The sequence below is a fragment of the Mercurialis annua genome, linkage group LG1-X (genome assembly GCF_937616625.2).
Source record: "Mercurialis annua linkage group LG1-X, ddMerAnnu1.2, whole genome shotgun sequence".
Lineage (NCBI taxonomy): Eukaryota > Viridiplantae > Streptophyta > Magnoliopsida > Malpighiales > Euphorbiaceae > Mercurialis > Mercurialis annua.
In genome coordinates, this window is record NC_065570.1 from 4,552,177 (window position 1) to 4,622,012 (window position 69,836).

Sequence of the window (69,836 nt, forward strand, 5' to 3'; positions counted from 1 at the left end):
TGATTGCATCATTATTTAGTTGTCGGTTTTAGAAGGTTGTTTTTCATATTATTCATAGGGTCGGGGATTTCTTTGATTGATTTATTGTTAAGTTATATGCTAAGGATTTCTAACATATTTTGTAGAGTAAGATTTATTTCTTGCTTGAGGACAAGCAAAGGTTAAGTGTGAGGAGGTTTGATAGGAGTATTTTACTCCTATATTTAGGGTCGATTTTACTCGGTTTTCATCATGTGTAGTATTGTTTTTATACATTATTTGGCGTTTTTACGTTTAATGGTGTTTGTTAGTGTTTCAGTGGAAATTAGGTGAAAAACGACTATTTGGGGCAAATTTATGGTGGATTGCATGTACGAGTAAAAGCGTAGCTTGCGGACGAAGATATTGAAGTTCTCGAACGAGATTAAGGAAAAAAGGGGATGTTCCCGTTCGAAACAAAGGTTTCACGAACGGAAACCATGCAGAGTGAGCATGAGTCCCGAACGAAAAAGCCTTGTCCCGTTCGGGACTCAAGAAGGAATCAGATCTCAAAGCTTTCGGTCTACAGTTTTTTCGAACGTGAAAGAGGCTTCCGTTCGGGAAAGAAGAAAATTGGGCATGTCACGAACGGAACTATGGCTTCCCGAACGGGAAAGAAGAGAATTTGGCGTGCAGCAGACTTTGAATTGGACTGAAATTCCTCCTCAAATTACAATTTCAATTCCTATTACAAATTGATTTGTAATACGAATTAGAAGACTCCGGAACTTCTCCTACTATATAAAGACCTTGTACTAGACTCAATTTAAGATGTAGAATAGATTAGACATTAGATTAGAGTAGTTATAATTTAGTTTTTATTAAATAGCTTTTAGTTTAGTTTTTTCCAGCAGTTTATAAGTAGTTTATAATTAGTTTCTGCAAGACGATTGTTGAAGATTTCAAGTTTAATCAAGACGATTCTTTCCGAAATTGACAACTCCGGTATTTATTGTTTAATTATGCTTTCTTCTTCATCATCCTTCTTGTTTTGTTTCAGTTTTAATATGTGTAACTAAAACCCTTGTTCGAGGGTTGATATGAACTTATAAATTGGTAATTAATTGGATTGGATGGGTTAGTGTTAATTCGTGTCTTAATTATTAATCTTATTGCTTGGATTAAATTAGCTACTTAGTTCATGAGATTGTGTTTAGTTAACTAATTGAGAGATTGTTAATTAAATAGACATAGATAATTAAGAACTTAGAGGAAAACGCCGTGAGAGCGGGTTGGAATTTAGGTAGTCGTTGAGTTTGCTTCATAATTATAATTTGATTATTTAATTCAGTTTTAATATCGTGAGAGCGAGTTAATAATTGGTTAGTTAATTAGGTTGTAATTTTATTCGGATCTTTGAGGCTTGAGAGGGCGGGATTCGGTGCTTTAGAATAGCTCGATTCGCGATAAAATCACTAAGAAATCCTATTCCATAATTTTGCTTATTTATTTGGGATTATCAATCCTTGAACTTTTTAATCTTATTGTTTTAAATCATATTTTATTATTTGTTTTCAGTTTATATTAGTTTAATTAAATTACAAAATCCTATTGATTTTTCTAGCTAGCCGATTAAAGAATATTTGAAATTAGTGATTAAGTCCATTGTCTCTATGGGATCGATACTTGGTCTTCCAAGTTATATTACTTGAGCGATATCGTACACTTGCGATTATTTGCCAACACATATGTGAATTTTTTTGAACGTTGAAGGCTTATTTGATCTTAAAGTCAAACTTTAAAGGCTTAAATGACCCTTTTTCCAATTTCCCCCGGTGGTTTGTGAATATATAAGTAAAATAAAGGCTTCGGTTCTCTGTTTCCCGCCACTTCGCTCTACTCACTGCAAGACCAAGACCAAGAAGAAGAAGAAGATGTTGTGGGTAGACAAGTACAGACCCAAAACCCTAGACCAGATTGTGGTCCACCAAGACATTGCTCAAAACCTCAAGAAACTGGTACTCTTAAATTCCCGTCTCATCATTTCATTTAATTACTTTGTTTTGCTTTCAATTTAACTCTAGGGTTTTTGATTTTGATTGTTTTACCCTTATTATTGATTTTTATTTTGATTTTAGGTCAGTGAACAAGACTGTCCGCATTTGCTGTTCTATGGCCCCTCTGGTTCTGGCAAGAAAACCCTAATTATGGCTCTTATTCGCCAGATTTTTGGTCCTAGTGCTGAGAAGGTCACTATTTTTTTTCTTCTACTCTTTATAGTTGAATAATCAATGTGTTAATTATTAGGATAATTAGTAGAAGATATATTTTTGTCTATCAGGAATTATCACAGAATGTTAAAGGCTCAGGATAAGTTTGGACTAGCTTCATAACCCCAGAAGTTTGTAAATTTTGCTATTTCAGCTTTCACAACTTACCATTTACATAAAACACCTTATAATTAACTCTTCTATAATTTCTAACAAAACATCAGCTTCATCAGTACAATTGGTCATTGACCCATAGAACGGAAACCCAAATCAAGCTTCGGTATACTGCTCAAACTGTCCTAATTCCATCAATATTTCAGCAAAAAAACAGAATCATAGAGAAACTACAAAACCCCATTTGAAAACCATGTCTATATGATGAGTTCAGCTTGCATTGATTAAACGGAAATCAAGCTAAGAACTTAAAAACCTTAATGATAAAAGGCTAGAATAAAAGGCTAATATACCTGCATGACCAGTAAAGATCTGATTGGCTAAAACATAGCTGCAGAGAGTGTTAATGACAATTAAGAATAGAAATTTTATCATTCTTTTATTGATTTAAGTTTGTTTGTTAAAGTCTATTGATGTCTTGAGCTTTTCTCCTTTTTTTTTTTTTTTATTATGACTTGGTTTTTCAATAAATTGACTCTAGGATATTATTTGATTGCAGGTGAAGGTGGAGAATAAGGCATGGAAAATAGAAGTAAGCTTATCATCTATTATGTCTTTCCTCTTTTATTATTCTTTTTATTTACTTAAGTAATTATTCTTTTGAAGTTGATGATTATTTGTTTACTTCTTTTTTTTTCTTATTAATTGAAAAATTGGCAGACATAAAACATTTTTTCGTTAGAAAGATCATTGTTTGAAATGTGTATTTTTGAATGGTAGGACTTATTGCACTGTTGCTACCCCTTATAATGTCCAAAGTGATTAGTAAAAATTAATTTCTAGTTTATGTAATGGTGGCTAAATCTATGAGCATGTTATTGTTTCTAGCTTAATAGAAGTGTCACTACAGCTGTACTGATGATGGTTAATGATATATGAAAAGATAAATTCTTTTGCTTTTGTAATTACTTTTCAGGCTGGAAGTAGGACCATCAATGTGGAGCTTACCATGTTATCAAGTACAAATCATATTGAGATGAGTCCTGGTGAAGCGGGTTTCCAGGATAGATATGTAGTACAAGAGGTAATCAAAGAGATAGCGAAGAATCGTCCTCTCGTTGATATGAAAGGGAGAAAAGGATACAAAAGTAATTCTAGTTCCCCTCTCTCGTACCTTCTTTCTTCTCATTGAATTTGTTCATCTTGTGAACTTCAATAATTACTTGTTGACTACTTTTTGTTTGACTTCACCTGGAATCTATACTTAGTTAGCATACTAGTTCAGTCCTGACATTCTATTTTGCATTGTCAGTATTAGTGCTCAATGAAGTTGACAAACTTTCAAGAGAGGCACAACATTCTCTTCGTAGAACTATGGAGAAGTATAGTGCCTATTGCCGGCTGATTCTATGCTGCAATAGCTCTTCAAAGGTTACTGAAGCAATCCGATCTCGTTGTCTGAATGTTCGAATAAGTGCACCATCAGAGGAACAGGTTGGAAAAAGGTTTCATTGTCTTCTTAAATATTAATATTTTTATATCAATTAACTGCAGGTTGATTTTAGTGCAGACATTAAATCCTTCTGTTGTTTTTAATAAAATTATAAAACAAAGACTTCAACTGAGATTACAATGTAAATTTTATACATGTAAAAAAATGTAAAAACTGCTGGTATTTTATTATTGATCACGTGTTTTAAATCTTCAGATTGTTAAGGTTCTAGAGTTAATTGGGAAGAAAGAAAGCCTGCAACTTCCAGATGGATTTGCTGCTCGTATAGCAGAAAAATCAAATCGAAGCCTTAGGCGAGCTGTACTGTCATTTGAGACTTGTCGAGTGCAACAGTTAAGTAGCAAAGCTCTTATTGTTAGTAGTTGTTTTTGTCTGGCTCAAGAAATATTCAATGTACATTGCAAATATAGTGTTACTTCAATTAACATCTGATTATCTTCTGTATGGCATTTGACTGTAGGTATCCTTTTACCAGTAATCAGCCAATACCTCCAATGGACTGGGAGGAATACATTTCTGAAATAGCATCGGACATAATGAAGGAGCAGAGTCCTAAAAGGTCTGATACTTATCCTTCTGATATTGGATAGTGACAGGCCTTTTAAAGTATCGATTTCTTCGTGTGAACTTTCTGATCTATAACGTCTCTTCATGCTTTAGGCTCTTTCAGGTTCGAGGGAAGGTGTATGAACTACTTGTTAATTGTATTCCTCCTGAGATTATTTTGAAGGTAACGATTTTAGTCATTTTGCACCATTAATTTTCATTTTTACTCTTGATCTAAATTTTGTTCTTACCCTCAGGGGCTGGTCTTTGAATTATTGAAGAAATTGGATGAGGAATTAAAGCATGAGGTCTCCCACTGGGCTGCATATTATGTAAGATCAGTTAAAGTTTCATTTTTTTTTGATTTTTTTATTATGCCCTTTGCTTTGAGTATTCTGGCCCGATCATAAATGCTACTTCTATTGGCCTTCCTATTCCACTGATGGTGTATATAAATTGGTTATGTGTGATAATAATTTATATGAATGCGGTTCTTTTTTGCTGCAAAACCCCTTTGTTTTTAGAGTGTTTAATTGGCAATAATCGGGCAATGCAAATGTTTACAGAACCTAAATAGTGAACCTTCTGGATTTTGCACATACTTGGGTTGGGTGCATAAGAAATGGTTTACCTTATTGTTTGCTAACACATCTTAACAAATCAAGTTTGGATTGTTTGAAAGAAGCCTTCAAGGTGAGCAGCATGCATAGCAGCATAAGTGTAAATGATGTGTCAGTCAGGTTGTAGCTTTGGTTGCCAGATGCTGGTTTCTCACATTCCTTTGGTGTTGCAAGAACTGCATTTTTTTGGAAATAAAATTAGTAATACTTGTAACTGAAGCTACATGTTTCATACTCATTGATAAAGATCATGCAAGGATGTTAGTGAAAGTAGAATATTGTGAAATGTTGAGAGGAGGCATCTTTTTCTTTTTCTTCACAAAACCACCTGCTAAAGGATCTCTGGCAAATTTGTCCTAGGATGTTGTCTTAGTTATGAATTTTATGATGGACATATTATTTGTAGCTCTCGTCTTTTTTTAAGATTTCCTATATTTTACTTGTTGGTTCTCCACAGGAACATAGGATGCGTCAAGGACAAAAAGCCATATTTCACATTGAAGGTACTTAATTTTTGCTGAAAAGTATATTCTAAGAAAATCAGTGCCGTACATAGAATTCTATTGTCATGCTGTCGTTTTTTTCTTATTTGTGATATTGTAATATTGTAATGAAGACCTCACTTCATCTTAGCATGCAGAGATTACAAGCCTTTTCTCTCAACCTGTTCTCCGCCCAGCTAATTCATTATGAGCATTCTGTTATTTAATCATATATTTCTTTATCCCTTGAATATGTCTGACTAATGAAAGTGTGCATCCTTTGTCATATTTAATTTACTACTGAAACCTCCAATTTACTGGTCAATCGTGTTCTAAACTTGCCAACTAATGTATTTTGATATGGTAGCCTGTGTTAATTTCTCCATTCATACCGCCAGGATAACATGTGGGGGAGGGGGGATTTGTTTTTTTAACTTTGTTTTTCTTAAAATCTACTCATATAGATGGCAAAGAACATATCAAAAACCCCTAAATATGAACTTGCTCATCTCAAATGCAAGAATGAGGAAGCACCGTCTTGAATCTCTTCTGTCTTTTCTCTTAAGCAAAACCTTTTGAAAGTTCAACTGCGATGATGAAATAAGATTTATGTATTTATTGTCAGTATAAGGTTACTGATTCCATGATCTGCAGTTCATTTCTTTAATACGATCATTTTGCTCTCCACAAAATAAGGGAGTCATTCACTTCATTTTCTTTTTATATTCATACGCACTGAAATATGATCTTCTTTTGATATCTCTTACTGACCTGAGTGGTATTTCAATGGTGTTTTGTGTTTGATGAACGTTTGCAGCTTTTGTGGCCAAGTTCATGAGCCTATATAAAGCTTTTCTTATTGCTACATTTGGCTGAAGCACATAGATGTATAGCATCCTTGGTTGCACTTTCGAACCATGCGCATCAATTCTGCTATATATTTCAAGAAGTTATCGGAAGATGATTCCGTACGATTTCTTCCAGTATTTTGGATTGTGTTCGAGCCTTTTTCACTTTAATTATTTATATGAATATCTTGAGAGTATTTGTATTGAAGTCTTGCCCTCTGTGATGATATGCATAGTCGCTGTTCAGTTGAACAAAATTTTGTTGCCATGTGACTACATTTGGAACTTTTGTTCATTCACTTATCATGTCCCCTTGCATGTTTATTCCTGAGCTTGGATCCTATCTTGGTCAGTTTGATCTAATAAGATGGCTCAGTACCTAATGACAACAAATGTAAAAGCTCAGGGACTGAATGTTAACAACATGAAAGTGTAGCAGCCTAATGCCATATTTTCATAAAAGTTCAATAGTTTATATAAAAAATTGTGCTTGTAAATACTGTAAAATATAAAATAATTATAACAATATGATTTTTTTTGCAATATTTATACAGATTAAAATAAACTTATACTCTTAATATGATCGCAAATTAAATTTTACAAAAAAGATAGTAGTAACAGCATGATTTTCTAAATTTAAATTTTATTTTATTGAAATTATGATTTTTTGAAGTTCAAATATTAGCAAATTAAACAATTTTCTTGACAATTATACTTGTAATTGTGAAAAAATAAAAAGTAAAAATTTGACACAAAAAGTCTATTTTGAATTATTGCAACTTTTATTACGATTCAGTTTCTAATTATCATTACTAATTAACAAAAGGGTGAATTTTAAAGTAATTTAAATATTAAAAATTTAAACAATAATACCTTTTCTAGAAAAACAATTAATATATAATATAAAAAATTTATAAACTTGTTAATTATATAATGTATGAAATTTTAAATGTCATAATAATTAATTACTCCCTCCACTTTATAATATTTGTCACATCTGACCATTTCACATAAATTAAGAAAGTAATAAATATATTTTGATATATACATTTTTTTAATTAAATTATTCATATTCAATTATTTTTTTGTTTGATTAATCATTTTAGTCTTATTAAGCTATACTATAGAGATACACTTGAAAAAAATGACAATAAATATTTTTTTGATATTTTAAAATAATAAATATTTTTGAATCAAAAGAAATTCTCAAATGTGACAAATACTATGAACCGGAAAAAGTATATTTTTATGTTAGTGTTACAAGGCGAGAACCTAGATGACCAATTTATCCTAAATTATAGTTCAAATTATTAGTTTATTTGGTACTTTATAATAATTGTCTCAGACTCATGTAGTTTTTTTCAAATTATTTTTTAATTTTAATTTATATTCCAACCGTGTATAAATTTTCGTTTAATAAATTGCTCGTCTATGCCGTTTGACATGCCAAATGGATTCTATATGAATGTCTATAATTTTAGTTTGACTTAAGTTGCAATTTGCCCCTTCAACTTGTAAGCAATGAGAATTAACACATAAATTAATTTTGTTGGCAAATCAATACACGAACTTGGTGATTATGAGCAATTAGCCCATTTTGGCAAATTAACTTACAAGTTAAAGGAGTAAATTGCCAATTTAGGATATAATTAACTTACAAATTGAAGGGGCAAATTGCTAAAATGGGGCAAATTGCCCATAATCAGCAAGTTCGTGTACTGATTTTCCCATAAAGTTAATTTATGTGTTAATTGCCCATTGCATACAAGTTGAGGGGGCATATTGCCACTTAAGTCATTTTAGTTTTATATCAAATTATGTCAAAACAACAATTAAATTACTTAAATAAAAATTTAGAAATTATTAGAGTACGAATTAAAATTTAGTGACGGTTCTGATAGAGACAATAGTCTAGGGAGGCTATTGTAAATTACCCAAATTTATTGCATCCTATTAATTTTAAAACGAATTTTCGTCATTCTTTTTAAAATCCAGAATAAAATAAATTGCGCCTATGCCCACCGGAAACCTCTCTCAGGCGGTCAGGCCAACTTAAGGTTTCTAGTTCAATCGGAGCTGGACGATAATCGCACCGTATTTCGATAGAAAGCAGCAAATTAAAGGTACGACTGAATTATTATTATTTTTTGAACTCACTAAATTATTGCACCGTGCGTGTTAGATCAATTGTTACTTATTAATCTTTCTTTCATTATCGTTCCTCTTCGATTCGTGTTAGTTTCTGCTATGGTTGTGTAGTGGGTTTTCTTATTTTAAATAAAATTGACACAATTGAAAATCAAATTAAGGAAGAACGACAAGGAACATCCAAAAACCCTAAAAAAACATTTTAATTTTTTTTTGGCTGTTTTCTGGTCTCAGGGAGTGCATACACTATTTAAACCGTCATGTCGGTCACGGCCGGTGTTAGTGATGTTGCCCTGGCTGTTAGGGATAAGCTTCGAGGTAAAATTGGCCAAACTAAAGTGAAAAGGTATTGGCCGGGTAAAGCGCCCGAGTGGGCGGATGATGCTGATGAAGATGATAATATAAAGACGACTAGGGCAGCTGGCCTTGAGAAAGCTTTTCCTGCTCATCAAGATTCTGATGTTGCTAGAAAAGATGATCCTCGGTTGCGGCGTTTGGCCAAGAGTAAAATTGATAACCGTGAGGAAGTTAGAGCTGATCACCGGCGTATTCGACAAGCTGAGATTATTTCCACTGAAGAGGAGGAAATTCGGCAACAGGAATGGGCGGATATGGAGGAAGATGATGAAGACGCGGTGGAGGAAAGGAGAAGATTGATTAAGGAGAAGTCACGGTTGAGAGAGCAAGAACAAACTGTTTTCCCTCCTGAAGAAGAGGAGGAAGAAGGAGAGGAGGAGGAAGAAGAGGAATCTGAATATGAGACTGATTCTGAAGAGGAAATGATGGGTAAAGCCATGGTAAAGCCCATCTTTGTGCCAAAGGCAGAGAGGGAAACCATAGCTGAGCGTGAGCGTCTTGAGGCTGAAGAAATAGAGCTCGAGGAAAAGGCGAGGAGGAAGTTGGAGGCGAGGAAGATCGAGACAAAGCAAATCTTGGTCGAGGAGATTCAGAAGGACGAACTTATCCAGAAGAATTTGGAATTGGAGGCAAGTATTGCTGATGTTGACACTGATGATGAAATCAATGAGGCTGAGGAGTACGAAGCTTGGAAGGTGAGAGAGATTGCAAGAATTAAGAGGGATAGAGAGGATCGTGAGGCAATGTTGAAGGAGAAGGAAGAGGTCGAGAGGGTGAGAAATATGACAGAGGAGGAGAGGAGAGAGTGGGAGAGGAAGAATCCCAAACCTGCTGCACCGCCAAAGCAGAAGTGGAGGTTTATGCAGAAATTTTATCACAAGGGTGCTTTCTTCCAGGATAATCCTGATGCCACTGCTGGATCCAATGACATTTACAAGCGTGATTTCTCTGCCCCAACTGGAGAAGATAAGATGGACAAATCCATATTACCCAAGGTCATGCAAGTTAAGCACTTTGGTCGTAGTGGAAGAACTAAATGGACCCATCTTGTCAATGAGGATACTACAGATTGGAACACTCCGTAAGTTGCTTTCCCTTTGATTATTAAAAATCTTTTGCTGCTCTCCCTTTTTCTTCAGCATGATTGATTAGAGTTACAAGAAAAACTCTGAAATAAATCCAGTTAAATCGCCATAACTTGATATAAATTTTTCTCTATTATTGTTCGTGTGACTGTAAATAAATATTATAGCTAGTTATTTTGAACTAACAAACAAAGAAATTGGGCTCTGATCCAATAAGATCGTTACTAATTTTGATTATTAAGGTCTCATATTCCACTTTTAGTTGTTTAAATATTTGCTAGAATTGAGCACAACAAATAAACTTGTTACTTATCAATTGATGGCAGCCTATGTTTGGATCTGCATAATGTTTTTTCTTGATATATAAATAGTAGTGCACTGTCAGTGGTGGAACAGACTGGGTAATATTTAGTTTCCTAAAACAAAAACTGATGATGTGTGTTGCAGGTGGACATATAATGATGCTCTTCGTGCCAAGTATAATACAAAAATGGCTGGAATGAATGCTCCTATCGCTAAACCTAAAGGAAGTAAGAAGTTGAAGGACTGGGAGCAGCGATGAACTTTCGAATCCTCAGTTTTGAATCCCTAATTTCCTAGAAATGAATGTATTACTACGCACATCCTGTCCTTTTGGTATAAGGTTTTGAATTCGGATCAGTGAAATCTACTTGAGATGCAGATTTATCTGTGTATATTTGTTATGAAGGAAGTTGCAGGCACTTGCGTAACGGGCATCTTTAGAAAAAGTAGCCACCCCTGTGCAAAGGGGATGATGTTCTTATGAGTTATTACAGTCCAGTGATTTCATGCTCTACTTGGTTTTACCAGTTAGCTTATGAAATTTGCCTCTATTTATTATTGAGGCTATATAATATCAGGAGCATTTACATTTTATCAATTTCTTAGTTCCTTTAACATTATGAAGTTCATCAAAACTCTGTTTAAAATTTGAAAAGTCCTTTTTCCTTCATTTATGACTTGTAATAAAAAAAAGTAGTGCTTAGATGAAATGGTTTTGGCTGTTCTTTTATATGTGCAATAATGGTCAGTTTTTTTGTTTTATGGTCTTTGAGAGGCTGATTAATTTAATTAGTTTATTGATTCTAAAAAAAATAAAATTAGTTTATAGATCTATAGATAACGAGATGTTTGGCTTTATCATAGTGAATGGCCAAAAAAAAAAATGATCGATTAGATTCAACTCTCAACAATCTAATAAGTAGAAGAATACTTTTTTATCAAAAAAAAAAAAAAAGTAGAAGAATACTTTTGCAATGATTTGGTTTATATTTCAAGTTTTGTATTTTGTCTTTGAATGTTTATCTCATACATAGTTGTGCGTGTCATAGTTACAAAAAGTCAATGAACATTTGTGTTATAAATTTTTTTACCATTAAATTTTTCACATAGGTAACGCGACATTGGTTTGTAGTACAAATGATATGGCGCAACGGCAACATTATATAATTTTTTTTTGGGTTTTAAATTCTCTCTATACAACCTTTTCGTACTTTATGATAAAAAAAGTTAAACTATTTTTCAAATCTAAATTTCTATATTTTTTTATCAATTACAACTAAACTTTTTAATTTTTATAAATTATAATTATGTTCAATTTTCATTTTTTTATAGTCATATTCAAATAAAATTCAAGTATCTACGTCTTTTATTAATTGCGATCAAATTTTTATATAATTTTTTTTATATAAAATTTACATAAAATTTTGTCGTAGTTGGTAAAAAAATCATAAAAATTTAGATATTAAAAAATAGAATTCAAAAATTTTGGACATATAATTATAAAAGAACAAAGGATCACTTTCACCCCTGAACTTGCGTCAAAGTATCAAAAAAGTTCAAAGCTGGAAAATAGGATCACTTATACCCTGAACTTGCGTATTTCGGCTCAAAAACACCCCTCCCCACTCTCACCTCAGAGAGTGAGTTACACTCTCCGGTTTTAGATAGTGGTTTTCATTTCAAAGTGGTTTTATCCAAAAAAAAGGTTAAAATGGTGCTTAAAATTTTCAATTTTTTTAAATTAACATATAAAACTTTAAAATTAACATATAAGGCTTTCAAATTAATAATTTAATTTAAAACTTTATTTATATTATTAATAATATTTAAAAATATAAGGACTTTATTGTATATTTTACATTTTTATTTATTTTTATATTTAAAAAAATGTTTTCCGGCGAGGAGGAGCTCCTCCTCGCCGGAACTGAGGAGCAGCTCCTCATTTTTCCGAGGAGCTTCTGCTCCTCAGATGAGGAGCAGAGCTCCTAACGAGGAGGCTCTGCTCCTCATCGGAGGAGCAGATCTGCTCCTCAGATGAGGAGCAGAGCTCCTAACGAGGAGGCTCTGCTCCTCATCTGAGGAGCAGAGCCTCCTCGTGAAAACGAGGAGCACTGCTCCTCCGATGAGGAGCAGTCAGAAAATTGAGGAGCTGCTGCTCCTCGAAAAAACGAGGAGCAGCAGCTCCCAAAAAAAATTAAAAATATTTTTTGGATAAAAGTCAAAAAAGTCCCTCATTTATTTAATGGTATATTATAATTAATTAGTGATAAAATTTGATTAATTAGTGTTGATTATAATTAATTAGTGTAAGATATGATTAATTTAAATCTCACTCTCCAATTAAGGTGCCACGTCAGCAAAGGGGTCTTTTTGAGCCGGTTTACACAAGTTCAGGGTATAAGTGATCCGGTTTTCCAGCTTTGGACTTTTTTGATACTTTGACGCAAGTTCGGGGGTGAAAGTGATCCTTTATTCAATTATAAAAAGAACCTTTTAAATTGAACAATTAAAAAATTAATAAAAGAGGCAAATGTTTAGATTTTAAAGAATAGTAAGTGTCTAAATAATATCAAACAAAGGATCACTTTACCCCCTTAAGTTGGCACAAAGTATCAAAAATGTCCAAATTGAAAAAACCGGGTCACTTTTATCATGAACTTGGTAAAACCGGCTCAAAAACACCCTTATGCTGACGTGACATCTTACTATAATTAATCATATTCAAATGCTAATTAAGCATAATTAAACTCTAATTAATCTATGGGCCATTTTGAACATTTTCCAAAAAAAAAATAACTTTTTTTAAAATTCCGGCGAGGAGGAAGAGCCTCCTCGCCGGAAAAAAGGAGTTGTTGCTCCTCTTGAAGAGCAACAGATCTGCTCCTCGAAGAGCAGATTTGAACAGACCTATCTAGATCTGTTCATAGGTCTGTAAACTCTTCCATTAAGGGAGAGATGAACAAACCCACTCCCATAATAAAAGTGATGTACAGACCCACCGAGTTCATTCCAAGGGGCCGATTTAATATTGAGTGTATATTTTTTATGGTTTTTGATTTTATAAAATTATTAATATATTTAAGGTTTTTGATTTTATAAAATTATTAATATATTTATAAATTAAAAAATATTTTCTTTGTAAAAACTTAAAAATTGGAGAATTAATTTGTTATTTTAAATTTTAAATTAAAAAGATGAAATTGTTTTTTTTTTAATTATTAGATATTAATTTGAAATGTTTAAAAAATAAGGACCATTTAAAAAAAATTCTATCAAAAACCACCTTGATAAAATAAAACCACTATCAAAACCGAAGAGTGTATAGGTGAGAGTGGGAAGGGGAGGTCTTGTACTATTTTTGACAAGTTTGGGATAAAATTGATTCTTTTTTTTTAATTTGAATGTTTTTAATATTTTGTGCTAAGTTGAGGGGTAAAGTGATCTTTTGTTCAAATAATATCTGTTAGAGTAACAACTCCTTTTAGAATTATTATTCTTTACCATAATGCTCTAATATAAAAATTAAAATCGTATGGTTATATATACCGGAAAAGGAGTTGCTTTGTAGATCGACAACTGGAAGAGTTGACAAATCATGGCAGACAAACAACAAGAAGAAGAAGAGGATTCAAAAGTCAATTCTCCTCAACCTCCTCCTGTAAATTCTATTCCACTACCTCTATTCAATTCAAGTTATTCAATTCAATTCTTTTTCTTTACTGACTCGTAAATTCACAATATTCAACAGTTTCTTGAAGTCACATCCAACACTCTGGGCAAAGTTAGCCGCTTTGCAGCTGGTACCAAGGCAGGATTTGCAGTTTCTTTAATAAACACAAAATTCGAAACCGGGTCTTCTTATATTGAAGCTGTTAAAGATGGGGAGGAACCCATCAGCTTTGGCCCTGATGCTCTTCTTGTCAATTATGGCCATGGTTGGAAGTTGCGAGCTGTTTCTGTATCACATTCTGGTGGGTACCTTTTAATTCTGCTCTTGAATGATTATTATTCATGGGTTTTCAATAAAGTTGTCTTCTTTTTTACTTATGGCGGGTTGTTTTAGTTATTTATTTGTGTAATTTCACTGTGTAGGTGCAGGAAAAACAGAACGCATCCGGCTGATTCCAGCACATGAATCTACTATGGTATGGTTTTATGTGATTTGAATTGTGTTATGTTTTCTATTGTTGCAAAATAATGTTGAATCTGGTTTCTGGGAATTTTGAAGATCAAATATGGTTGAGTACACTCAGATTTTATCAACAAATTCTAAATATTTTAAATCTATGAAAATTTGTCTCTTGATGGCAAACACTTCAGCTTTGTTGAACTCGACAGAACCCTAGTCATCGATTCATACGTTCATATGTAGATTTACTTAAATTTGTTATTCCTAAGCGAACACGATAACATAGTTCAGGTCACAATACAGATACTTTAGAGTTTAGACTAGTATCTTTATCTTGAAATAGTTTTCTGTTTATTTCTATCATACGGTGACAATCCAGAGAAACCGAGTTAGCAAACCTTTCTTTAAATTTTTCTGTCTTGCTGTTTATCAATTTGCATCTGCATACTCGGCTATTCCCAGACATCAGCCATAAGCTGAATTTTTTTTTTACGTGATCAATGTGACATAACAAATTTGTTTGAGTATGGAGGAATGTTTATGTCTGTAGCTGCAAATATTTAATGGTAACCTGCATTTTGCTTTTTCCTCAAGCAGAACACTGATGGCACTCCAATGTCAGCTTCTGAATCGGGGTTCGGTTCTGTGTACATTGCAAAGGTATTGTTAGCTTTTGTGATGATTTTTGTACTTGGAGCTATTTTTACAGTGGCCCTTGAGAATCTTCCGCAAATGCTGTTGCTTATTAACTCATATATCTAATACTGATCCCCAAATTACGGGTTGTAATCACAGTTGTGAAATTGAGATTTGAATTGTGGATTGAGAATTGATTCGTAAGATCCAACTAAATTGTTAATATTAATTATAAGTAAAATAATTTACTCGAATCTCACAATCACATAGCTTTTTATTTGTCAACTTATTGAGATATTTTATTGTCCCTAATTAACAAGTGATATCAAAAGATGCAAAACATTTCTAACTGACAATATTCCTAAGGTATTCCTTTGCCTCTAATCAAACCGGTGGGGAAGGATCGGTACTCTGTATGGTGCGCTAATCTTTAAGCTCTCCGGTAATTCTTTTGTTTTTGGACCGTCCTGCTTGATGCAAATGAATAGGTAAATATGTAAACAGGTGAATGGGATAGAAAGTAGGAAATAACATAAAATATATATTCACCTGTCGGTTCCTTGCTCCAGAGGGTTTGACGATCTATAGTAGTGAGTCCATGATCATCAAGGCGTTTCCATGTTTTTATTGACTTGACCGCTCCCCACTTCCCATATCGGAACTTCTCCAAAGATGCAACAACAACCCTTGCTCTCCTCGACCATCCAGCCTTGCCATAGGCATGGTATCCAAAACCACCAGCATAACAAAGATGAACACCGTACGTCTGACCACAAAAGTCGTTCAGATGATCGTGTCCGACAAAAGCAGCCTTCACATCTCCAGCCTCCATCACTGTCGAGAAAAATCCGGAGTTCAAATCAGAGCAACTGGATTCTTCTTGTTTCTCCCCTGTTGTGATATCTGATGAGTTAAAATTTCTAAATTCAGGCAACGGGATGTGAAAGTACGCAAGTCCAGGTGCCGATGATCTCTGAGGGTTAGGCTCGCTCATATATTCTCTCTGTAAATAAAAACGAGTATATATGAAAGGACTGAAATTATATCTTAAAAAAGAAGAAAAAAACAAGAGGGAACACACATATGATCTAAATGATTCGATTTTTCTACGAATTCTTCATCAGTAGTTATGAATGATTGATTTCTAAGTCTTTTCGACCTTTTGATCCCGTTATTTTGACGTTTTGTTTATATTTTTGATAATATCTTTAAGACACTGAAATTTTATATAAAAAGTAGTATTATTTTGTTGTTTTTCATTTTAGCGTTTTATTTTCTTACAAGTATAAAAGAGAGAGGGCGCAATGAAACTCGTACCCGAAGCCTTTGAGAAGTTTGTTGAAACCAAAGCTGCTGAGAGGCTTTAATCCAACCATAACCATAAACATGATCGACATTAGAGTTATCACCACTATCAAGAAAATAAAGATTAAGAAGTGATTTATCTTCATATTTTGAACCTATAACACCGCCAATTTCAAGATTATAATTTCCAGCCCCATTGAGAACATGAGCCCCTACTCCCACAGGATTGACTCGCGAGAGAGTGTTTTTAAGAGTCGTTATGTACTTCATCACCTCTTGTCTTGAAAATGTAGATTCTTGGTCATGATTTCCTAATATAGCCACCCATGGTATGTTTGATTCAATTGCTGGTCCAAATGCTAAATTCATTGATTTTACTGGATCAGTCACATCTATTCCAAAAATATTGTCACCTGTTTCACAAATCATGTAATTTTGTTAATAGGAATCTACGTAGCATGAAAATCGAGTGCTAAAATGAGAAGAACCGAAACAAAAAAACATTGAAACCATATTCTTTACAAAAGAATAGGTTATAAATACAGAGTTTTATAAGAAAACCGCGTATGTCTAAAACGTAGAACAACGCATAAACACAATAGTTTTGTGGCAACCAAGGTTTATTCCATCCTTCAATTTGGTATAAAAGGTTAAAATTGTAAAACTTTATGTATTTTGTTTTTCAAATCGCAGTTTGTCAATTTTAAATCAGTGTACACTAAAATTCAATATTGACAAGTTGATGTTGTTTTTTATCAAAAAAATGCAAATTTGGACATAATCTATCGTTTTTGTGACAAGTTCGAGGGGTGAAATGACCTCCGAAAATGGCAACTACACAAATGAATATCGAAAAACGACATTTAAAAAAAAAACAGATAACACGAAATATGGGGAAAATATGTAAATAAAAAATATATATAGGATGAATACTAACAAAATAGAGTTAGACGTAAAAAAACAAAGGATGAGTAATACTTACCGGAGAAGACGATTAAATCAGGCTTCTCAGCCAGGATGACGCGGCGGAGGAAGGCGGTGGTGTTGAGATCAGAGCAGGTAGACATTTGGTCAGGAAACACATCCTCACACGGCGTAGTTGCACCATCGCCGTAGTGCATATCGGCAACTTGCAGTATCTTCAACTTTCCGGTCATCCCAAACTGCATTTTGCGACCTAATGCAAGTACCAGTAGCTGAGAAAACACTAACACTAAGCGAAAAAGAGAGAGACTCTGCATTCTTCTCTCGACTGCCATTTTTGCTCGCTAATGATAAGTGATGATCGAAACTGATTATAAGCATTAAAGAAACTATGTTTTAGGTTTATATGGAGATGAGTAAGATTAATTATGCTCAGGATATTCTGTAATAAAATCTTTCGAAAATATGTTAGTTAACTATCATAAGGGATATGGTTTTTTTCTTTTAAATATTCAAATTTGATTCTTTTTCTGAGTTTGAATTTTTAAATTTGGTTTATAAAATTTAAATGTTAAGTTTTAACTAGAAGACATCAATAAATGTTTTAAGAAATTCGGATTAATATACAAAGTGGAAAGCCAATAAGCAATTACGATAGAAAATATTCAATTATTGCTTATTTTATTATTATTCAATGTCATAACATTGCAAACATATCGTAATTTGTTGCACGATTGACGTAGCACCAATTTATATTATATTAGAGGTATGCACGGCTCCTGAATATTTCCAAAATCGAACCGAAAACCGGACTAAAAATATTCAGAACCGAAAAATATCCGTTGACCATTGACTTTTCCCGAACCGAACCGTACTGAATTTTTTTTTGAGCACAATATATAAATTTAGGGGGCAAATTGATAGTTAAAAAATGTACTCACCTATTATTAGAGGTGAATCATACACACTGAGTCAGGTGTAAAAATGGAGCAAATTGATTAAAAGGATATAAAATTTAATTAATTGATAATAAACACCAATTGAAGACCAATTTTTCCATAATGTTAATTTATATTCTAATTGCTCATTGATTACAAATTCATGAGAAAAATTGCAACTTAAGTCTCAACAACCCCGATACTAAACTTAAGTAGCAATATACTCCTTTAATTTAGTAATGGACCATTAATGCATAAATGAACTCTATAGATAAATTAGTCTTAAAATTACTGCTAATAGTTAGTGTATCCTATTTTTATAATTTTTCCTTTTAACTTATAAGCTAATTGCCCTTTCGATTAGCAATTTTTTCGTAAACTAATTTATAAAAATGATGTTAATCCACCGACCACCAACTTTAAAATTCAGTTGCTCACGGAGTTAATTTAGTGGACTACTATTTACCGTCCCAAATTACTATCCACCGCCCAACTTTTTACCAAAATATCCCTAAGCCATTTTCAGTTTTTTTTTTTAAATATTCAATTCTCTCAATTCAATTAAAAACCCAACGAATATCCGAGTGAATTTACAATAAAAATGTCAAAATCGACTAAAAATAAAAGACGGAACTTCCGGTGAATAATCGGTTTTTATTTATTTAAATTTTTAATTTTTTTAATTTTTATTTTATTTTTTTTAAGGGCCATCGCCCGGCGATGGCGATGGCCCTGTGCACCATCGCCTGGCGATGGCGATGGTGCACAGGGACAATCGTCCCCGAGGGACGATTGTCCCAGTGGACCATCGTATGGTCCACTGGGACCATCGTCCCTCATTGACAATGGTCCACTGGGACAATCGTCCCTCGGGGACGATTGTCCCTGTGCACCATCGCCATCGCCGGGCGATGGTGCACAGGGCCATCGCCATCGCCGGGCGATGGTGCACAGGGCCATCGCCATCGCCGGGCGATGGCCCTTAAAAAAAATAAAAAAAAATTCTTTTTTATTAAAACAGTTAAAAACGAAAAAAATTAATTACCGGAGGTTTCCGTCTTTTATTTCCCGTTGATTGCGACATAAATTGGCTCCGGTTATTGTCGGAATTTTAGGTTGAGTTTGAGATATTTTTGAGTTGAGAGGATTTTTGTTTTTTTTTTGTTTTTGAATTGAAATTATGTTAGGGGCATTTCAGTTAAAACTTGGGCGGTGGGTAGTAATTTGGGACGGCGAATAGTAAACCCCTTAATTTACGTGGTAATTAATCATTATTTACAAATTAAGAAGGTAAATGGCTACTCTTAAGTCGAGACAGTAAAATCCATGAATATTTAGCATCAAAGATACCCAAATCCTCTGAGTTGCAGCGGTTATTGGCAGTGTTGAGGTGTGTATCAATGCCTATTTTTCCAAGTAGAAATTCAGCAATTTGATTTCTGTTTTGCTAACTTCCTCTAATTTAATGTTTGCTGCTGTTGAATAGAACCAGAAAATGTTGGTTACCGCTACAAATACTTATCCTTTCAACTGCGTGTTTCCGCAATTCTCTGCTGCTCCCAATTTTAGTATTTTCAGAGCATCCAATAGTTTTCCAACCGGAAGATTCGTTTCTCTTCTTGCTAAGAAATGGAAGAAAAATCCAGTTACTTGTCGAGTCGGGTCAAAATGGGCTGAGCCGTCGGAAACTTTGCCGGGAGTTTGGGAAGATCCTAATGATGGAAGCGGTAGTGACTATGATGAAGATGACGAAGAACAAGCGGAAAATGATATGGATTATGAGAGTGATTGGGAGGAGGACGAAACACGTGCTGCATCTACTACTAGGCGTGGTTATAATTCCGCAGAACACAGTGATGAGGAAGGTTCAGAGGAAGAAATGTATGCTGCCTCGACTAGTAGAAGAGTTGATGATTCGGGATCAAGCGGTTACGATGAGGAGCTTGCGAAAGGTATCTTGTTTCCCCCTTTTCTGCTACATTTTCCTTGAATTTATTATACCAAAACGAGCGGAAAAGAAGAAAAAACATGCTTCGGAGACTATATTATGATCTTTATGGTGAATTTGTTTAGGGAGGAACTAGTTTGTTAGAACATATAAGAAATGTAGCTGAATTTGACATGATAGGTAGTTTGCTATAGATTTAAAATCCCAGCTTCTGAAGTACTTGAACGAAATGCACTCTTGTTTTCAGTATATGATTCAACATTCAGCATCCAAGCTTAATTGTATAAATTTTATGCTTCTGGTTAGAGAAGGATGTGGCTAGAAAGTTTGACATTTTTGTATGAGAATCCACAGCCAAAGTTTTAATTAATGATTGATTAACAGAGAATATTTCTTTTCTTTTTCTGTTTCTTGTATACATGTCTGCTAATGTCTCATTCCTTCCCGTTCCTGATGTGAATTATAGCACTCAGTGATTTAGTTTCCTTGCATAATATGTGGAGGAAAATGTACGTAAAATTATTGATTAGATCAAACCCAAATTTCTATCAAAAATAAGCTCATTTTTAAAATGCAATTCATTTCATTAGCACACAAAAATCCTTCACCAGTTAACATAACCTTGCTTTTAGGAAGATGATAGGTTCCTCGTGTCTGTTGAATAAAAGTGAAATAGATGTTATACCAGATGATAGTTTGTTTAATGATCTTGAGTAACATTTATCTGCTCTTAATTCATCTGTAAATTGAAAGTTTCATGTGTATGATAAAGTTAGAAAACACATCCTCGGTTTATAAGCATACAATCTGTTTTTGAAGACAAAAATAATCCAAAGAAACCACAAACTGCTATTTTTCAGTAATCAAAGGTAAATGGGGTTTAACCAGAAAACACATTTAATGGCTTAGGTTCTATGATGTTAACTTGTTTTTACTAAAATGTCAATAGTCGCTACCTTCACAGGTTTAAAAAGTATCTAATCATCAATAAATTGATGAAATTGCAACTACGCCATAATCTCAGGAACTTCATTGACTATATAAAAAACATGCATCTACGTGGAGCTTAGACAGGGGGGAAATAGAGAGGAAACTAACCGTACAATGTCCTTCAAGCTCATCTCATATTTTTTATTTACCTGACTTGATGGTTACAATTGATCTGGATAGGAATATTGCAAGAGTATCCAGAATGTCCTTTCTGCACAAGTATTAATCTCTTTTTCTTATTGTGGGATATACTAAATGGACATTTTCACTTAGCCTTTCTAGCACAGGCATTTATCAGGTTCATAGAGAAAAGAACTTACTAACCCCAGTGGTTGAAAGTTGTTCGAGGTTTTTGCCTCTTTGATATGGACAAAAGTCAAACTTATACTCAGTTTCACTGAGCTATTTTGACTAATTTGATTGCTATGATAGCTGATGATTAAAATTTGTTGCAGAGGTTGAAGAACTTCTAGGTCCAGAAGAAAGAGCAATATTACAACAGAATGGAACTTATAACCTCAACAAACTATCAACTGTAAGTTATTAGAACCTTGAGCAGCCTTTTAACTTTCAGTATTTTTTTTCTTGCATGAAAGTTGCAGTGCATGCAGAGAACATGCATTCAACCACGTGATATAGAAAAAGCTCAAATTAATGAATTTTGACTTAGTTTCCTAGAGCTTATCATTGCCATGTTCATTGTAAAACCCATTTTTCAGGCGAAATGGAGGCCGCTCCAGACACTGGCACTATCAGGACAGATACGGTTTATGGATAAGCTGGTAAAAGATGGACTTGATATTGACAGTGTTGATAAGGTGAATTTAATTAGAAGCAGTATTCAGTCTTTATTTAAAAAATTGTTTTTCCTTATCTCCTTTCACCTTGAGCACTAACTTTTCACTCGCTGGAGCAATAGGATGGTCTTACAGCTCTGCATAAGGCAATTATTGGTAAAAAGGAGGCTGTGATTAGTCATCTTGTAAGAAAAGGTGCAAACCTTCAAGTTTTAGACCGGGTGAGGATAAAATTTTAATGCGACTAGATTTCTTTGACCTCCCGTTTTCTTTTACCTTTTCTTCTTGATTTTTTTTCAAGTATATCTAGCATTTAAGCCCTTGTCCATTTATCCTATCTACAGGATGGTGCTAGCCCTTTGCACTATGCAGCTCAGGTTGGTGCAATGCAGACGGTGAAGTTATTAATTAAACACAATGTTGATGTCAATGTTGCGGATAATGTAAGTACAGATTCTAAAACCTACTAGTAATGTATTTTTGGCTTATATTGACCATCAGAACATGTTTTTAACCTCGTTGTAGGAAGGTTGGACTCCTTTGCATGTTGCAGTACAAACTAGAAAGAGAGATATAGTTAAAGTTCTGTTAGTGAACGGTGCAGATAAGAATAGAAGAAACATGGTAAATGTTTAAATTTTGCGCGTCACTAGTGGCGGAACCGGAATTTTGTTCCAGCCCAGGCTTAACCGCCCTCTAGCCCTGACTTCATTATAAACCTTACGGTCCTTACCTATTTTCCTTAAAAAAAAATTGATGGCAGCCCGGGCTAAAAGGCTGTGAGTGGTTCCGCCACTGTGTGTGACTGCTAAATTATAGCCGACAAAACTGACACTTTTGGCTCGATATATTCAGGATGGAATGACACCGCTGGATCTTTGCTTATGTTATGGCAGAGACTTCAAGTCATATGACCTTGCTAAGCTAGTAATGGTTGTACCTGCTAATAGAGAACTTTGACGGGCATTTGGTTAGGAAAAACATCCAGGCATGGCGTAGTTTTGCCTTCTCCGTAGTGCAACTTGCAGTATAGTCAACTTTCTGTTCTTCCCAAAATGCATATTGCACCCTAATGCAAGTACAAGTAGCTGAGAAAAAACTAACAATTGGACTGCCATTTTTGCTAGCTAGTGATACAGTGCTTTTAGAAATTGATTATAAGAATTAGACAAACAGTTTGTAGGTTTATATAGAAATGAGTAGACATCAAATTATGCTCAAAAGGATATTCTATTCCTTTTGATTAGTCAGAACAGATCCTTCCAATTAAGTTTGTTAATTATCATAGGTGATCAATGTTTTTTTTTCCTCCGAGTGTCAAGATTATTTGTTTTTCATATTCAAATATCCAGATTTGATTCTCTTCCAAATTGAACTTGGATTATGAAATTTAAATGTTAGGATTAAACCAAAAGATATCAGAGGTATTACATATTGAAAAATTAAAATAAAATTTGAAGACTAGTAGAGTTCCTATATTAAGAGGTCCATAAACAATTTGGTGTAAACTTTTTTCCAACATAATTATGGATGTCTTTTTTAAAACTATTAGAAAAAGCAGAATTATTATTATTGATTGCACTACAATTATGAAATCAAATCAAACAAATCCCCCATACTTTACTAGTAAAAATATTTTTAGATGACTCTTTAAAATTCACTTCTTTTTTTAGAAAATAAAATTCACTCTTTAATATAAAGACTTTGATAATAAATTAAAAGTGCAATAGACTTTTATTATTTATATTGAAAGTAGAGTCGAAACTCATTTCCAATTTTTACTTCATTTTTCAAGGATAAAATTCTCAATCTCATAAAAAGTTGGTTACCTTTTATTTTATAATATAACATTTTTTATTTTTTAATATAAAAACTGAATGAATAGATTAAAAAGTTTGAGTTTATAATTAATATTTAATTATTATTTTATTATTTATGATAATAAAATAAAATGAAGAATTAATATTAAAGAGTTCATTTAACTAAAATTAAAAATATTTACTCTTTTCCAAATACTCTTCTTAAAATAAAAGAATACTATTGAAGATGCATTTAGATGCATAAAAAGTTTATGGCTCAAATATACTTAATTTTTGTTTATAAAATACATTATTATACTTTGGATAAGGAAAAGAAATGAGATGTTTCTTCTTCATTTTGCAAACTATTTACATTGTTTGTTGGAATCCCCAAGAAGCCACCCCCTATATATATTTTAATAATGTACACACAATACTGATTGCAAACCATACATGGGGAAGGGGGAAAATAATGCGGGGAGCTCCCATAATGATACAACAAAATAATTATGCTGTTTCTAAGCTAAACTATCTCCAGAACTGCGATAAATTTCATCAGCATGAGCTGCAGGCACATACACCGCATGAAGAAGCGAGCTGTGTCTCCGCCCATAGAAGACATAAACAAATACTCCGATCACCAGCCAAATCGAGACACGGGTCCATGTAGCAGTACTGAAATCAAAGTGCAGCAGCAATAAGAACAAAACACCCGTTATAAGTGCAACATCCAAAAAATTGCAAAAAACTAAATAAACTTTGCCAAGGAAATATCCACATGGATATGCACATTCACTGAAAAGCATATAAACCGTTGAATGGTAATAAATAACTGCAGATGCATTGATGCAATACTAACCCCAGGTTAATCAGCAGGTAAAGGTTGATGAGGACACACATGATCGGAAGGAGCGGAACCAATGGACAAGTAAAACCTGAAAATTAATCAAATTTTCCAAACTTCAAAATCGCCTTAGAAATATTTCCAACATTGTCTTTAAACCTCGTCGACAAAACTTAAACAAGCATAGATACCCGAAGCTATACGCGAATAAATATATTTTGATAGTACAACTAAACAACCTGTTTAAAATGGATAATGAAGAATGCATACCTCCGGAATGCCCGAAGCTATGTCTTGCATCATCTTGCTCGATACAGGTAAGCACAACCAGACCAGATAGAAGGAGGGCACCACCACCACCACACAATGTAAAGCGGAAAACCCTGATGAATGATTCAAACACATATTCGAATGATTTGACAGAGACCAAAACCACTACACCATATGCAATTACAACTATTCACAAGTGAAGCAGTTGAAAGCCACGTTAGTTTTCATATTTATATGCATGCAGACAAGAAATTAAGGATATGCACACAAGTACAACTTATTGTCCCAATACAACTAAAAAAAGCTAATCTAGCTCAACCCACCAGGGAAGACTCAGGTTCGTAGCTGAATATGTAAGAAGCAATGCTCCAATACATGTCAATGCTATGGTCCAGCCAGCAATTTTTCTTCTGTTCACTTCTTTTAGAACGCCTGAAACGAATAACCAACAGAAGAGATTAGAAAGTCCGAGAGGCGAGAAAAGGTAATATAGATTGTGCATTTATACTAGTGTGAATTTATGAGTCAATAAGCCCCAACTTCTGTGGATTAATATAGTAACAAGCAAAATAATAGCTCCATTCCACCGAGGTCAGCACTCTACAATAATTTATTACAGCAGAGTGAAAGAGCTACATCTTATGCCACATTTAAAATATCCTCACTTCCAAATACCTAATAACTGTTTTATATTCTTCAGTGTGACACTTAATGACATTGTGATAACTTCGACATCGCATATATGCTGTCTAATTAGAGCTGGTATTATAAAAGTAAATGAGACAAATTGCCCACAGGCAGTTACGATGATTTTGGAGAAGATACCAAGACATGTGGTGGACTGGAACAGAGGAGAATCTTAAGAACCTAGTATCTAAATTAAGTTAAAAGCATAGGAACTTCAAGAAACTTACAGTTGACTTGAGCCTCTTTTTTTACGGCCACAACTGCAGCACTAGCTTTTCCTAGTAAAGGCAATGTGCTAGAAATGCCAGAATGAACCTCAGACTTATCACCTTTAATATCCTGACTACTCCCACTGTACTGCAATGAGACAGAATCAATTGTGTCCTGAAGTGAGGACGGAAATGGTACCTCATCTGGTGGGACATATCTCAGAATTAGTACAGAAATTGCAACCATGGTGAAAGCAAGAAGGGTGCCCACACTGACCTGCAAAAATTGCCACAATTAGAAGGTGCTGCCTCTAGTCTTATGTAAATAAATTTACAGGGAAGAAGAAAATCAAAATGTAGGTGGAAATACAACTTCATACTAACTTTTTAACTCATAGCACGTCAGTCAAAATTTAACACTCTAAACCAATATCAACTGCTTCAAGTGCAGCCAAAATATAACCATATTAGATCCGAAAGTTGGCATTTCCTATGCCTAAAAGAAAAAAGAAGAAACTGACATCTTATACTAATCCTGCCTCTCTTTGACAGCGAAACAAAGCAAAGAGAGACTTCCCCATATTCCCGACTTGATGTCATTTATTGTTAATTAGAAAACTGCCAACCGTTTCAGCGGAAACGGATAGGGTAAATGTGAATCTTGCTTAGTTTAAAATATATAAGGTAGAGGTGTTCAGTCTTTCCTGAACTATATGAAGATACTGATTGTTAAGCTAAAACCTCCACTTACCATTCCTGCTAATTGGTCAACGTCCATACAAAATGCTAATGCTGCAGCACCAATACCAGTCACCACTGTGCTCTTTATTGGAATTTGAGTACTTCTGTTAACGTCTGAGAAGAACGGTGGCAGTAATCCATCTCTAGCCATTGCCATTAAAATCCGTGGCTGTGAAAGGAAAAGATATGGATATGATTTTACTAGGCAGAAAATACAGATTCCAAATAAACGTTAACTGCACACGGAAATGAAGCCTTATAAACAAAAGAGATCAGCATAATATTTGGTTTTCTTGTAAAACTCAAGCCAACGGAGAGTATAAGACATAGGATACTGTTTTTCTTCCAGCGCGACAGATTTGGTGGTATCCAATAATAAGATTATCCATGTGAATAATTGTTGACCACATAGCACCACAAAATGTGTTAGATGTCCCCAATTTACATATGCACATCCAGAAACCATTACATCTTGGAGAGGCCATTAAGCCAAACCTCCCTATCATATGGTCGTCATAACATGAGGCCTAAAGTGATACTTAAAATCTGGGCATAATTCATCACATATGTATCATTAGAAAGATCTTGCACTCAACATTTTATTCTTCATATTTTCTTTTGGAACTTGTAAATAATGGCTAGTAGATTCATGAAAAGGAAAAAGACATATACTTGCGGTGACATATTAATGATTCTCATCTTTTGTGATTGCTGACGACGGCAAAATAAGCAGGTCAAGAATTGTTAATATATTATACTGATTTCTTTTAAATTTTTATGAACTATGAACTACTTCCAGCAAACCTGCTATTTGGATAAGTATCAATTACATTGCTTTCAAAAAAAAATAACTAATATTCCAGAACCAGGGTTTTCCTACCACAAACCCAAAAGTGTGTAAATCAGGAGAGAAAAATGAGGTAGGTATGTGACTAAGGTCTCATTCAAATGCAAGTGAAGGCTAACATTCACGGATGCAGGTCATAAACACAAGAATTCTTCATCCGAAAGAAAGAAGCAACATTTAAGTTGGCTAAACAATTATGATTAAGTAAATACAGGAAAATTACTTTCATTACCTGTGGGAGGAGGGAGCCCAATAATGTCGAGCAGAGAGCCATAACAGCTCCAACAGTTATTACGAACCTGGATTAAGCACATGAAAAGAGCCAATAAACATAAGGATTCAATTTGCGTGCATACAATAGGAACAACTAATGCGTCACACACTTAAAATAAAACTACAAACTTACGCTGCCCAATGCATGCCATGATCAGAAAATGCAGAAGATATAGGGGTATCGCGATTCATTTCATAGTAAGGTACGAGACCAACTATGACAACTGAAACAAGCATGTACAAACTGCAGCAAATTGACAGAGCAAAGCCTATGCCAAGAGGCAAATCTCGTTGAGGATTCTTCACCTGTTAGAGAATCAAAAATTTCAAATGCCCACAAATCACAATGTTCCACACAACAAAATAATGTAAGAGTAAAAGAATGGGTATCAAGGCAGGAAATAATATCCTTGATAATTAGATTTAATGAAAATAATTTAAGAAGGAGAAGAAGACCCATAACGATTAATAACAATGATAAAAACAACAATAATAATATCAATACCTCCTCAGCAGTGCTAGCAACGGAATCAAAACCAATGTAAGCAAAAAACACTGTCGCAGATCCAGCAAGCATCCCATCCACTCCAAAGGCAAAGAACCTACCCATCACACATTTATACATTAGCTACACGCTCAACTAAATAATAATTTGTGCAACTTTATTAGCATGGGATGCCAATTACCCAGTAGGAAGTCCATATCCTGGCCAGCCACTCTTGAAGCCCAAATAACTACCAGCTATAATGACAAAAATCATGGCACAGACGTTGATAGTGGTGACTATTGCTTGTACTAGGGTACTCTGCAAAATTGATTGTGTTCATGAAGTTAATTTGCTAAAAATAAATATAAACATGAGAAAAGGATGAACACTTAAGATAAAAGTAAATTACCTCTTTGATTCCCACACACAAAAGTCCCGTAACTATAAACACTAGAATTGCAGCACATGGGTCAACAACAATATCAAGCCCTGGAATATGCTGTCGAGCTAGGAAAGCAGGTAGACTGTCCTGACCGCCGAAAAGCAATGCCTAAACACAAAAAATATTATAAGACCATATATCTAGTGCGACAAGGAATATGAAAAGTAAATCAAAATAGCTCTAACATAGAAGACGGAAAGAATACATAAAGCTACAAAGATAAAGCTAACACTAGAAAAAAGAAAGAGGGAGGGAAGGAGGAGAGAGAGAAAGAAAATTCAGGGTAGAGAAATATATTATACCAGATTTGGGGATATGCCTCGAGCAACCGCTGATCCACCAATCGTGTATTCCAATATAAGAGCCCAGCCGATCAACCATGCCACACTGCGCATTGAAAATGATAAATGACTACTTACGAGTTCTAACAATAGAAAATCTTGAACCGAAATATCAAAAACAAACTAGGAACACACCTAAATAAATGATAGAATATAAATCAAGAACCACCTAAATAAGGACATAACTAAGGAAGTACCGTCTATCTATCAAATTGGAGAAATTTAACCATTATAATAAAACATTTTTCGATCATGAATTACAATAATAAACATAGAATGCCATAAAGGTTTTGATGCTCACCCTTCTCCAACGCATATGTAAGAATAATGATAGGCACTGCCAGCAGACGGACAACGACTCGCAAGCTCTGCATAACAAAAGGCAGAGAGAGCAGCAGCAATTCCAGCAATCAAAAAGGAAAACGCAAGAGCCGGACCAGAGTGCTCTCTAGCAACTGTTCCAACAAGAATATAAACTCCAGCTCCAATAGTTGAGCCCACTCCTGTTACAATTCAAGCAAACTTGTCATCAAAGTAAGGTTGGACACTAAAAAAAACTTGCAACTTCAACAACAGAACCAACACAAACTGATATCATAAAAAAATGATAATTCAAATAAAACCAAGCAAAGTGACATCATCCACAAAGACCCCAAATTCAATAAAACACACACATTCAAGAAAAAAAAAAATCCAAAATTTCTTTAATTTTTTTGAAGAATTAAAGGTGTACCAATAGCAATAAGGTGCGGAATAGAGAGCTCCTTAGCTAACTGATGATGAGAATTATGAGCTTTAGCATGAACAGAATCAACTTGTTTTCTCCTAATCAAACTTCTTACAGAATTTCCCCATATACCTAACCCACCTTCCTTTTGTGAATCTACAAGAAACCCCATTAATTCAAGACACAGTCTTTTCTTCTTCTTAAACAATAATTTCAACAAATTACCAACTGGGTACTTCCAATTTTTTTTAAAAAAAACAAAACATAAATAATTTAAATATCAGAAGCTAAAAGAATAAAATCTGCCCGCATTTTTGATAGATCGAAAGCTTAATGGTTTGATTTTTATGAACTATGATAATCCAAAAGGAAGCGGGCAGATTTTTGTGGATATTTGAGAGAGAAGATTATCTTCTCTGGTTTGCACAATTATTTATTAATGGCAGAATAAAGGGCATTTCTTGAATTCTTTATAAAGTCAAGAAAGCTAATAAGCTGCCCGGACTCTCAAGGGCATGGGTGGCTTAAAAGTTCAATTTTGATGAAATTTCATAATTATTTTCTTATAGGTTAGATAGAGAATTATGTGGATTGTGTTGGTTCCCACAATTAAATTATTTTTGTTGTTTGTTTGTGAGAGTCTAGATTTTTTTCCCTTTAAAAAGTATGGTATATGGTAAGTGAGATTTAATACTAGTTTTTTAAAGGAGGCCTTATGAAAATGTGGAGAATAAAGGTGATGTTTTTGAGTGTTCATTCCATGTAACTGTTGCAGCACATTATTTTATATCAAATCAATGAGTATATGCGATAGAAATTTTTTTAATTATTATTTATTTTTATTATTTTATTTTTTATATTGCCAACGTATAATTAGTTTGTTTTACGAATAACATGATGTAACGGTTTTATTGTATAATTATCCGATTGGACCGTGTTGGTTGCAGCCGACAGATGCCTTGGGATTAGGTTTGGCACAAAAAGTAAAACTGGGATGATGTTAAACGGATAGAGATTATGTGTTAGATTACTAAAAAAAATCACCCTAAACAGGAGACTGCAAAAATTGACCCTCAACAAGACGAAAAGGATATATGGTCGCCACTAAACAGTGATTTTTTTTTAAATGGAAATGAATATTCTGTTTATTTAGAAGAAATAAAGTTTTGACAATTAGTTTAATTTTGACTTTTACATAATTATTAACCTGAATAAATAAACTACTTCCTGATATGAGAATGATCTTGAAAAATAAAGATGCATTACACTTAAAAGAATAATTAAGACATCTAACATGTTTTATCATTAAGGTAGATTAGATTAAGATTATATTAAAATATTTCCTAGATAAACACTTATTTTGATCAATTAAGAATATTATTTTTTATTTTTAGATTAATTTAGGCGTCGAAATGATTCAATTTGTATTCTTATTTGATCTAAAATATAGAGAATATTATTATTAGTTAACTGAAAATAGAGTATATTGTCATTAATTGATCAATACGGCTAACAATGAGTTATTTAATCCCGAGTAACATGTTTAAAAATCGGATTGACTCTTTATTCGTAAATAAACTAACTTAGAAAACTTACAGATATATCAGATCGAATTATTAATCTACTTAAAAAGCAAAATAACAAGCATAAAGTTTTGAAAATGTCAACAACATCGCTAGAATTCAAAGAGAGAATTATCGAGTGCAACTGACACCCTTAAAAATATAATCGGTCAACGTGCTTGTTCCAAATGAACTGATAATTCATTAAAATATTTAAAATTAAAATTAAACAAATGTTAAACAGAGCTAATCATGAATCGACACCTCAGACTGGAATAACATCTGCAAAACACTCTAAAACTATATAAATTATATAATAGAACAATTTATTAGAAAAATATAAATATATGAGCAAAGAAATGACGATTTTCCGGGCATCGAAGAAATTCCAAAGTGGAAACAAAAATTAAAAAATTATTTTTTGTTGCAGCAATTTTTCTGAAAAATCATAACCTCTTCTTACTTTCTTTCTTTCTTTTTTTCAATTTTTTAATTTGACTACCGCAATTTTTTTTATCGACGGTGGAGCATTTCCTTCATCATAATGATATTAAAACTGAAATTAAAGTCTGAGTCGCAGGAAATTCATGCAATCTGAATATATGATAACTTTATACACGGTTCATAGAAAAATTTCATATATGCTGCTTATTAGTTATTCCATCTCTTATTTAGCATCTTTTTAACTTTTCACTTATACATTTTTTGATAAATTAGAGAAGGATGAAGATTATGGAATAGAATATTAATAATAATAATATTATTAATAATTTTGGTAATTACAATTATATATATAGACAAGAATTTTTATAATAATATCGATTTCTAGTTTAAGATGTCTCTTAAATAGAATAGGATAAAGACATATATTCCAATACGATAAGGGAGTAGCACGTGTCGCTCGTCGGCCGTGCAAATGTGTCAGACTTGTTAGCGTACAGTGGCGAATGATACGTACCAAATATGTACTATAATATATTTGATATAATTTTAACAGTTTGAAAATATATCATATATTTAGTAAATATATCTATATATTTTAAAATTTAAATATTTTTTCATGTTATTTTGTGTGTTTTAATTTGTAGCATAGGGTGCAAATTTCATTTAAAATAATTTTTGAGTAGAAACGACGAATAGTTGAATTGTACATTTAAAAGATTTCATCGATGCGATTGAAAAATATAAATATAATTTTTCAATATTTGATTGACTTGTTTGTTGTATTTTTTTAAATGTATTATGTTATATAAGTTTTGTTCAAACTGTACTTTTACATTTTTTTATGGCTTAATGGCAAAAAAAACTCAAACCTTTACGACTTGTTGCAATTATATCCAAACCTTTTAATTTTTGCAATAATATCCAAATTGCATTATTTTGTTGCAATAATATCCAAATTGCACTTTTTATATGAATTTTTTTGAGTTTTTTGTCATTTTTTGGGACTTTTACTATATTTTTATACATCAAAACATAATAATAGTCTAATATCTTAATTGAAAACAACAAGTTTAGCCATCAATTTGACTATTATTGCTACAAAAAATGCAATTTGGATATTATTGCAACAACAAAAATGCAATTTGGATATTATTGGAAAAATTAAAAGATTTGGATATAATTGCAACAAATCGTAAAGGTTTGGGTTTTTTTACCATTAGGCCTTTTTTTATTAATGTCGAAACTCATTTTGAGGGAACTGTACTTTCATTTATTTTTTTTCATCATCTTTTTCAAAGTTTTATATTTATTAGGTCCTTATACTTTTTAATAGGTTTTTTTTTTGGACGGAATAACTACACATGTGTTCGATTGCCGTTTACCATTGCCACATGACAAAATGTTAAAGTGAATTTGGGTTAACGGTGTAAGTGTTTTTTCTTCAATAGGTCCATTTATTTTCAAATTTTGTTTATCTGATTTTTGTAGTTTTAATTTTTTTTTATTTGGGTTCTTTTCAAGTTCGGCCGCACGCGCATTTCACGACGAGTATAGCGCACGCTTCTTTTCCATCCAAAAAAAAGTTAAAAAAATTCATCATAAATTAAATACATGCCCTAGATAAAGATAAATTTTTTTTAAAAAAAAACTGGATAAATAAAAAGATTAAAGTATAGGAGCTTTAAGATGAATTTGACCTTTATTAGTAAAATATTCATTACTATTAAAATAAAATTGGAAATAAAAGAAAAGATATATTTTTGTAAAAGATTTTATCTACCAATAGTTTTTTATTATATATTATCAAAATAATATAATTTATTTAATTAAAAATTTAGACTATATTTACGGATAATGTGATGAATAAAATTTTACATAAATGTTTTTCACAAAATAAATAGAATTTTGCACCACTACGGGTAATTTACTCACATTGGCAAATTATTCCATTTGTTTGTCATTGTATGTTAGAATCTGCGCTTAATTTTTAATAATTGAATTTTAATTTCAATTTATCTGTGAAACTCTAAGTAGAATTATGATAAATTTTTATTAATATTAAATAATACTTTAAAAGAGCTGTATATTGCGCATCATTGGACTCATTATCCACATAAATAATATAGTTGTTGATGTTAAAAATAATTTAAAATCAGATAAGATTAGAATTTAATAAAAACTTAAAATTTAATTTGTATATATAAAAAAATCAATTAAATCATTTTAAAATAAATACGTACTATAGTTCCGTCATCGTCAAGTTATTATACATGATCTATGCGTGCAAGCATTGAAAATTGAAAAGTATGAGATAGACCTACCCGCCGACAAATTTCCTTCCACTTTCATGCAATTGAAAATGACTAAAAACCCCATTACATTACATGACAGCTTAGAGAAAAGTGGACATGTACAAGATGAAGTTGGTCAAAAATTAATTTAAATCAGATTTAATCTCAGTTTTATCAATTAGGCCCCTAAAATGTATGTAAATTTAGGAGTAATGATAAAATTAGCTAATTAATTATAAATTTAATTGCTCATGAGGTATAAATTGAGACAATAAAATTATATGAGTTTATTAATATAAAGTTAAATGCAAATTAAATTATGAACTTTAATATAATTTATAAATAAAATATAAGATAAATGTACAGATTGAACCCTCACGTTTGTTTCGATTTTGATGTTGGACTCTAATGAATTTTTTTCGATGGAAGTATTTAATGTTATAAAAAAAATTCGCATTGGACCCTCAGAACCTAAAATGCCACATGTCTATTAGTAACTAGCCAACTCACCGCTAACGTATTAGGTTCGATAGTTCATATTGGTCAGCCACTAACAGACATGTGCCATTTTAAGTTTGGAGGGTATAATGTGAATTTTTTTATAACATTCAGTACCTCCATCGGAAAAAAAAATTATTCTGGTCCAAACTCAAAACCGAACCAAACGTGAGGGTTCAATATGTACATTTAGCATAAAATATTTTTTAAAAAAATTGATGAAATCAGTAACCGAATTTCAGGTTTTCGTAGATCGAAATACCAAACTATTTTTCATTGAAAAATATTAATGACGTCAAAAAGTGCATTATTCTGACAGACATATCAATATATTTTCACAAACAAATCGACTAGTGTTTCGTTTTATCAAAATATAAAAATGACGAATAATTTATCAAATTTCAAATTTATTTTATAATTATAAAACATATTAAAATTTATAATTTTTTAAACAATTAATTCTTAATTATATGCTTTTTATAATTCTCTCATGTGCAATTTGCCCCTTTTATTAGGTGGTTGCTAATTGAACTCTTGAATTGCAATATTTGACATTTAAAACCTTTTGAATTGATATTTTTTCTAAGGGCAAGCTTTCATTATAGCCAACGGGAAATTAAACTAATAAAAGCAGATGACATCATCATCCCCACACATCTAGAAAAGGCCAATAATTGTGTTGTTGTACTTTGGATAAAGATCACTTCACCCCTTAACTTGGCACAAAAAATTAAAAAAAAATTACATTCAGCACTTGATTATAAAAAATAATTTCAAAAATACTTGAATATTTTTTTTTTGTCAATACTTAATCTCACCTTTTTATTTCATCTATCACTTGATTCCACCTTTTTATTTCATCCAGCATTTGATTCCACCTTTTTATTTCATTCAACACTTAACCCAACCTTTTTATTTCATCCAACATTTAACTCCATTTTTTTATTCATCCAACATTTAACTCCATTTTTTTAAGATTTAAAATTTAAATTTTAAAATTTTAGGATTTAGGGTTTATGATTTTAGGGTAAGGGTTTAGCATGATTTAGGGTTTAGGGTTTAGCATGATTTAGGGTTTAGGGTTTAGCATGATTTAGGGTTTAGGGTTTAAGATTTAGGATATAAGATTTAGCATGATTTAGGGTTTAAGATTTAGCATGGTTTAGGGTTTAGAGTTTAGGGTTTAGGATTTAGCATTATTTAGGATTTAGGATTTAGTATGATTTAGGGTTTAGGGTTTAGAGAAATAAGATTTTAAGTGTTAGGTTTAATGTTTTTATTAAATCAAGTGTTAGGTACAATTTATTTTCTTTTATACTTCCGCAAATAAAAACGAACATAAGTATTTTTAAGATTATATTTTAACAAAATCAAATATTTTTCAACTTTTCCCAAAAATTAAAAACAATTATATTAACTTGGAAAGCAGAATTGAGTCAAATTTCCTATTAAAAGTGAGATTCTTAACTAAACACAATTAATTCTAATTAAATGTAATTAAAACTCTAGTTAATTTTAATTAACTCTAATTAGCTAAAATTTAAATAAATCTAATTAAAGCTGATTAGAGCTAATTTAAAAGATCAAAATCAAACTTAATCTATAGCAATGGCCCGCCGGTTCTTCCCCTCACCGCCAATATCGCTGCTCTTCAGACCACCACCTACTACTTCTTCACCGCCACGATGGATCAATGATGTCGTAGTTTAATTTGTAGATGTCCGACAAACCCTAGTCGGATTCGTCAGCAGACAAACCCAACTGGGTTCGATTGAGTTGTGGCAACAAACAATTTATCTACAGCCAACACTGAATTCCAGAAAGCAGTGGCGAAGCCACATTGATGAATAGGTGGTCAATTGACCACCGTTTCCAAAAAAAAAATCATATTAGTTAGTAGTATTAATTACTTGAAATCACATATATAGTACTTGTTTTTATACAAATTGGCCACCTTATTTATTTGTTTCATAACTGATTATAAATTTTAGGGTTTTTGATATTTTGGTGTTTGGTAGGAGGGAAAAATTCCGGTTTAGTGCCTCTTTGGAATTTAATTCCAAAAGAGTGTCTGGACCCACGCGTTCCGCATTATGAAAATGCGGAACACGTGGTGTTCCGCATTGCTACAATGCGGAACGCCTTAATTAGCTGATTAATTACTCAATCAGCTAATTAGCAGCGTTCCGCATTGTAGCAATGCGGAACACTGCTTCTCTCCAATGATTGGGGAGCACTTTTATCTCCCCAATCATTGGTGAGATGCAATGATTGGGTAATAAATTATCCAATCATTGCAATGAAATAAAAAAATAATACTAACAAACTATTATAAAAAACGATTTTAACAAATAATATAATATTAATTTTATTTAACCAACGATTTTAACAAACGGTTATAAACGATTATCCTTTATGCATTTGACTCTACATTTTTTATATGGTTGGTTTTTTATTTCCTTAAACAATAAAATTATTCAACTTAAGTCATTTCTATTTATATTTATCATTTATACATGTGACTCTACTTTTCTTTATGATTGGTTTTTTATTTCCTTAAACAATAAAATTATTCAACTTAAATCTTTTCCATTTATATTTATTTATTTTTACTTACCATATTTATTTTAACCGTTGTAATTTCTATAATGATGATTATGATATGACGGAACCAACAACCAGATGTTATATTCAAAAAAATTATGGCATAGCATCAATCAAATTTGTTGGGTATGGTTATGTTTTTTGCTTTTTGCCTCTGACGATGGTTATGTTTTTTCTAAAAATACAGTTATAGCTCCCTTTTATTCTCTGTGCAATAAAAAAACAAGGATAAAAAATAATTTGATTAAAAAAATGATTTTTAGCCGTGAAAAATTGACGTGAGTAACAATAAAATAAAATACTATGAAATTAGGATATCATTAATATTAAGGAAAAAATTAATCTACCATAAAAAAAATAAAGTAGAGTCAAAAAATACTCCCCAATTATTGGGGAGCAGCGTTCCGCATTGCTACAATGCGGAACGCTTCTTAATTAGCTGATTAAGTAATTAATCAGTTAATTAAGGCGTTCCGCATTGTAGCAATGCGGAACGCCACGTGTTCCGCATTCCCACAATGCGGAACGCGTGGGTCCAGACACTCTTTTGGAATTAAATTCCAAAGAGGCACTAAACCAGAATTTTTTCCTCCTACCAGACACCAAAATATCAAAAACCCTAAATTTTACCCCCTTTTTATATAATTTTTGGCTTCGCCCCTGCCAGGAAGCCATGAAGAAGATGGACTACGATATAAAGAAGAGATGAAGAAAAAATGCAGAAGAGGCAAAACAAGGTTTTTGAATTCTTTTTGAGAAATAAAATAATTTTTTAATGTTTAAAATTATAAAATAATTGAAATTTGTAAATAATATATATATATATATATAAAAAAAATTATTTCATAATGAAGAGTATAACACATACATGGAGACGAGGGAAGGACATGCTTTGTGATATAATTTTGACGCTTTTGGACTCTTTTGATATAGTTTGCTCGAGAATAATTTTTTTGACCTTTTATGTCAAATTGAGAGGGTGAAGTGATTCTTTGTTCGCTATACTTTAGTCAATTACCCTAATAGACCCATATTTTCAGAAATTAATTTTGACACTCTTAACCTTTGATTTTTAAGCCTAGCCAACATGTGATAAAACTAATTTCTTAAAAATGCATCTAAGGGATAAAGTGTAAAAGAAAAAGAAAAAAAAAACGAACCTATTAAAAATCATAACTTTAACAAATTATATGACATTAGAATTTTTTACCAATTTCAAAACTTTTGACTTAATATTAATATTCCAACAATTAAATGTGCACTTTAGACATATCATATGCATTTAAGACATAATTGACAGAAATACTTCATTAATGAAATTTAAATGTCAGGGTGTTAAAATTAAATTTTAAAAATATAATGCTTTACTAGTAAAATAGACCAAAACACATGAGCTTATAATTATTCACCCAATTAACAATAATATAATTCATATACAAAAAATAGCTAAAAATTACCTATTACCTTTTATTATAACACGAGGACCGAATCGAGTCAAGCCGAACCTGTTCAGCCATGTTCAAGCCGCATTGCCGATCAACCAGAAAAAGGACAGAAAATTAAGTCCTCATTACCATCTTACTGAACCATGAAAAGAGAGAATAAACAAGTGTTCTTTTTTAATTTTTGTTGAGGTAGACCTATTAGTATACAATTCACATGTAGGATTTATAAGCTTATTTACAACTTTCTATAAGACTAGTAGCCGCATGCCTCCCACTTGTATGCTAAGTTACAGGCAAGAGATCGACTTCGATTCATTGGTCAAATAATTTTGTCATAACCAATGACACTCTAGTTAAATTCAGAGTGCATCTTGAAGATCAGAAATGAATGTACATAGAGCGACTTGAAATAATATCTACACAAGATGGTTTGATGAGCTGCGGTAGATCTCATCAGCATAAGCGGCAGAAACATAAACAGAATCGAGCAGTGAACTGTGCTTCTGACCGTAAAATAAATATACTAATTCCCCTGCTAGCAGCCATACCAGAACACGGATCCATGTACTGCCACTGTGCAGTCAGTTATTGTACCGATGATCAGACTCATAAAACGAGAAAAAAAATGAATTAGAGCTTGGCTAATGTTGACAGGAGGAGAATACTTACCCCAGATTAACTAATATGTAGGTGTTCACAAGAATGCAAGCAACAGGTAAGTACGGAACATACGGGCAAATGAATCCTGTGAAGAGATTAATTAACCAGTCACAATACTGCATGCATACAAATGCTTTCCAGAACAAGCTAATTGCAAGAGAATACAAGATTTTGGTAAGCCAGCAAAGCAAACACTGAAATCGTTTGTTATCTTGATCTTATCCTTAATCGAACTGGGTTACTGCCCTTCCCTAAGAATTTGTATTCAGATTACGACCATTCAAGATATTTTAGTGACTGATTACGAACATCAAAATAGAACCCACCATTTTGTTTGAAAATAGTGTTAGACTGTTGGTGGATCTTTAAAGTGGCTATCATGATTTAAGAGCATGCATATTGGAAAAAGTAATTAGGTTCATAATAATCTCAGACAATCTTCTAAAATCTAAACATTATATATGATATAACATTTGAATATACCTCCTGAGTGTCCAAAGCTGTGTCTTGCATCATCCTGAGATATGCAAGCTAGAACAATCAAACTACACAAGAGAAGCGCTCCACCCACTGTACACAATGAGAAGCGCACGAGGCTAGCAAATTCGTGCCAGAGTAAGCTAAAACATGTCAGCTAACTGAAATTTCAAAATGAACCCATAGTGGACTAGTATTAAAATATGGCATTTCCATTAATTGTATTATGCATGCGAAAGACTTGTATAAGCGCACTTCAGGTTTAAAACAGCTGCAAGCTGCAGTAATACTAAGTTCCAATTACCTCTACTGATTTATAACCTGCCTGTATTTTGTTTGAGTGCATGTGCGTGCACGAGTGCGCAAATGTGCAAGTACATACATGCACACATATGTCTAGTATCAAATTCATACCCCTACTCTAAATTCATTTTGAAATAGGAGATTAATTTCATTTTTCATGAAATAAATTGATATAGTACTGACAGTAGCAGCGAAAATGTTATGATAGAGCAGATCGGAGATATCTCAGTGTAGCCTTGGGTATTGAGATTTTATGACGGTAAAATGGGAAGATATTGGTGAATAAAGAGGCATGGCACAATTCTGTGGAGTAGGGAAGACATTCTTTCTGATAGTAGATGCTGGACATAGAATGATAAACATTCCCAAAATGAGTTCCATCCTGACAAGAACTTTGAGATTGAAGAATAGATACACAAAATAGTATCAAATTGAAATGCTTGCAACTCAATTTATTTCGAAAAAGGATCAGAAGAGTTTAAATAAATATTTTTTGAGCTGAAATAGCAGAAAATGTCAGCTGATTTCACAGTTCCTAGAAACTTTGTCCCAGGTAATGCAAGAAGGGAGAAAAAGAATGTGGTCAAACAGCTATTATAATATAAGCATAAAAGCTCAAGAGTTTGCAATTGATGACAAACCTGGGAAGGAATTCAAATGAAGCTGCTGATGTAAGGATAAGAACCCCTATGCAAATAGTTGTTATGCTCCAAGCTGCAATTTTTCGCCTCTTTAGTTGATTCTGTACACCTATGATATTGATACGAGCCCACAAAGACCAACATCAATTTGCGGTCCTATAAAGTTTGGTCAGGAGAAATCTAAATACAAGAGGGTAAAACTGCAGGTATCAATCTGAGCTAAAAGCAAAATAACCCTATAACCTAAAAAGAAATACAGTTCTTATCGTCAAAGAACAAAACTGGCTACATTCTTTACAAACAGAAATTCACCATGCAGTTAGTATCTGTCATGAAAAGAACATTTCAAATGATAACCAATTTGGATTTTTTTTTTAAACAACAGACCAATCTATGATTTTTGTCTCTTTTCTTAGTATTAGTCTGTTTTGGATTTTAAAATCCTTTGTGCCACTTCTCTTTTTCACAGAGTGAATATATATGTATTACCGGCCTGTTCTCTCCATAAAAATTTCTAAATGCATTAGAGACAAGAAATCACATGATCAGCCAGGAGGAATAACTTTGGATGAAAGCATGCTAGATATAGCTAACTCTACCCCCCATTCCTGCATGATTGCAAAATATGAAACTACTGGTGATCAATATCATTAGTTGCTTCTGTTATTCAATATGAATCATTAATTTCTCTTTCCATAGCACTTCAGTATTGTAAAATTCCATCTGAAATGGAAGATAAGAAAAGGATACACAACATTGGACAATTTAATTGTCAATTAACCAATTCACCTATCACCCAAAAGATCAAGGTGTTAGGTGATGCTCGAGCAATAGTATACAAGCCCATTTTACCATGTCCGTTTAATTAATCAGATGGGGTTATTGAGAATCGAACTCTAAACTTTTTGATCATAGAAACTTTGATACCATGTCAAATAACCAATTCACCCAAAAGTTCAAGCTGAATCTTTGATGAAAAGGGTTGATTCAATTTGATTTGATTTGGTTGCTCTCAGTTGAAAGGCCATATGTTATCCACATGAGAAAAAACTTGGAAAGAAAAGGGTAAAATCCTCTTCCTTTGATTAAGCCAAAGTACTTATAAGCCCTTAGAAAAAGCATTCTTCTTTATCTCTAAACAAGTGAAAAAAACAGAAAATATTTCACTCTATTAAAGAAAAGAATCATCAAGCAATCATCAAGAACACACAAGCCAACTATTGAAATATTTGGCTTAATCAAAGGCCGATTCATAGACCTTAATTACTTTCCAAAAATCTGCAATTCAGTGTGGTTAAAGCAAAATGAATCATCATTGAGCAACACTTATTTCTTTAAATTGAAAAAAATAATGTGGGACCTTTGGTAAGTTATTGAAACTCAAACTCCCCTGAAATTGAAACTTTAATACGCAGCGTCAACGCTAGACCGGGCTATTAGGACTAAATCCAGACGGATGACCGGTAAGTTAAGAAATCAGGCTAGATCTGTTTTGACACCATAACAAATAACCAATTCACCCAAAAGCTCAAACTGTTAGGTGAGTGAGACTCAAACAATAGTATTATCTCTAACAAAAATGAATTCTAAAAAAGGTTTTCTCTACTTCATGAAGCCAGAAATATAAGAAAATTTTACAAGCCGAAAACTTGGGGGATATTCGGAACCCCACACTGCCTTGGGGGATATTCGGAACCCCACACTGCACTTCTAGATAGCTTGCAGACTGCTAGAGCTAAAGCCCCATTGTTCTCTACTATTTTCTTCTCAAATTTTTTCACAGAATTAGATCTAGATTCTGTAGCCAATTACCAGCTGGTTTATACCCATTAAATTCTCAAACCATCCTCAAGCATAAGGATGTGAAAGGAACATATTCAGGATAGAATGCCACAGTTGGGATGATAAAGAAAACGGTACCTTGAGCTATGTGTATCTGAAGAAGAGGATGTTGAATTGATGATTCTCCTTTATCAAGAAAAAGCTGACCGCTTCCACTGTAAATGACAGAATCCTTAGAGTCTTGACTGGCAACCTCCTGAATATTGCCACTAGATTGAAGAGGCATGTAATCAAATGACTCATGAAATGAAGATGGGAGGGGGACCTCGTCTGGTGGAACATATCTAAGTATCAAGACTGAAACAGCAACAGCAGTGAATGCAAGAAGGGTACCTACACTAACCTGGAAAAAAAAAAAAAGGAAAGCAGGAAAATTTGCCTTATTACTGAGAGATTAAGTTCATATATAAGGAAAGGCTTCCACAAGACAACTCCAGTTCAAACTCTTCACTTACCATCCCTGCTAACTGTGAAACATCCATAAAAAAGGCCAGGGCTGCAGCTAGAATACCGATTGCTATTGTGCTCTTAACTGGTACTTGAGTGTGTTCATTAATGTCTGAGAAAAATGATGGCAACAATCCATCTCTAGCCATTGCCATAAACATCCGGGGCTGAAGACAAGAGAGAAAAGTAAATATCACCTGAATAATTTATTTTCTTTGATTTCATAGTGAAGTCAATATGAAGAATAATATCTTATGCTTAAATTCCAAAATAACATATTCTAGAGCTTAAAACCATTGCTGCATTCATTTGAAAAAAAATCCCCGAAAAAGAAAAAAAGATAGGGCTAAGTAAGGTTAATGATAAAATTTCTTCTGCAGTCATCGGAATGTAGATAAGTTTCCCAATGTTTCAGAGAAAAAATTACTCTCTCCTACAAACAGTTCACAAACCTGTGGAAGAAGCGAGCCCATTAAGCTCGCACAAAGAGCAGTTACTGCCCCAGTGGTAATTATGTACCTGGAAGAAGAGAAGTTAGAAATGCATGTGCAAAAGACATGAAGACTGAAAATACAATCCAAGTGAAAAAGATCAAGCTTACACGGCCCATTGCATCCCATGAGAAGCAAACGCCGAAGAGATAGGTGTATCTGGATCCAGCGCAAAGTATGGGACCAAGCCAACAATAACAATAGACACAAGCATGTACAAAATGCAACATAGAGACAAAGAAATTCCTATACCCAGAGGCAAATCTCGCTGAGGATTTTTCACCTGTAGCAATGATTGAAATGATAAGGGTCAAAAGCCGAAAATCTTTTAGTTGTATATAACAACATTGAATGAAGCAAGCTGATGCACATCCCCGAACTGAAAATATCACATATCTTTCAATCACATACAGCGCAAAAGAGACCAAAACAAACAGAGATCAAAATGGTGATGAAAATATCTCATGTAGCCATTAATCAGCTCTCATTCAGAAGAATAATTAGAGGATCAATTCCCTGTCTTTCTCTTTTATTCCAAGCTTTTGGATTTATTCACAACTTATATCTACTTCATTTGAATTTCAAACCAGTTAAGACCCTCTGACCTGCCACATGCGATGGACATTTTACTTTTACTAAAATATGTGAAAAAGGAAAGCACTCTAACCATTTTGTTCTGATCAGGAAATAAAGCAGAGATTATATCCTGATATACCTACAAAAGAAACTACTAGACTATATACATTTGCAGTCTAATGATACTAAAAGCAAAGAAAATCATAAAATAGTCCACATTTTCATTAGAAGCAGAGGTAAAAGCTCGGCTCATAGACTTGAATATTGGTTCCTGAATGAACTATCTCTGGTGCGTAATGCAAGAAAACACCAATGCTCTAATAAGCATGTGATATCAAATTGCCGTAAAATTGCATTCTGAAATTTTTCCAAAGATTGATTAAAAGATAGCAAATTTCAATTTCCACTCTGCATTTTTTTTCTTATTTCACTTGCAGCAACAGAAACCCCTCCCTCATTTATTGTCCCAATATGAAAAATTACCTCTTCAGCTGTGCTGGCAACAATATCAAAACCAATGAAAGAAAAGAACACCACTCCAGATCCTGCAAGCATCCCATTTAAACCAAGAGGGAAATACCTAAAAAAAATAAAATAGGGGTCAAATAAAGCACTATTGGCATGTACAGATAGAAAAATAACAAAATCATAGAATCACTACCCACTAGGAAGTTCATATCCAACCCATCCAGTCTTGAAAGCTAAATATCCACCAGCTATTACAATGAAAAGCATCCCAAAAATATTAATTGTTGTAACAACGGCTTGGGCCAATGAACTCTGTAAGATCAATTACATGAAACATTTAAACACCAAGAGGGAGCGATAACGATACAGAGTGAGAATGATAATGTTACAAACAGTTCAAAAGGGCAACGAAAATTACCTCCTTGATTCCCATGCACAGAAGTACAGTGACAATTAGAACCAACACTGCAGCAGCAGGGTCTACTACAACACCAAGCCCAGGGATTGTATGGCGAGCCAAATAAGAAGGTAGATTATCCATACCGCCAAAGAAAAGAGCCTGAAATAGGTTATTCAATATATATAAGTTCCACAGCTGAAACAAGATGGACAATAAGGTCTACATGTATGCCTGAGTTTGTAATGAAAGCATCAAATTAAATTAGAAAGACTAAAGATACGGGTTTTATACTTCACCAGATTTGGGGTTAGACCGCGAGCAATAGCTGAGCCACCAATAGTATATTCAAGAATCAATGACCAACCAACTAACCAGGCAGTACTGCAAGATACAGTAATAGTCAAGTCACTGATTAGTAATATCATTAAAAGCACATATGTAATACTTGGCTATCCTGAACAAACAGTATTAGATTATTCTTGCAATTCTATAAAGCAATGGTATCACAACAAACAATTAGCAAAAACATATATCTCACCCTTCTCCAATGCAGATGTAAGTGTAATGATAGGCACTCCCAGCAGACGGGCACCGACAAGCGAGTTCGGCATAACAAAATGCAGAGAGAGCAGCAGCTAGTCCAGCTATAAGGAATGAAATAGTAAGAGCTGGTCCTGTTTGCTCTCTAGCAACAGTTCCAACTAGAATATACACTCCAGCTCCAATTGTAGCTCCAACTCCTGAAAACAAAAACAATAATAACATAAATCAACCATCAAACTAAAAGAAAAACCTAAATTGCAGAATGAAATTAGAAGTAAAATTAGATTACCAATGGCAATGAGGTCAATAAAATTTAGCTTCTTAGCCAACTGCTGAGTACCTTCTCTCTTAACAAGAACAGAATCAACATGTTTTCTCCTTATAAAGCTTTTCAATCCCAAAAAATTGTTTCCCTTAGCAGAATCACCGCCATTATTACTACTGTTTTGCATATCAACAATTTTCCCTTGTTTTAAGGCAGTTTTTTGAGGTAAAAAAAATCAGAAACCAATTGAAAAAATAATATGTTTGTTGCTGTTGGATGTTAATTATCCATTACTGATTAGATATTTGCATAAATTTTACAATCTGAAACTGAATTATACGCAATAAATAGGCAATGTTCATTGTTTTTTGGCTGCTACCGTCTCTTTTTATACTTCCCACTGTGTCGGGTTAACGTTATTCATTAGATTACGGGTCTATCAATCGGGTCTTTTTTTAAAAGGAAAAAGGTGCAGAATATGCCCCTAATGTTTACTTCAGGAGCAAATAAGTATCTTTTAAATTTTTCTCTCAAATATACTTTTAAAATTTAAAAAAAAAATCAATTATTAATAGGCCTAATCACTCAAAAAACCCTCACCTTTATTTTTTTTTTCAATTCCACCCCGACGTTGAAAATTTGTCAATTTTACCCACTTTTGAATTTTCCGTTTTCAATTGTACCCCAATTTTACATATAATAAAATTTGGCATATGCTAAATTTTCTAACAAATTTGGCATAAAATTTAGCATATGCTAAATTTAGCACATGAAATAGAAGTGCAATGAAGATATATTTTTTATACTAAATGCTAAATTATAGCATTGTGAGGTAATTTGACACTAGAGTGGAGATGCTCTAATAGGGAGGATAATTTTCATATCCGCATAAAATATCATCGAAACGTTGTCGGTGAACTTATCTTGGACTGATATTGATATCTTTAAGGTTTTTTTTTTTTGAAAAAACAATTATGTGTTATACTAATCAAATTAGCCTTTCTTTTTATGCCTAATGTCTTAAAAAAAATCTGACCTTATAGCTCTTTTTCGATCCTACCCTGACGTTGAAAATTTATCAATTTTATCCTATTTCGTATTTTATCGTTTCAATTGTATCCTAAATTTTTAAATTTTTGTCATTTTTTTACTTAAATGTTGTAAATCATTCAGTTTACCAATGAGCTATAGCTCAAATGGTATAAGCGCTAGGCAGCAAACTGCTAGGTCGTGGGTTCGATTCCTCCTATAAGCGCTCTCCTTTCCCCCAATTATAAAAAAAAAATCAGTTAACCATGTTCAAAGATAAAAATAAATTCACTTCCATTCAAAAAATTATAAATAAGTCCTTTATTTTTAAAAACTAACTAAAACCATAATCAAATTAAAACTAATATAAATTCTTAATTAATTTAACTAAATCTAAATAAATTTTAAACATGTATAATTAATATATGCTATACATGGAGAATGTTTTTGAATTTTTTTTAAATGAAAAAGACATCAATTTAATATTTCAGGATACAATTGAAACGATAAAATGCAAAATATAGTAAAATTGACAAATATTCAATGTTAGAGTAGGATCAAAAAGGAGGCCTACGGGGAATGAATGGGAAGATCGAAAAGTTGGAAGAAGAAAGGAGGTGGAGTTTTGGACGAATGGACATGGGAATCCCAGACCGACCGGAAAGGGAAGAAGTAGCTACCATTTCACTTTTCTTGTATTTTCAGGATTCATACCAAATCTACGGTCGGATTTTTTTAGAGGTATTATGACTTCTTTTTATAAAACGAATCTTGCATTAGTAGAAGTTTTCTTTGTTGTAATTCTAAAATTAATATAAAAATAATTTCAAGTTGAATCTATCTATATTTATATACTTATATAATTGAAAGGACCAACGGAGCTCTTACATTCAATCTCATAAAATAATACATTCTCATTGGTTCCTATTTTTTTGAAAATATTTATTTTAATTAAATTATTTCAATCACGATTTCCAATTTACATTGATCTTTTAATTTATATACTAATAAAAAGGCATGTTAATCATATACAAACTCAAATGGAATAAAATCATAATCACAATTATCCGGGATTCTTCACATCAACTTCAACTTCCTATACTCAGAAACAAAATATGAGAACTTTACACCAATTTCCTATTGTAAATTTCTAATGTAGCCATAATATTGTTTAATGTCTGTACTTCAACTCGCATTCTTCAACCTTACTCAATTGGTAGTGTCTTTTAAATCTTAAGAAAAATTAAGCTATTGTTTTGAGTATAATATTTTTTAAATCGTGAAGATTTTCAGTTCACATGATTTATTTTGATATGTCAACCATTTAATTTATGGTTGGTTACATCAGTAAAATTCAAATGTGTATGAGTGTATCTAAAATAGGTATATGTAATTTCTAATCTCTAATTTTATGCCTCAGAGTGATGATTACATGTTCTTATACATATAATGACTGTGTTAGTATATATAATAATCATTAATAATTTAGAATTATTATTTTATTGTTTGTTTCTTTTGGTTTTTTAATTCTACTAACATTTTTATTATTATTTTTTTCTCATGAAGCAATATTGCTGTGAGCCTTTAGTCAAAAATTAAAGAAAAAATACTGGTTTCAAAGAGACTTCGGCAATTGGACAGATCTATAAATAATGTTTAACTTTTCTCTAATGCATTATTGTACTGCATTGGATTATTTTATAAAATTGTTGTTAGAAAATTATTGAATTTGAAATTATTAAATTTTAAAAAAAAAATGCCTTATCATATGGAATGAGAAGATGGAGAGTTTTGTGGTTTTCCCACATTGTCAAGAAGAACTCAATATATTGAATTTATAAGCTTGATTTTTCTCATATGGGTTTAGGCCTTAAGTGGTACCCTGTTTTGTGAACGGGGTAGGAGTTACATCCTTCCGTATTAACCACACGCACGCCGTCCGTCCGGCCTGGCTTGGGTGGTCCGATTCGCACTTTATTAATTTATAAGCTTGATTTTTCTCATATGGGTTTAGGCCTTAAGTGGTACCCTGTTTTGTGAACGGGGTAGGAGTTACATCCTTCCGTATTAACCACACGCACGCCGTCCGTCCGGCCTGGCTTGGGTGGTCCGATTCGCACTTTATTTTTGAAAGACCCTTTGGGTTATAAGGCAAACCGGTTTTTGATTTGTGAATCGGAAATTTAAATTCGTTAAAGCGGAAAAGAGAATTTAAAGACACAAGAGATTTAGAGTGGTTCGGATCAACTCACGATCCTACTCCACTACTCAATCTAAGATTGAGATTTTAGAATCCACTAAATGGGATTGTGCTTTATAGATAAGCACCAACTTTACAAAGAGATTTCTTAGAGATAATCTCAAACTCACAATTGATTTTTCAAGGATAATCAAGAACCTACAAGGGTTGAGTTTTTCCAAAGCTAAACTCTAACTCACAATGATTAGGAGTTTCCAAGATTACTCCAAAACTACAACAAAACTAAGTGATTTAAAAATGTATGTTTGTTGTTTCAAGGTGTGTAAATCATTAACCTTGAAACATTGCAAATGGGTTTATATTTATACCCAAAGCAATCCCCAAATAAAGCACTAACAAACAAAACAAAAAAATGATCTCTGCACACATATCGCCCCCGTGATGCATGGATCACGGGCGAGATATTTGAATGAGACAAAAACCTTCAACGGCTAGAGCCACGTGTCAATGCTTCATTGGGTCTTCAAAAATGTATCCGTTGGATCTTCAACGGTCTCATTTATCGCGCCCGAGATGTGTTCGTCGCGCCCGTGATTCGTTCCAACGGTCGACTAGGGTTTTGTCAGCTCGAATATCGCCCCCGTGATATTTGCGTCGCCCCCGTGATATATATCGCCCCCGAGATGGAAATCCATCACGGGCGAGATATGCTACTGGACAGCTTTCTACTCAAAAACACGATTTTTGCTAGAGAGTTCCGAATTGACTTCCGATTGTTCCTATGAGTTCCTATACACTAATAAACATGATTAGATCACTCATAGTTGATTGTCAAAGTCAAAACAAAAGGAGTTTGAAAGGACAAAGGTCCAACAATCTCCCCCTTTTTGAGTTTGACAATCAACATGCTAAAATGACTAAGTTAAGTAAGAGTCAAATTGATTTTGGCTCCCCCTCACTTTATGCACAAAAGATATAAGCAATTTATAATGCATAAGCAAGAAATTTTGAAAAAAAAACTTAGCAATTTGAGCATGTAAACTTCTCCCCCTTTGTCAAGCACAAAAAGAATCAAAGCATGTTTAGAACACGGACAAAGGAGCTAATTGAAGGAGATTTTGAAAACAATTTTTAGTCTCTCATTCAATTGAGGCGCAAGACACTAATTTGATATGCATATCAAGCCTAAAACTCAATTGATTGAACTAATTTGATTTAAATGATCAAAAATAGGTAATAATTCATCAATTGAATTGTACCAAGGCAAGTCCAATCATTAAAAAAGTTTTAAAGCATATCAAAACTTTTTGGAGAATTAAGTTTTGAAAAATTGATTCTCCCCCTCAAAACAACAATTTTGGAAAACATGGCATATAGATTGATACAAATTTTACCTATGTTGCCATTTTCCAAAAGCTTCCATAGATCATCCACCTTATGATTTGAGATTGGTTTAGTGGACATCAATTGTACCTACAAAGCAAATCACTTAGGTACCCAAACAACTTTGGGTCCTTGAAAGTTAATGCTTGAATAGTTCAAAGGGATTAGCCTTAATTGAACTTTTCTCACATAGCAATGAACATTAATGTGACCATATTGCATGCAATAAAAACATTGAGTTCTATGGTTCACATTTGATTGCTTTTGAGGTGGCTTGGTTCTAATGTTCTCATAAGAACAAGCACAAGCATGTACACAAGAATTGACAATTGAAGATGCATGAACATGTGAGTTCTTTCTAGTCTTCTTGTTCCATTTTTGACTATATTGAGAAGCATAGCCATGTCTCAAGGGTCTTGTACCCTTGTTGCTCTTAGCCTTTTGAGCCAAGAATGGCTTAGGCCTAGGAGCTTGAGCATGCACCTTCTTTGCCTCAATTGGTTTGACCAATTTAGGAGGAACTTCTATAGAAGAAGTTTGAGGCAAAATGGACTTCACAAATTTAGTCCCATTGGAACTAGAGGCATTTTGATTATAGCCAAGTCCATATTTTATGGTTGGGCATCTTTGAGATACAAGAATTGAATCCAACGTTGCCTTCCCTTTTTGAAATCTTGAAAGTGAATCTTTTAATTCAAGAATTTCATTCTTTAGTTGATCATTTTCCTTAAGCAAGTTATCAACATTCAAACCTTACTTAGGGATAGATTCTAAAGATGACTTGAGAGCTTCATTTGACAATTTAAGCTCATGAAATTCTTTTGTTAAAACAATCATTTCATCTTTGGCTTTAGAAGCCTCATTTTTGAAAAATAGCATCTTGGCTTTATAATCACCACATTTAATTACTAGTTCATCAAGCATGCTATACATATCATCATCATCATCATGATCATCATCAATAACAATATCATCAATAACATCATCAACAATATCATTTTTAACATTTAAGCATGCATCATGTGATTCAACACCAATACCATCCCAAGATAGAAAAGATTGGGGGTTTACCTCTAGTGTTGGTTCCTCCTCAAAAGACATGAGGCACAAGTTGGCATCATGGTGGCTATCACCATCCGATTGAGAATCACCATCCCAAAAAGTCTTGGAACCCCCCTTTGAACTCTTCCTTGAAGAGGAGGATCTACCATGATTTCCATTTCCCTTCATCTTGAGCTCATTCACTCTCTTTGTGAGCCTCAAGAGTTCTTCCTCATTGCTTTCCTTCTTGTTCTCTTCTAAAAGAGTACTTGTTGATGCCTTGAAAGCCATGTTCTTCTCCCTTGCCATTTCTTCTTGAATAATCTTGATGTAAGACATCTCATGGAGAAGAAGCTTTCCAATCAACTCATCCGTCCTCAAGGTGGATAAATCATGAGTTTCAATGATGGCGGTAGTCTTAGGTTGCCATAGAAGAATAGGAAGGGATCTTAGGATTTTACCATTGATTTCATTTAGCTTGAAGAATTTTCCAAGTTGCTCAAGACTATGAACAATCTTAAGAAGCCTTGATGTCATCATCCCCACATCTTCATTTGGCAAGCCCTTGAAGCCTTCATACTCACCAAGAAGCAACTCAAGCTTCTTACCCTTGACTTGTTGTGTACCTTCATAGTAGCTCTCAAGAGTCTCCCACATTTGCTTGGCACAATTCAAGTGTTGAATTCTACCTTGTTCTTCTCTAGAGATTGAGGAGAGGAGAGTAGTAATGGCTTTTCTATTCATGCCATTCTCCTTGACTTGCTCTATAGACCAATCTTGTCTCTTCAAAAGAGCTCCATTTTTGTCACATGGAGGTGTCCATCCCCTTAGAAATACACTCCATAGATCAACCCCTTGCATATCAAGATAATTTTCCATCATATATTTCCAAACTTTGTAATTTGAGCCATCAAGAAAAGGTTTGAGAGTGATGAAAAAATTTTCGGTTGCCATTTTTGATCGAAAGCTCTAGCAATTAAGCAACAAGAAGAGCACCTTGCTCCGATACCAATTGAAAGACCCTTTGGGTTATAAGGCAAACCGGTTTTTGATTTGTGAATCGGAAATTTAAATTCGTTAAAGCGGAAAAGAGAATTTAAAGACACAAGAGATTTAGAGTGGTTCGGATCAACTCACGATCCTACTCCACTACTCAATCTAAGATTGAGATTTTAGAATCCACTAAATGGGATTGTGCTTTATAGATAAGCACCAACTTTACAAAGAGATTTCTTAGAGATAATCTCAAACTCACAATTGATTTTTCAAGGATAATCAAGAACCAACAAGGGTTGAGTTTTTCCAAAGCTAAACTCTAACTCACAATGATTAGGAGTTTCCAAGATTACTCCAAAACTACAACAAAACTAAGTGATTTAAAAATGTATGTTTGTTGTTTCAAGGTGTGTAAATCATTAACCTTGAAACATTGCAAATGGGTTTATATTTATACCCAAAGCAATCCCCAAATAAAGCACTAACAAACAAAACAAAAAAATGATCTCTGCACACATATCGCCCCCGTGATGCATGGATCACGGGCGAGATATTTGAATGAGACAAAAACCTTCAACGGCTAGAGCCACGTGTCAATGCTTCATTGGGTCTTCAAAAATGTATCTGTTGGATCTTCAACGGTCTCATTTATCGCGCCCGAGATGTGTTCGTCGCGCCCGTGATTCGTTCCAACGGTCGACTAGGGTTTTGTCAGCTCGAATATCGCCCCCGTGATATTTGCGTCGCCCCCGTGATATATATCGCCCCCGAGATGGAAATCCATCACGGGCGAGATATGCTACTGGACAGCTTTCTACTCAAAAACACGATTTTTGCTAGAGAGCTCCGAATTGACTTCAGATTGTTCCTATGAGTTCCTATACACTAATAAACATGATTAGATCACTCATAGTTGATTGTCAAAGTCAAAACAAAAGGAGTTTGAAAGGACAAAGGTCCAACAATTTTTTAAAAATTCTTTTGTAATTGTTTTAACTCTCTGATTTTACCTTCCAGCGTTTTTGACTGTTGCTGTTTTTCTTCATTAATTAAAAAATGTTTTCTTGGCCTATATATACTGGCTTCATTTCCATTTGCAAAATAGACAGAGCAATACACAAAAAGTGTTTTAGAGTTGATTTCACAATGCAACACAATCAATATTTTTTGGTTGTTTATCATAGGGGCGCCGCAGTTGATAGTCAGTTTTGCACCACCGAACTGTGCTGCGGAACGTCTAAAAGAGAGCGACCTAATCTGCGACCCAGTCTTATCGTGTTTAATTCATTTTACAGCAATTGTTCCAACAATTGTTGCTTCGTATGCTTGGAATTTTAAAAGTTGATTTCTTTGAAGAAATTTTATATGCTGGTATTTTTTTGGTTGTTTTATCTTAGGGGCACCACAGTTGATAGTCAGTTTTGCACCAACGAGCTGTGCCGCGAAACGTTTAAAAGAGAGCGACCTAGTCTGTGACTCAGCCTCATCGTGTTCAGTTCATTTTACAGTAATTGTTCCAACAATTGTTGCTTCGTATTTTTGGATTTTCAAAAGTTGATTTTTTTGAAGAAATTTTATATGCTGGTAGCCGGGACACAAGTAATTGTTGATTTATCCATTTTGTTATAAACACAAAATTTATTTTTATTACTCTTGGTAATTGGTTACACCTATAAAAGGACGTCAATGACCAAAAAATTAAGGTTTGGTTTGTCGAAAATAAGCTAAGCTTTTGTACTTTTTCTGTTGAAGAATGAACCACAAGATAATTACCGAAGCATTAAAAAGGTACTTTTAATGAAATATAAGAATTGTTATATTATTTTGTAACAAAAATAAGAATTATTATATTAAGATATATGAATGGAAGTGGTTAAGCATATAGCTTCTAAGGAATTTATATTATAAAATAAAATAAGTGAAACAAATGCATTCTTTCATGTTCGCTTAATTAATGGAGGTTTGATTACTTATCTTTTTTTCTTAAAAGACTTGCATGTAGATTTGATGCACAATAAAACTTGTTAATTTTTAAGAATGGATTGGACGTAAGAGAATTTTGTATTTTATTGTAGGAAAAAGGGACAAAATATCAACAAGTATGGGCACAAATTTGTGATATTGGTAAAATGAAATTTGACAAAAGACTGAAAATTAACCTTGAGGAAAAGGTGGGTTTGTAGCTTTTTTTAATGCCTTTATGTGATGCATGTTTTTTATGTATGCATACTAAATTTTGACAACAAATTAAAAAAAATAATGCAGCATCTACTGTTTTTCTATTTTATTTATTTTTCAGAAGTAAAAACTGCAAATATGCATATATGTTGAGTTTATAATTTGATAAAATCTAAAATTGAGATTGTAGGCTTCATGTTAGATATATGTACAAGTTATTTAATGGTTATTAGAATTTTACTAATTTTTATGTTTTTAAGATAAAATTGGACCCATTGATAACCGAATGATGTATCAAATTCACATTATTATTTGATAATTCTTCATTAGGATCTTTTTGTCACGATCCAAATTATTGAGCCGCAACGACGCTAAGAAATGAGAGTGGTAGCTCTAAAATCCGTAGGAAGCCTAAAATTACTATAAATTTTTTGCAAATAAAATATATTATTATATATAAAACATTTTCAAAAAACTCATTTGATCATTATGATTATAAATATCAAAATCTCATATTCCTTTTATGAAAACCGATACAAAACGATTCATAAAAACCAGGGTCTTACAAAGCGATATCTCATATCTAGCACTGCCCTGTTTCTAGTCATAAGTATGATCAATCCCATTCATGGCAATTGGTATAGAAATCAAACGGATAAAAACGCATCTTTATAAATAAATATCATTGGTAAATTATATAAGAGTTTACATCTAAAATACCGTTTGAAATCAAAACTCTATTCATATATTGATATCTACGACTACTGCAGCTCTAGGGACTTGCATTTTGTGCAAGTCAAAAGACTTCCAACACAAAGAAAATGGTCTGTCTGATCCGACTCTGATCACCTGAGAGACAACAATGAGGGGTCAGTATTTGAAAAATACTGAGTGAGTATGCATATTACTAACGGTATTATAAAAAAACATAACATCGCATGCTCAAAACATATGAAAATAATATAATGTTCTCAAGTAATAGATCCGATCGAAACCCTGAACTTGCACTCCTAACCTTTTGTACTCATATCATTTTTATATCGAATTATTTCATATCCAATGGTCCCGCCCGGAATAACTCAACCGCGTTAGCCGCGACCAACCTCTTAATCCCAAGTGGTGGCCCTGGGATAGTTCGACCGAGTTTATCCCACTAGATACGGGTTCCAGGATAGCTCAACCGCGTTAACCACGAGATCTATCATTCATATTCATATTTATCACATATCACATATCATTTTTATATTATCGAAAACAATCTAGACACACTAGACTAACTCAAATGTTGGTGATCACACAGCCTATTGACACCCAATAGGTAGTTAGTTCCTTCGGATCGTACACCAGATTCATATATTCAAAACAATCAATAAGACAATATATCATACATTCAAATAATATAAATGCGATGTATTTGATACTAATATTCATAATATATGAAAATAGCTTTTATAAATAATAAACGAAAGTAAAATGCATCTCACAGTGACCGCTATCCAACATTATGAAAGACCCTTTGGGTTATAAGGCAAACCGGTTTTTGATTTGTGAATCGGAAATTTAAATTCGTTAAAGCAGAAAAGAGAATTTAAAGACACAAGAGATTTAGAGTGGTTCGGATCAACTCACGATCCTACTCCACTACTCAATCTAAGATTGAGATTTTAGAATCCACTAAATGGGATTGTGCTTTATAGATAAGCACCAACTTTACAAAGAGATTTCTTAGAGATAATCTCAAACTCACAATTGATTTTTCAAGGATAATCAAGAACCTACAAGGGTTGAGTTTTTCCAAAGCTAAACTCTAACTCACAATGATTAGGAGTTTCCAAGATTACTCCAAAACTACAACAAAACTAAGTGATTTAAAAATGTATGTTTGTTGTTTCAAGGTGTGTAAATCATTAACCTTGAAACATTGCAAATGGGTTTATATTTATACCCAAAGCAATCCCCAAATAAAGCACTAACAAACAAAACAAAAAAATGATCTCTGCACACATATCGCCCCCGTGATGCATGGATCACGGGCGAGATATTTGAATGAGACAAAAACCTTCAACGGCTAGAGCCACGTGTCAATGCTTCATTGGGTCTTCAAAAATGTATCCGTTGGATCTTCAACGGTCTCATTTATCGCGCCCGAGATGTGTTCGTCGCGCCCGTGATTCGTTCCAACGGTCGACTAGGGTTTTGTCAGCTCGAATATCGCCCCCGTGATATTTGCGTCGCCCCCGTGATATATATCGCCCCCGAGATGGAAATCTGTAATACCCCAAAATATTTTAAGATAATTACGTCGTGCCACGTGTCGAGATTTCCGATAAATTAAATTAAGGAGAATTTAATTTAATTATATCGGAAATTCAAGAATAAAATCTAATGAGTCAATTAGCGGGATTTAAGGAGTTAATGTTGAAAAGTTGGATGTGGAAGCATTTTGGGGCTAAATTGCAAATTATGCAAAGTTTAGGGACCAAAGTGCAAATTAGCCAATTAAGCCCGAAAATAGAGATTTGAGGATTTTCGATGGAAATCTATATTTTAAGTGAGTATTATTAATTCGGAGATAAATAATACGTATATGAATTAATAGAAAGATTAATTGATTTTGATTTGGACTAAATTGAAACTTTTGAAAAGTTTCAAGGACCAAAGCGCAAGTTAGCCATTATATATATAATCCAAACCTTCAGAATGAAGGTTATAGAACCTTCATCTCTTTTCTTTCTTTCTTCGTTCTCAACGGCGATCAATTACGGTTCGTCGCGCGGATTCCGTTTCTCGTCCGTTTCCGACGTTCTATAACTCCAAACGATCGTATTTCGACGGGTAATCACGGTAAGCTTGACGTTTTACCGTTTCGTTGATTATATTTTGAGTTATATCGATTCAAAGTTTTAGGCCACGAAACGATTTTATCGTTTTATCGAGTATAGGATTGATATATAGCGTTTTGAGCTTGGAATATGCGTTTTGGTTGAGTTTGGAGCGTTTTTGCGTATATAGCAGGTCGGAAACCCCGGAAATCGATTCCGGGGGATCGTGCACGACAGTACACGATCGTGTACTGTGGTAAACGAACGTGTACTTGTGGTACACGAACGTGTACCATCAATGGTACACGAACGTGTACCGAGGTACACGAACGTGTACCAACATTGGGTACACGAATGTGTACCAAGGTACACGAACGTGTACCTCCCTGCACGAGCGTGCACCCTTCGATTCTCGCACCCTGAATCTTCGTACCTCGATTGAATTAATTACGCGTATTGAATCAGAAATCGAATAGTAGTTAACCTAATGAGGTTATAAGAAGATTGAATTGGAAGTAATTTGTGATTCATAAACGAGTTTGATATCGTTTAATGGGATATGCGTGAGAAGCACGACGATTAGTAAGAGTTCAATGTGTCGAGTCTCGAGTCTAGAGTCAATCTTAGAATAGGATTCTGATGTGAGTCAAATGTTTTGAAATTGTTTTAGATCCAGCGAGGCAGGAAGGAGCTGGACCAGGAGCTCGGGAAGCTTGACGTTTCTAAAGCCCCGACGTATTTTTGGATAAGCGTTTTCAGTGAGTTTATACGATTTGCTTTTAAAGTATTTAATTAAGCAATTATTTTATATTGCTTTATATTTGAATTGCATGATTTATATATTAAATCTTTAAGTGAGTTGCACATATGCTTGATTTGAAACCAGTATTGATCCGATGGAACGTGCTACCTATTGAGCGGCAATAGGACTGTGTGATCACCAGTTTTGATTTGATACATCTATGAATATGATTAAGTATATGAGTTCTGAAGGTAGATGTATGATTGTGATACGAGAGTGAACTCGGTTACAGTGTAACCTGAGCCCCGTATCTAGTGGGTTAGACCCACCATTGGGATTAAGAGAAGTGTCGCGACTGACGTGGTAGAGTGTGAATACTCCCGGGTCGGACTATTGGATAAGTCTTTCTCTGAATATATACAGTTAACATATTTGAGGATTAGGGTTTCAATCGGATCCTGTACTTGGCTGCATATGATTGATTACGATTTTATGTTTTATTTGAATACTTACTAGTAAATGTATGAACTCACTCAGTATATCCCAATATACTGACCCCTCACAGATTTCCTTTCAGGATAAAGACGCTTTGAAGCAACGGACTTCTATCCTACTTCCAGAAGTCTGTATTTTTGAGTATGTAAAGAAACAGTACTTTACTCTTAGAGCTGCAGTAGATAAGTATTTTGTGAGTCAGCTGTAATATATAGTTTTCTGTAAATATTACTCTAACGTTTTAAAAGTTTTAAACGTTTTATGCTTGCTGCGTTATTTATATATGGTGACTGCCAGAGGATATGTGTACCTGGCATGTGTGCTTCTGCATGACACGTGATTGCTTATGTCATGCATGACGTTTGTGTTTTGCGAAAAATTATTTTACGTTTTTAGGCTTGCTACGGGTTTCGGAGCAACCACTCCCATTCCCTAGCGCCGGTCTCGGCTCTGAGATTGGGTCGTGACAATGTTGGTATCAGAGCATGGTCCAGTTACCATTGCTTATGTTAGAAGAATGATTGATTTTCCTAGGATTCTACTGCAGCACATAGGACTCAAGTCTTGTCTTTGTTACGTATTCATTTAATTTTCAAACTTTCAGCTTTCCCTCTAGGATGTGAGTCTGTCTTATGTGTGTGTTCGCTTGTGATGAGATGCGCGTTTATTACGGTATGCGTTTGCGATAATATGCGGTTATGTGGCTAAGTAACGCTGTTTGTCTTGGTCAGGATGTCTGACCAACGACAAGAAGTAGAGCGAGCTGCCGCTGCAGCACGTAATGTTATAGAAAGGGCGCATGACGTCCATCCAGAAGCTCAAGATGAGTCTTCTGTTCACGGAGGAGGAGGTGGCCAAGAGGCCCAGGCGCAGGCACCTGGAGTGCAAGCGCAAGCCCAAGCCCATCAACCTAATGTTGTGGGGTTTGATCTGAATCAGTTTCTTACGGGAATTGCGGCTATGCAAGCCAATCAGGCTGAGGTGCAGAATATGCATCGTGAACAACTACAGCAGCAACAGTTGCGTAACGTGGCTTTCACTGACCGAGATATCGTTTTGGCTTATATGCGCCTCAAGCCAACTAAGTTTGACAGTACAGGCGATGCTCTCGATTTCCTCGAAGAAGTAGAACGAAATGCTCGACGCCTGCAAGCTAATGAGAGACAGACCATCATTATGGTGGAAATGTCATTGAAAGGACCTGCGAAAGATTGGTTTCAGCAGCATATTCAGCCAACCATGGATACTATGACTTGGGCTGAATTTGCAAACCACTTTAGGGAATACTTTTTACCATATGCGGTGACGGAGAGTTATCGTAGTCAGTGGTTGACCCTGAGTAGAGGTAATCGATCTGTGCAAGAGTATGTGACGGAGTTTACCAGAGTGAGTAGGTTTGCACCAGACCTGACTACAGACCCTGTTAGAGTGAACTCGAGGTTTGTAGAGGGTCTAGGAGCTGAATTTGTGAGTCTGACGTCTGATATCAGAAGAACCCTAGTGCAATTGATTGATAGCGCTAGGCAAATGGAAGTTTCTCTGATCCGTTTTGGAAGAATTCCTGACCCTTCCAATGTTGCACCTGTGAGAGATAATACGTTTCGTAGCGTACAGAGTGCGCCTACTCAGTCATATGTTGGGAATTATTCTCGATACACACAACGTCAGCGAGAACGCAAAAGACCTCGACGCGGAACACGAGTTAGTACCTCAGGCACCGGATTTAGTGCCAGATCGATGAGTGACATGGGAGGCGGAGTTCCTTTATGTTTGAACTGTAATAGGAGGCACTATGGCGCGTGTTACACTGCTAATGGAGTATGTTTTAACTGTGGTCAACGGGGCCATTTCGCTAGAGATTGTCCGAGGCAGATGCCTCAAGGTTCGATGACTACAGTAGTACAGCCTTCTTATCAGCAGCAGAGGACTGCACATCAGGCAGCGTCAGGGTATGATCAGACAGGGAGTACTTTTACTGGCCAGAGAGGCCGTGGTTATACAAATCGAGGAGGCAGAAATGGCGGAGGACGTGGAACTGGTCAGACCTCGCAGGCTGGCGGGAGTCAAGTTAGGGTCTTTGCACTGAATCCTCAGGAGGCTCAGGCTTCCAATGCGGTGGTGCAAGGTACCTTTCCTATCGCTTCTCAAGACGCATTAATTTTATTTGATCCGGGCGCTACGCATTCGTTTGTTTCGCCTAGTTTTGCTAGTAAGTTAGGAGTGCAACCAGCGTATCTTAGGAATCCTTTATCCGTAGCTACCCCAGTTGGAGAAAGTGTGGAAGTTAGTATCGTTTATCCATCTTGTCCTGTGAAAGTTCAAGGACGAGATTTGCTAGTTGACTTGATCTTACTCGAAGTATTAGCTTTTGACGTCATACTAGGAATGGATTGGCTAGCTCAGCACTACGCCAATGTGGATTGTCGAAAGAAGACGGTGACGTTTAACACGCCTGGAGTTGAAGCGGTTTCAATTCAGGGCGATAAGATGGAATCTTCTACGAGTATCATTTCAACTATTAAAGCTTGTAGTATGTTGAAGAAGGGATGTCAAGGATTCTTAGCAGTAGTACGAGACGTGGAGAAGAAAAGTGTAAACTTAAGCGACGTACCAGTTGTATCGGAATATCCAGACGTTTTTCCAGAGGAATTACCTGGATTACCCCCAGATCGTGAGATTGAGTTTTGTATCGAATTGGCTCCTGGCACGAAGCCGATATCGATACCTCCTTATCGAATGGCGCCAGCAGAGCTCAAAGAACTTAAGGACCAGTTAGAAGAATTGTTTGATCGTGGTTTTATCAGACCGAGTGTATCCCCGTGGGGTGCACCAGTGTTGTTCGTGAAAAAGAAGGATGGATCGCTTCGACTATGTATCGATTATCGACAGCTGAATAAGGTAACGATTAAGAATAAGTATCCGTTACCTAGAATTGACGATTTATTCGACCAATTACAAGGAGCGAAGTTTTTCTCCAAGATTGACTTGAGATCAGGCTATCATCAGCTAAAGATTCGCGATGATGACATACAAAAGACTGCTTTCCGAACTCGATATGGACATTATGAGTTCCTCGTTATGTCATTCGGATTGACGAACGCCCCAGCAGCCTTCATGGATTTGATGAATAGGATATTCAAACCGTACTTGGATCAGTTTGTGATCGTGTTCATTGATGATATTTTGATCTATTCACGTTCAGAAGAAGAGCACGCTCAACATTTGCGAATAGTACTACAGACGCTAAGAGAGCATCAGCTTTACGCCAAATTCTCTAAATGTGAATTTTGGCTAACGGAAGTGGCTTTCTTAGGTCATGTGGTTTCACAAAGCGGCATTAAGGTTGACCCAAAGAAGATTGAAGCTGTGATAGAATGGAAGCGACCTGAATCAGTTACGGAAGTTAGAAGTTTCCTTGGTTTAGCGGGATATTACAGACGATTTGTACAGGACTTTTCGAAAATCGCTGTACCTTTGACGAAGTTAACTCAAAAGAACGCGAAATTCAATTGGACGAACCAATGTGAACTCAGTTTTCTGAAACTGAAAGAGTGTCTGACGACGGCACCAGTCTTGGCGCTACCAGAAGGAACGGAAGGATTCACGGTTTACTGTGACGCGTCAAGAGTTGGACTAGGATGTGTCCTTATGCAACACGGTCGAGTGATTGCATACGCTTCGCGACAGCTCAAGAAGCACGAAACGAACTATCCGACGCATGATCTAGAATTAGCGGCGGTGATCTTCGCGCTAAAGATCTGGAGACATTATTTATACGGCGCTACGTGCGAGATCTTTACAGATCATAAGAGTCTCAAGTACATTTTTGACCAACGAGAGTTAAACCTCAGACAGCGGAGATGGATGGAGTTACTGAAAGATTACGACTGCACGATACAATACCATCCAGGCAAGGCCAACGTAGTGGCAGATGCCTTAAGCAGAAAGTCAGCTGGAAGTCTCGCGCACGTTACAACGACATGGCGGAGGCCATTAATCAACGAGATACATACGATGTTTAGCCAAGGAGTGGAGTTCGAAATCTCATCTCTCGGAAACCTAATGGCTCAGTTAACGATACGATCGACGTTGATAGACCAGATCAAAGAGTTGCAAGCAGACGACCCTCAATTGAAGCATCTAATTGAGGAAGTTCAACAAGGAAAGAGTCAAGATTTCAGTATCGTCAACGGAATCTTGAAATACGGCAGTCGAATGTGCGTTCCAGATGCGGAAGACTTAAGACAAAAGATCATGGAGGAAACTCATGGAACGATCTATAGCGTTCATCCTGGTTCCACGAAGATGTACCACGACATCAAATCAACGTATTGGTGGAGCGGAATGAAGAAAGACATCGCAGAGTTCGTGGCGAAATGCCCGACTTGTCAGCAAGTCAAATTGGAGCATCAGCGACCTTACGGATTTCTTCAGCCGTTACCCATCCCGGAGTGGAAGTGGGAGCAGATCACGATGGATTTCGTAATCGGTTTACCCAAGACGCAGAAAGGGTTCGACTCTATTTGGGTAATCGTGGATCGTTTGACGAAGTCAGCACACTTCATACCTATCAAGACGACATATTCTGCAGCAAAGTTAGCAGAGATCTACATCGATAAAATCGTGAGCCTACACGGAGTTCCCGTGTCAATCGTTTCAGATAGAGGTTCCGTATTTACCTCTCATTTCTGGAAGAGTTTACAAGACGCGTTAGGAACACGATTGAATTTTAGCACTGCGTTTCATCCCCAGACAGACGGCCAGTCTGAGCGGACGATTCAAACATTAGAAGATATGCTTCGACTTTGCGTATTAGACTTCGGAGGTAGTTGGGATACGTACCTACCTCTAGTCGAGTTTGCCTACAACAACAGCTATCATTCGAGCATCGAGATGGCTCCATACGAAGCATTGTACGGTCGCAAGTGTCGATCCCCTATCTGTTGGGATGAAGTTGGTGAGCGAAAGCTCACTGGAGCAGAGATCATCCAGATTACGTCAGAAAAAGTACCGTTGATAAAGCAACGTCTGAATACTGCTTCCAGTCGACAGAAGATTACGCGGACCCCAAAAGGAAGGATATCGAATTTCAGCTCGGAGACTACGTGTTTCTCAAAGTATCACCAATGAAGGGAGTAATTCGTTTCGGAAAGAAGGGTAAATTGGCTCCGAGATATGTCGGACCATATCAGATCGTGGAGCGTATAGGCTCAGTTGCCTATAAGCTAGACTTGCCACAGAAGATGTCGCAAGTTCATCCAGTCTTCCATATTTCCATGCTTCGGAAATATGTACCAGACCCTTCTCGAATAATTCAACCACAAGTGGTGGACGTGAGCGAGGAACTAACTTACGAAGAGCGGCCAGTGCAGATTATCGACACGCAAATACGACAATTACGAACGAAGAGGATTCCAATGGTGAAAGTTCTATGGAGGAGTCAATCCATAGAAGAGTGCACGTGGGAGACAGAAGAGGATATGAGGCAGAAATATCCATATCTGTTTACTCAAGGTACGTGGCTAATTTTAAATTCGAGGACGAATTTATTTTAAGGGGGGGTGAATGTAATACCCCAAAATATTTTAAGATAATTACGTCGTGCCACGTGTCGAGATTTCCGATAAATTAAATTAAGGAGAATTTAATTTAATTATATCGGAAATTCAAGAATAAAATCTAATGAGTCAATTAGCGGGATTTAAGGAGTTAATGTTGAAAAGTTGGATGTGGAAGCATTTTGGGGCTAAATTGCAAATTATGCAAAGTTTAGGGACCAAAGTGCAAATTAGCCAATTAAGCCCGAAAATAGAGATTTGAGGATTTTCGATGGAAATCTATATTTTAAGTGAGTATTATTAATTCGGAGATAAATAATACGTATATGAATTAATAGAAAGATTAATTGATTTTGATTTGGACTAAATTGAAACTTTTGAAAAGTTTCAAGGACCAAAGCGCAAGTTAGCCATTATATATATAATCCAAACCTTCAGAATGAAGGTTACAGAACCTTCATCTCTTTTCTTTCTTTCTTCGTTCTCAACGGCGATCAATTACGGTTCGTCGCGCGGATTCCGTTTCTCGTCCGTTTCCGACGTTCTATAACTCCAAACGATCGTATTTCGACGGGTAATCACGGTAAGCTTGACGTTTTACCGTTTCGTTGATTATATTTTGAGTTATATCGATTCAAAGTTTTAGGCCACGAAACGATTTTATCGTTTTATCGAGTATAGGATTGATATATAGCGTTTTGAGCTTGGAATATGCGTTTTGGTTGGGTTTGGAGCGTTTTTGCGTATATAGCAGGTCGGAAACCCCGGAAATCGATTCCGGGGGATCGTGCACGACAGTACACGATCGTGTACTGTGGTACACGAACGTGTACTTGTGGTACACGAACGTGTACCATCAATGGTACACGAACGTGTACCGAGGTACACGAACGTGTACCAACATTGGGTACACGAACGTGTACCAAGGTACACGAACGTGTACCTCCCTGCACGAGCGTGCACCCTTCGATTCTCGCACCCTGAATCTTCGTACCTCGATTGAATTAATTACGCGTATTGAATTAGAAATCGAATAGTAGTTAACCTAATGAGGTTATAAGAAGATTGAATTGGAAGTAATTTGTGATCCATAAACGAGTTTGATATCATTTAATGGGATATGCGTGAGAAGCACGACGATTAGTAAGAGTTCAATGTGTCGAGTCTCGAGTCTAGAGTCAATCTTAGAATAGGATTCTGATGTGAGTCAAATGTTTTGAAATTGTTTTAGATCCAGCGAGGCAGGAAGGAGCTGGACCAGGAGCTCGGGAAGCTTGACGTTTCTAAAGCCCCGACGTATTTTTGGATAAGCGTTTTCAGTGAGTTTATACGATTTGCTTTTAAAGTATTTAATTAAGCAATTATTTTATATTGCTTTATATTTGAATTGCATGATTTATATATTAAATCTTTAAGTGAGTTGCACATATGCTTGATTTGAAACCAGTATTGATCCGATGGAACGTGCTACCTATTGAGCGGCAATAGGACTGTGTGATCACCAGTTTTGATTTGATACATCTATGAATATGATTAAGTATATGAGTTCTGAAGGTAGATGTATGATTGTGATACGAGAGTGAACTCGGTTACAGTGTAACCTGAGCCCCGTATCTAGTGGGTTAGACCCACCATTGGGATTAAGAGAAGTGTCGCGACTGACGTGGTAGAGTGTGAATACTCCCGGGTCGGACTATTGGATAAGTCTTTCTCTGAATATATACAGTTAACATATTTGAGGATTAGGGTTTCAATCGGATCCTGTACTTGGCTGCATATGATTGATTACGATTTTATGTTTTATTTGAATACTTACTAGTAAATGTATGAACTCACTCAGTATATCCCAATATACTGACCCCTCACAGATTTCCTTTCAGGATAAAGACGCTTTGAAGCAACGGACTTCTATCCTACTTCCAGAAGTCTGTATTTTTGAGTATGTAAAGAAACAGTACTTTACTCTTAGAGCTGCAGTAGATAAGTATTTTGTGAGTCAGCTGTAATATATAGTTTTCTGTAAATATTACTCTAACGTTTTAAAAGTTTTAAACGTTTTATGCTTGCTGCGTTATTTATATATGGTGACTGCCAGAGGATATGTGTACCTGGCATGTGTGCTTCTGCATGACACGTGATTGCTTATGTCATGCATGACGTTTGTGTTTTGCGAAAAATTATTTTACGTTTTTAGGCTTGCTACGGGTTTCGGAGCAACCACTCCCATTCCCTAGCGCCGGTCTCGGCTCTGAGATTGGGTCGTGACAAAATCCATCACGGGCGAGATATGCTACTGGACAGCTTTCTACTCAAAAACACGATTTTTGCTAGAGAGTTCCGAATTGACTTCCGATTGTTCCTATGAGTTCCTATACACTAATAAACATGATTAGATCACTCATAGTTGATTGTCAAAGTCAAAACAAAAGGAGTTTGAAAGGACAAAGGTCCAACAATCTCCCCCTTTTTGAGTTTGACAATCAACATGCTAAAATGACTAAGTTAAGTAAGAGTCAAATTGATTTTGGCTCCCCCTCACTTTATGCACAAAAGATATAAGCAATTTATAATGCATAAGCAAGAAATTTTGAAAAAAAAACTTAGCAATTTGAGCATGTAAACTTCTCCCCCTTTGTCAAGCACAAAAAGAATCAAAGCATGTTTAGAACACGGACAAAGGAGATAATTGAAGGAGATTTTGAAAACAATTTTTAGTCTCTCATTCAATTGAGGCGCAAGACACTAATTTGATATGCATATCAAGCCTAAAACTCAATTGATTGAACTAATTTGATTTAAATGATCAAAAATAGGTAATAATTCATCAATTGAATTGTACCAAGGCAAGTCCAATCATTAAAAAAGTTTTAAAGCATATCAAAACTTTTTGGAGAATTAAGTTTTGAAAAATTGATTCTCCCCCTCAAAACAACAATTTTGGAAAACATGGCATATAGATTGATACAAATTTTACCTATGTTGCCATTTTCCAAAAGCTTCCATAGATCATCCACCTTATGATTTGAGATTGGTTTAGTGGACATCAATTGTACCTACAAAGCAAATCACTTAGGTACCCAAACAACTTTGGGTCCTTGAAAGTTAATGCTTGAATAGTTCAAAGGGATTAGCCTTAATTGAACTTTTCTCACATAGCAATGAACATTAATGTGACCATATTGCATGCAATAAAAACATTGAGTTCTATGGTTCACATTTGATTGCTTTTGAGGTGGCTTGGTTCTAATGTTCTCATAAGAACAAGCACAAGCATGTACACAAGAATTGACAATTGAAGATGCATGAACATGTGAGTTCTTTCTAGTCTTCTTGTTCCATTTTTGACTATATTGAGAAGCATAGCCATGTCTCAAGGGTCTTGTACCCTTGTTGCTCTTAGCCTTTTGAGCCAAGAATGGCTTAGGCCTAGGAGCTTGAGCATGCACCTTCTTTGCCTCAATTGGTTTGACCAATTTAGGAGGAACTTCTATAGAAGAAGTTTGAGGCAAAATGGACTTCACAAATTTAGTCCCATTGGAACTAGAGGCATTTTGATTATAGCCAAGTCCATATTTTATGGTTGGGCATCTTTGAGATACAAGAATTGAATCCAAAGTTGCCTTCCCTTTTTGAAATCTTGAAAGTGAATCTTTTAATTCAAGAATTTCATTCTTTAGTTGATCATTTTCCTTAAGCAAGTTATCAACATTCAAACCTTGCTTAGGGATAGATTCTAAAGATGACTTGAGAGCTTCATTTGACAATTTAAGCTCATGAAATTCTTTTGTTAAAACAATCATTTCATCTTTGGCTTTAGAAGCCTCATTTTTGAAAAATAGCATCTTGGCTTTATAATCACCACATTTAATTACTAGTTCATCAAGCATGCTATACATATCATCATCATCATCATGATCATCATCAATAACAATATCATCAATAACATCATCAACAATATCATTTTTAACATTTAAGCATGCATCATGTGATTCAACACCAATACCATCCCAAGATAGAAAAGATTGGGGGTTTACCTCTAGTGTTGGTTCCTCCTCAAAAGACATGAGGCACAAGTTGGCATCATGGTGGCTATCACCATCCGATTGAGAATCACCATCCCAAAAAGTCTTGGAACCCCCCTTTGAACTCTTCCTTGAAGAGGAGGATCTACCATGATTTCCATTTCCCTTCATCTTGAGCTCATTCACTCTCTTTGTGAGCCTCAAGAGTTCTTCCTCATTGCTTTTCTTCTTGTTCTCTTCTAAAAGAGTACTTGTTGATGCCTTGAAAGCCATGTTCTTCTCCCTTGCCATTTCTTCTTGAATAATCTTGATGTAAGACATCTCATGGAGAAGAAGCTTTCCAATCAACTCATCCGTCCTCAAGGTGGATAAATCATGAGTTTCAATGATGGCGGTAGTCTTAGGTTGCCATAGAAGAATAGGAAGGGATCTTAGGATTTTACCATTGATTTCATTTAGCTTGAAGAATTTTCCAAGTTGCTCAAGACTATGAACAATCTTAAGAAGCCTTGATGTCATCATCCCCACATCTTCATTTGGCAAGCCCTTGAAGCCTTCATACTCACCAAGAAGCAACTCAAGCTTCTTACCCTTGACTTGTTGTGTACCTTCATAGTAGCTCTCAAGAGTCTCCCACATTTGCTTGGCACAATTCAAGTGTTGAATTCTACCTTGTTCTTCTCTAGAGATTGAGGAGAGGAGAGTAGTAATGGCTTTTCTATTCATGCCATTCTCCTTGACTTGCTCTATAGACCAATCTTGTCTCTTCAAAAGAGCTCCATTTTTGTCACATGGAGGTGTCCATCCCCTTAGAAATACACTCCATAGATCAACCCCTTGCATATCAAGATAATTTTCCATCATATATTTCCAAACTTTGTAATTTGAGCCATCAAGAAAAGGTTTGAGAGTGATGAAAAAAATTTCGGTTGCCATTTTTGATCGAAAGCTCTAGCAATTAAGCAACAAGAAGAGCACCTTGCTTTGATACCAATTGAAAGACCCTTTGGGTTATAAGGCAAACCGGTTTTTGATTTGTGAATCGGAAATTTAAATTCGTTAAAGCGGAAAAGAGAATTTAAAGACACAAGAGATTTAGAGTGGTTCGGATCAACTCACGATCCTACTCCACTACTCAATCTAAGATTGAGATTTTAGAATCCACTAAATGGGATTGTGCTTTATAGATAAGCACCAACTTTACAAAGAGATTTCTTAGAGATAATCTCAAACTCACAATTGATTTTTCAAGGATAATCAAGAACCTACAAGGGTTGAGTTTTTCCAAAGCTAAACTCTAACTCACAATGATTAGGAGTTTCCAAGATTACTCCAAAACTACAACAAAACTAAGTGATTTAAAAATGTATGTTTGTTGTTTCAAGGTGTGTAAATCATTAACCTTGTGTAATACCCCAAAATATTTAATTATCTAATTGGACCATGTGTCCAGTTTTGAGTCGCCAGAGTGGCGATATCGGAAAGCCTTCCGATAAAAGTAAGATAAATAAGTTTTAGTAGATCGGTATTAAAAGAGATTATAGCAAAGAATTTAACATTTTATTTCAATTCTAGAGTGGAATTGGAATTAGAAAGGAAGTATGTTAAGAAAGTTGCAAAATAAAGTACAGAGACTGAAGTGGTAATTTAGCCACTATGACTTAAAATGGAAATTATTTCGCCAAGGCCCGCGAAACGTTTTATAGTATATGTGGTAAAAGTTTCGGGTCAATCGGAGACCTTTTAAAATTTGGACGCGGATACGTTTTGGGCTAAATTGTAACTTTTGAAAAGTTCTAGGGCCAAAACGTAAATTAGCCAAGTAAGTCTCGAGA

General features: G+C 34.5%; 9 protein-coding genes across 12 annotated transcripts; 4 read left to right on the top strand and 5 right to left on the bottom strand.

The window, feature by feature from the left end:
• The first annotated feature begins 1,801 nt into the window (after positions 1–1,801).
• LOC126665100 (replication factor C subunit 3) lies at positions 1,802–6,802 on the top strand. The gene is made up of 11 exons (XM_050357801.2): positions 1,802–1,976; positions 2,097–2,207; positions 2,902–2,934; positions 3,319–3,490; positions 3,655–3,836; positions 4,051–4,187; positions 4,316–4,414; positions 4,516–4,585; positions 4,659–4,733; positions 5,479–5,524; positions 6,321–6,802. Exons 1-11 carry the CDS (start codon positions 1,893–1,895, stop codon positions 6,377–6,379), a joined length of 1,068 nt encoding a protein of 355 aa, XP_050213758.1. The 5' UTR covers positions 1,802–1,892; the 3' UTR covers positions 6,380–6,802.
• A 1,530-nt stretch (positions 6,803–8,332) lies between these two features.
• Positions 8,333–10,838, top strand: LOC126664920 (uncharacterized). The gene is made up of 3 exons (XM_050357547.2): positions 8,333–8,474; positions 8,734–9,937; positions 10,389–10,838. Exons 2-3 carry the CDS (start codon positions 8,760–8,762, stop codon positions 10,501–10,503), a joined length of 1,293 nt encoding a protein of 430 aa, XP_050213504.1. The 5' UTR covers positions 8,333–8,474; positions 8,734–8,759; the 3' UTR covers positions 10,504–10,838.
• Positions 10,839–13,752: 2,914 nt separating this feature from the next.
• Positions 13,753–15,263, top strand: LOC126666261 (uncharacterized). The gene is made up of 4 exons (XM_050359268.2): positions 13,753–13,902; positions 13,993–14,215; positions 14,337–14,389; positions 14,971–15,263. The coding sequence occupies exons 1-4, from the start codon at positions 13,840–13,842 to the stop codon at positions 15,133–15,135; spliced, it is 504 nt and encodes a 167-aa protein (XP_050215225.1). The 5' UTR covers positions 13,753–13,839; the 3' UTR covers positions 15,136–15,263.
• Positions 15,264–15,265: 2 nt separating this feature from the next.
• LOC126666260 (probable inactive purple acid phosphatase 29) lies at positions 15,266–17,625 on the bottom strand. The gene is made up of 4 exons (XM_050359267.2): positions 17,297–17,625; positions 16,327–16,727; positions 15,559–16,012; positions 15,266–15,476 (listed from the first exon to the last, which is right to left on the bottom strand). Exons 1-4 carry the CDS (start codon positions 17,571–17,573, stop codon positions 15,433–15,435), a joined length of 1,176 nt encoding a protein of 391 aa, XP_050215224.1. The 5' UTR covers positions 17,574–17,625; the 3' UTR covers positions 15,266–15,432.
• A 1,839-nt stretch (positions 17,626–19,464) lies between these two features.
• Positions 19,465–23,218, top strand: LOC126671864 (ankyrin repeat domain-containing protein EMB506, chloroplastic-like). The gene is made up of 8 exons (XM_050365681.2): positions 19,465–19,566; positions 19,663–20,128; positions 21,570–21,649; positions 21,834–21,932; positions 22,034–22,132; positions 22,256–22,354; positions 22,437–22,535; positions 22,767–23,218. Exons 2-8 carry the CDS (start codon positions 19,672–19,674, stop codon positions 22,869–22,871), a joined length of 1,038 nt encoding a protein of 345 aa, XP_050221638.1. The 5' UTR covers positions 19,465–19,566; positions 19,663–19,671; the 3' UTR covers positions 22,872–23,218.
• An 817-nt stretch (positions 23,219–24,035) lies between these two features.
• LOC126671856 (cationic amino acid transporter 2, vacuolar-like) lies at positions 24,036–30,084 on the bottom strand. Its single transcript, XM_050365675.2, has 14 exons — positions 29,585–30,084; positions 29,153–29,354; positions 28,813–28,897; positions 28,478–28,618; positions 28,268–28,386; positions 28,087–28,183; positions 27,715–27,887; positions 27,541–27,607; positions 26,472–26,630; positions 25,739–25,997; positions 25,148–25,256; positions 24,825–24,937; positions 24,570–24,645; positions 24,036–24,385 (listed from the first exon to the last, which is right to left on the bottom strand). Exons 1-14 carry the CDS (start codon positions 29,748–29,750, stop codon positions 24,229–24,231), a joined length of 1,923 nt encoding a protein of 640 aa, XP_050221632.1. The 5' UTR covers positions 29,751–30,084; the 3' UTR covers positions 24,036–24,228.
• Positions 30,085–38,536: 8,452 nt separating this feature from the next.
• On the bottom strand, positions 38,537–45,888 carry LOC126664380 (cationic amino acid transporter 4, vacuolar-like). Of its 4 annotated transcripts, XM_050356749.2 has the most exons (14): positions 45,560–45,885; positions 45,266–45,467; positions 45,024–45,108; positions 44,746–44,886; positions 44,521–44,639; positions 44,343–44,439; positions 43,394–43,566; positions 43,245–43,311; positions 42,801–42,959; positions 42,424–42,688; positions 40,504–40,612; positions 39,566–39,678; positions 39,092–39,167; positions 38,537–38,995 (listed from the first exon to the last, which is right to left on the bottom strand). In XM_050356749.2, exons 1-14 carry the CDS (start codon positions 45,720–45,722, stop codon positions 38,839–38,841), a joined length of 1,926 nt encoding a protein of 641 aa, XP_050212706.1. In that variant the 5' UTR covers positions 45,723–45,885; the 3' UTR covers positions 38,537–38,838. The 4 variants fall into 4 exon arrangements, 3 of the variants coding, with proteins under 3 accessions (XP_050212706.1, XP_050212708.1, XP_050212707.1); XR_007637402.1 differs by lacking the exon at positions 38,537–38,995 and having other exon boundaries at positions 39,566–39,652; positions 45,560–45,887; XM_050356751.2 differs by lacking the exons at positions 38,537–38,995; positions 39,092–39,167; positions 39,566–39,678 and adding an exon at positions 39,701–39,720 and having other exon boundaries at positions 45,560–45,887.
• Positions 45,889–47,627: 1,739 nt separating this feature from the next.
• LOC126680856 (uncharacterized) lies at positions 47,628–52,142 on the bottom strand. Its single transcript, XM_050376144.1, has 3 exons — positions 50,979–52,142; positions 50,262–50,873; positions 47,628–47,660 (listed from the first exon to the last, which is right to left on the bottom strand). The coding sequence occupies exons 1-3, from the start codon at positions 52,140–52,142 to the stop codon at positions 47,628–47,630; spliced, it is 1,809 nt and encodes a 602-aa protein (XP_050232101.1).
• Positions 52,143–67,044: 14,902 nt separating this feature from the next.
• LOC126680927 (uncharacterized) lies at positions 67,045–68,937 on the bottom strand. Its single transcript, XM_050376269.1, has 2 exons — positions 67,695–68,937; positions 67,045–67,628 (listed from the first exon to the last, which is right to left on the bottom strand). Exons 1-2 carry the CDS (start codon positions 68,935–68,937, stop codon positions 67,045–67,047), a joined length of 1,827 nt encoding a protein of 608 aa, XP_050232226.1.
• Positions 68,938–69,836: the final 899 nt, after the last annotated feature.

Bases quoted from the DNA above. Each gene is read 5' to 3' on its own strand.
- LOC126671856 (XM_050365675.2), bottom strand. From the start codon at position 29,750: ATGGGGTTTCTTGTAGATTCACAAAAGGAAGGTGGGTTAGGTATATGG. The intron at 25,998-26,471 runs GTAAGTGGAGGT...CAATTTTTGCAG, and splicing joins TTGACCAATTAGCAGGAATG to GTCAGTGTGGGCACCCTTCT. The intron at 24,938-25,147 runs GTGGGTTGAGCT...ATCATTCATCAG, and splicing joins ACGAACCTGAGTCTTCCCTG to GGTTTTCCGCTTTACATTGT.
- LOC126664920 (XM_050357547.2), top strand. From the start codon at position 8,760: ATGTCGGTCACGGCCGGTGTTAGTGATGTTGCCCTGGCTGTTAGGGAT. The intron at 9,938-10,388 runs GTAAGTTGCTTT...TGTGTGTTGCAG, and splicing joins ACTACAGATTGGAACACTCC to GTGGACATATAATGATGCTC.
- LOC126664380 (XM_050356749.2), bottom strand. From the start codon at position 45,722: ATGCAAAACAGTAGTAATAATGGCGGTGATTCTGCTAAGGGAAACAAT. The intron at 45,468-45,559 runs GTAATCTAATTT...TTTTGTTTTCAG, and splicing joins TATTGACCTCATTGCCATTG to GAGTTGGAGCTACAATTGGA. The intron at 42,960-43,244 runs GTTTGTGAACTG...TCTTGTCTTCAG, and splicing joins TGGGCTCGCTTCTTCCACAG to CCCCGGATGTTTATGGCAAT.
- LOC126680927 (XM_050376269.1), bottom strand. From the start codon at position 68,937: ATGGCAACCGAAATTTTTTTCATCACTCTCAAACCTTTTCTTGATGGC. The intron at 67,629-67,694 runs GTTTGAATGTTG...TTGAATTAAAAG, and splicing joins AGAATCTATCCCTAAGCAAG to ATTCACTTTCAAGATTTCAA.
- LOC126666260 (XM_050359267.2), bottom strand. From the start codon at position 17,573: ATGGCAGTCGAGAGAAGAATGCAGAGTCTCTCTCTTTTTCGCTTAGTG. The intron at 16,728-17,296 runs GTAAGTATTACT...TTTGTGAAACAG, and splicing joins TGATTTAATCGTCTTCTCCG to GTGACAATATTTTTGGAATA. The intron at 16,013-16,326 runs GTACGAGTTTCA...TTTTATTTACAG, and splicing joins AAACTTCTCAAAGGCTTCGG to AGAGAATATATGAGCGAGCC.
- LOC126666261 (XM_050359268.2), top strand. From the start codon at position 13,840: ATGGCAGACAAACAACAAGAAGAAGAAGAGGATTCAAAAGTCAATTCT. The intron at 14,216-14,336 runs GTGGGTACCTTT...TTCACTGTGTAG, and splicing joins TGTTTCTGTATCACATTCTG to GTGCAGGAAAAACAGAACGC. The intron at 14,390-14,970 runs GTATGGTTTTAT...TTCCTCAAGCAG, and splicing joins CAGCACATGAATCTACTATG to AACACTGATGGCACTCCAAT.
- LOC126680856 (XM_050376144.1), bottom strand. From the start codon at position 52,142: ATGGCAACCGAAAATTTTTTCATCACTCTCAAACCTTTTCTTGATGGC. The intron at 50,874-50,978 runs GTTTTAACAAAA...AACTTGCTTAAG, and splicing joins AAGCCAAAGATGAAATGATT to GAAAATGATCAACTAAAGAA. The intron at 47,661-50,261 runs GTACCTAAGTGA...TTCTGAGTATAG, and splicing joins AAGGACCCAAAGTTGTTTGG to GAAGTTGAAGTTGATGTGAA.
- LOC126671864 (XM_050365681.2), top strand. From the start codon at position 19,672: ATGTTGGTTACCGCTACAAATACTTATCCTTTCAACTGCGTGTTTCCG. The intron at 21,650-21,833 runs GTAAGTTATTAG...CCCATTTTTCAG, and splicing joins ACCTCAACAAACTATCAACT to GCGAAATGGAGGCCGCTCCA. The intron at 22,536-22,766 runs GTAAATGTTTAA...CGATATATTCAG, and splicing joins ATAAGAATAGAAGAAACATG to GATGGAATGACACCGCTGGA.
- LOC126665100 (XM_050357801.2), top strand. From the start codon at position 1,893: ATGTTGTGGGTAGACAAGTACAGACCCAAAACCCTAGACCAGATTGTG. The intron at 3,837-4,050 runs GTTGGAAAAAGG...TTAAATCTTCAG, and splicing joins GTGCACCATCAGAGGAACAG to ATTGTTAAGGTTCTAGAGTT. The intron at 4,586-4,658 runs GTAACGATTTTA...TCTTACCCTCAG, and splicing joins CTCCTGAGATTATTTTGAAG to GGGCTGGTCTTTGAATTATT.